The sequence below is a fragment of the Hevea brasiliensis genome, chromosome 14, assembly GCF_030052815.1.
Source record: "Hevea brasiliensis isolate MT/VB/25A 57/8 chromosome 14, ASM3005281v1, whole genome shotgun sequence".
NCBI classification, from domain to species: domain Eukaryota; kingdom Viridiplantae; phylum Streptophyta; class Magnoliopsida; order Malpighiales; family Euphorbiaceae; genus Hevea; species Hevea brasiliensis.
In genome coordinates this window covers 32,104,248-32,176,336 of record NC_079506.1, presented here as the reverse complement: position 1 = coordinate 32,176,336, position 72,089 = coordinate 32,104,248, and the positions used below count along the sequence as shown (strand labels likewise).

The following is a 72,089-nucleotide window of genomic DNA, read 5'->3' as shown; positions in this document are numbered from 1 at the left end:
TAATTTTAAACAAATATTTCTCATCATTATAATTACATAATTTCAATCAAATCAAACTATAATTTAACAATAATTATAAATGATCATTAAGTTTATTCATTACTATTTTAATATGGTATGATATTATGAATATAATTTATGAATAATATGATAAACTAAATTTATGTAAAAAAAATTTTTTACTATTTATTTTCGAAAGAATTAAATTTCATATATTTGCTTATATTCTTTCTAAAATCAACTCATTATGGACATTGATAAGATCCTTCTATTTAGCAACGTCTTAGGAGGGCATAACCTTAAAGTTAAGGGCAAGATTTAAATGAGAAAAGACATACGGTGGATACTTAAACACCCATAGAAAAGCGACAAAATGCTTTGAGGAGTTTAAAAATAGCGTAGTCAACCTTTTAAATTGTTGCTGAATCCACGGACAGCAAGAGCAAACTGAAATATTTTAATAACAAAAAAAAAAAAAAGCAAAAGCGATACCCAAAATAGTGGCGAACAAAATGAGAGCAACATAAACCGTTATATATATATAATGCACATTTTCAAATTAAGTTTTGAGGTCATGTTTATGATAAAGTGGTACTTTAGTATAATTCACTGTTAGCAAGTAGAAGATTTTGTATAAATGGTATTAGAAAAATGTTGATGTGAAATAGTTTTATTTAATTTTTTTAAAATAAATTTATTTAGTGAAAAAGTTGTAATTAAATTTAGAAAAAATCTTGTTCAAAAGAAGGAAAACTGGTCGAGTAACAATTTTGTAAATACAAGATGATAGCAAAAAATAACTTTGTACTTAGGGGCATTGACTAAATTTTTTTTTTTTCTTCCTCCTTTTTGTACACTTCATGCTAGAGATACAACTTCACCTTGGACAAGAAAGCCAACACTTGTCCATGCCGTGGCCACACCATGGTCGTAGGCTAACAAAGCCATCTAGAAGCTGTAGCAGTAGGTCTGGAACTCTTCTAGACAAGAGTGGAACTAGAAATGTGATTTTGGGAGCTAAAAATAAATATTAAAAAAAATACATGAAATCTTAAAAAAATTATAAAGATTAAAATAAAAATATATAATATTAAGAGATTAAATTAAATAATATAAAAATATGAATGAAATTTACACAAAGATAAAAATATTAAAGGGGTGAACCATAATTTTTTTAAGCAAATAAACTAAAATTTAGAAGTAAAATTTTAATTTTAAATATTTTAGGGGAAAGATAATAATTTTTTTTTTAAATATATAACTATGGGTAAAATTTGAATTTTAAAAATTCCCTCTCCATGGTGTGAGTAGTTTCGCCTCTGCTTGTAGATTGCGTCGTCAACCACCAGAAGAAAAGCCTGCTAAGTGCAAGATTGCCGGCTGCTTGCGCACACTTAGGAGTGCAAGGAGCAGCCATAGTTTTCGGGTGGGTTAGGTTTTCCCCACCCATCGTGGGTAGCCACTGCTACCTTCCAGAAAAATTTTAGAATGATTTTGGAAAAAATTCTTTATAGTAGGAAAAATAAATTTTGGGAAGCACGTTAAATTTTATAGTACAATGGACTCATATTGATAATTAAAAATTATTTTTAATTAAATAATTAATACTACATTAATACGTATTAGCGATGTAATGTTAAGGCAAAAAGCATTCTTTTATTAATAGTGCGCAATCACATATTCACAAAATTTATCTCAAGTTTTAACTTGAAAAAGAAGCGAAATTACTTAAACACATTTTTTAAAAAATTTTATCATATATATATATATATTGCTTTCTTTAGGTAATTTCCCCATTATTCTTTAAAAACTAAATTACCAAAAATGGGTGAGAGCAAAAATATTTACCAAAAAGGGGCATTTTTGATGACGTGGAGAAAAGAGACAGATAGACTCAATCATGTGTAGCGACTAAGGACTAACTTGTAATAATAAACTTTTTTTGGGACTAAAATGTAAAAAAAAATAAAATGACAGTTGTAGCTGGGTGCTACCCATAGTAGAGTCTAGCTGCTGTCAACAGTATAAATTCTCTCGTTTTGCGAAAAAGGTCTCGGTTTACGAAAGTGGACAGCTGGGTACTACACATAGTAGAGTCTATCTGCTGTGAACAGTTCAGATTCTCTTGTCGTTTGAAAAAGAAGCCAGACAGCTAGGTGCTACCCATGGTAACGTCTAGCTGCGGTGCCATTGCAAAATCTGCATTGTGGTTGAAAAAGAAGCAGTAGGGTGCTACCATTGGCAGCGCCTAACTGCTAGGTGCTACCAATAGTAGCGCCTAGCTTTAATCAGATGCCACCAACGGTAGCGTCCAGCCAGCTCAGCCCATCGGTTGTCAGATAGTCTCTAAATATAATAGCGTCTAGTGGCTATTTATATACCAACCCAACTCCTCTCATTTCCTGCACTGGATTTATGCTTCGGCACTATTCACCATCTGAAGCACCGACTCTCTCTCTCTCTCTAACATTTTAAGATATGTATAGTGTATATATTTATGTGTTTTTTTTTTTTTGATGATATGTAATAATAAATTTCATGTTAAAGAAAATAATTGATGTATTAGTAAAATATTTTTAAAATTTTGTAGTGAAATTAAATATTATATAATTATTAATAGTGTAGTTAATAATTTGTATTAGTTAAAATAAAAAATATTAGTAATAAAATTTAAATATTACATTGTAAAATTTAAATTTGAAAATTTATTAGATTTAGAACATGATTTTATGTCTAAAGAAGGTAATAAGATAAAAAAAAAAGGGAAAAAATAATTTTATTATTTTGAATATTATTCATAAATTTTCTGAGGGAAAAAAATTAGGTGAAAATAATGTAAAATGTAATTGAAAAGTTGAAAATAATGAAAAAATATTAAAAGTATAAAAACTAAAAAAAATGTTGAGGTATTTTTTTTTAATGTATTATATTTTTTGATAAAAATAAATAGGTAAAATATTGATAATATATTGCGTATTTTTTTAAGAAAAAATTTATAGAGTACTTAAAACAAATATGAGGTAAATTTATATTATTAGAAAATTTTTATTATGTAGTATAAATGTCAATATATTATTAGATTTAGGAAAATAGAATAAAATCTACATATGTATTATTTTTTATGTCTAATAAATTTAGTAGTGTGGTAAAATACTTTGTATTAGTAAAAATATAAAAAGAAAAATTATTATTAGTGAAATTGATATGTTTTGTTGCAAAATTGAAATTACGAAAAGAATTGTTTAAAGTATAATAATTTAAAAGAAATAGATTGAAATGATTTATTTTAATATGTCTTATAATTAAAATATTTAAATTTTTATTATTATGAAAAAAATAGAATTCTATAACTTATTTGTGAATAAGTTATTTGATTTACAAAAAAAATGATTTTTTTTTAATTTTTTGCCTAGTTAATCGTAAATTTATTACAAATAATTACATTAAAATTTTGGTATTATTGCAATTATTGGTCCAATTGGTTTAATGGGAAAGCTAATTATATTATGTTTTGTTTTGTCCTCATACATTAACTGGTCCAATTGTATGAAACAATATTAAAATTTTTATGTCCAAAATTTGTATTATGTTTATGTGTTATTTTATATGTATATTATAAATTGTAAGAAATATTATTTTTTATATGTGAAGATGTCAAGTCCACGTTTTGGTACTGTGTACTGGGACGCCGAGATTATTTTAGGTGATGATGGATATGATTATTGTGGGGGTAGATCAGCTGTGTTTAATATTGGTAGTAGATTAAAATATACAAATCTCACGATGGGAATAGTACGCACAATTTCCCTGATAGAAGGACGAGAATTCATTGAGCGTATCCTTTTTAGGAAACCAAAACTGAGCAAAGGTGTTTTGAATTGGGCTTGCATGGATTTGAGAAATGATGATGATGTGTTAATAATGTTTAATTTCATTAAGTAAATTGGGGGTTTGGAATCGATAGAATTGTACGTTGACATTTACCGACCCGATGGTAGTGTAAATGTAGTAAATGAAGTGGGCCCATCAAATGCCGGTACATCAAAAAATGCTGAGGTTGCAGATGATGTTAATAATAGTGCAATTGATGTTCGAATTCAAGGTCGTGATGTTGGTACAAGTGAATTGGATATTGAACATGAATTCAACGACAATGATTATTGCATCAATGAGGAAGATAAGGAAGATTCTGAAGACGAAGATGAATTTTTTTATTACGATGATGAAACAGATAATGATGATTATGGTGCCAATTTGAATTTGGTTAATTATTATAACAGTAGTGTGTCAAACCCAGTTATCTCGATTGTGCCTCCTGCACCTTACTTAGAAATAGATTTTTCCTGATTAACTATTGACACATTCTCAAAACCAATGTCTTCTTCACTTTGGGACGAGTAGAGTGAGTTTGAAGTTGGTATGTTATTTTCGTCAAGAGAGGCTGTTAAAAATGCTGCTAAAAAATATCACATATTAAAACACCATGACTTTTGTAAGGAGGAGACCAAGAGTCAAACATATGCTATTAGATGCAGTGATAAGAATAGTAATTGTAAGTGGAGAATGCGTGCTCCCCGACAGGAAGGTGTAGATGTATAGAAAATTACTCGTTACAATGGACCTCATACGTGTTCAAATCTAGCCATCTCAAAGGATCATTGCAAATTGGATTCAAAAATTATTTCTCATTTCATAATGCCTTTAGTTGAAAAACAATCGAGTGTAAAGATTTCATCCTTACAAGTTGAATGTAAAGACAAAATCGGTTATGAACCTAGTTATAGGAAAACTTGGAAGGCAAGGCATATGGCAATTGTAAAGATTTATGGAGGTTGGGAAGAATCTTATGGTCGGTTGAGACGATTAATGACAGCATTGTGCAAGTAAAACCCTGGATCTCCTGTCCTAATTGAAGATGATGAATTATTTATCAATAATCATTTAGTTTTGGGATACAGGGTTTTTGACAGGATGTTTTGGTCATTTAAACAATTAATTGCGGGATTTAAGCATTGTCACCCTGTTATATGCATTGACTCCACTTTTTTGTACGGGAAGTATAAAGGCTATTTATTTTGTGCAACAACCCTGGATGGAAATAACCATATCTTTCCCATTGCATGGGCCATTGTTGATTGTGAAGATGGAAGGAATTGGGACTGGTTTATGAAATGTTTAAGAGTGTTTATCACTAATCGAGAAGATATATGTGTCATATCAGACAGATACAAAGGGATTATAAAGGCAATGCAGGATGATTGGCGGCAACCTCCTACTGCTCATCACCGGTTTTGCATTCGGCACATCTTAAGCAATTATTGTAACATCCTCACTTTAGCTAGTCCGTACAGTCTACTGTTTCAGTGACCAATGTCGGTCTGGACAGCTAGAATGTTTGAAATTATAATTAGACTAGAGTGGAGAGTTATAAAGAAACCAAATAATACTCATAAAAATCAAGGAAAATTTTTAGGAATGAAATGCACTAAGGTTAAACGAGCCGAAACCCCAGTGATGAGTAACCCGAAGGGGAAGTGACGGTGAAGGCTGTTAACAACCCTAAACCTGGGAGAAAATTTATAAAATAATTTTTGGGACTCCAGAGAAGAGTCATTGAGGATTCTATGGCATTAGAATGCCAAGAAAAGGCTTAGAAAAATTTTTCTATCGGTATACACAATTTTAGCTCGTTAAGCCAAACGGAGGGCATTTTGGTCATTTCATTTTCAGAGATGATTTTTGACCAACTTATCCATTTATGTAAGTGAATTATATGACATAAAATATGAATAAATATTGATGAAAAATTATTTAAAAATGAATAGCAAGAGAGAGGAAAGAAAATGGAAATAAATGGGATTTATTACCTAATGCTTATGTAAGCATGAGGTAATTAAAGTTTATGGCCAATCAAAATAAAGAAGCATAATTAAAATACATTAAAAATAGAGAAAAGGAGGCAGAATTCTAGAAAAAAACCAGCAGCCATTCTTTTCTTCTTCAAAACGTCCCACACCTTCTCCCTCACTCCTCCATTAACAAACTTTCCAAACCTTCATTTCCCTAGTTTTCTTTCAACAAAAACCCTAAGTGTCAACACAAAACCTTGATATTTCATCTTGGTGAAGCTCTTGGGAGCAAAAGGAAGTGTAAAAGAAGAGTTCTTACAAGTTTGAGATTAGCTCCATTAAAGGTTAGTGACCAAACTTGTTTTATCTCTTTCAATTCATGTTGAAGGAGTGGTATTTAATGCAAATTTACAAGAAAATTCAGTAAATATCATGTGTTTGTCTTGCTTAAAATTCCAGCAGCCTTGAACTTGGTAGGGTTTTGAAGATTTCTTAGAATTAAAATGGTATTGTGGCTGCCCTTAACATTAATCTATTGTTTAGGATAGTGAAAGGTAAGTGAATGCAAGTTTTGAGATGGTTCAGCTAGGGTTTGGGTATGAAATTGAGACTTTGATTATGAAATGGTAAAAGTAAGTTTTAATGGTCAATTAGTGACCATTTGGTTATGTGTGAATGAGAATTGAAGTGGTTTGTTTAGTGGGAATTGAAGTTAGTGTTGCTGCCCTTGGTGACCTGCACGACTGGGCATGAGTCCAGCAGGTTTGGGCAGCAATAACTGGAGTTGTAGAGGTTCAATTGGTGCAAGTCAAATTGGACATGAAACTAGATGCATAATGGCACAACTTTGGTGAAGAAACCATGCCTAGAAAACCAAATCACGTTAACCTAAAGATTATCCTAATCCGGGTGACCTGCATTCTGCCTGGGTAAAATGACCAAATAAACAGTGTTTATTCATTTAGTCATAACTCAGTGTAGAAAGTCCAATTGACCTGAAATTTTACCAGAAAATAGCTGAGACATAGACCTACAACTTTCATGAAGAAACCTAACCCAAATTTTGACCATAACATGTTCAAAAGGTGACCTGCAGTCACTGCACAAAACACTGTAGATTTGGTCAGTCCAGAAAATCTGGGTAGTTGGCAATCCGGCCAGTCATGGTATTTAAGCCATAACTTGAGTTACAAAACTCCAAATAGAGTGATTCAAAAAAAGAAATGTAACTAGATACAATAAGGAACAACTTTCATGTTGACAACTTTGCCAAATTCTCACTGCCAAAATGATTAATGGAACAGTAAATACAAAGTTTGAAATCTGAAAATTTTGAACAATTAACATTAAGCTTAGAAATGGTATTGGCAACCAATACCAACAATTTTAGAATGCAAAATGTGGTATGTTGGGAGTATTAAAACCAATGTACCTATTGTCTATGCAAAAGTCAACATTTTTGTTGACTAATGGAATTAATAGTAACACCTAAACTTAAATTTCAAGAATTGTACAATTTAAGAGTGTAACATGTCCTAGTACACCTAACAAGATTGATTTGGATAGGTTGACATGCCAATAGGGTTCTGTTAGCAGTACTGCATATGGCTTCATGACATTCTGTGTTTTATGGCCTCACGTGCCATTCTGTAATAAAATAGCCTTTGGCTATGTTGATTGAGTTATTATACTTGGGTTTTATCCCTGATAATTATTACAGCTTATTAGCATTACATTGCCTGCCACGGAGACACAATGTGACTGATGGTGTGATGGTCTGAGGTACTTAGTACCCAGTACCAGTTTACCCATTTATCCAGTCCAGTCAACTAGTATGGGTTGCTCGGGCAATGATAATAAATTTTACCAAATTTTAATTGAATAATACTGCGATAAATGCCAAAAATTAAGTCTACCAAAGATGTAAACATGCATTCTGCATATTTACTTTATTTTAGTTATTTTATTTTATATTGTCACCACTAAGCAGAATTGCTTAGCGCGTCGCTTTTGCCACGTGCAGGTACTGGAGACATAACTGGGGAGTCCAGCAGACCTCATACTTGGTGAGCTTTCAGATCTGCACACAGAGTCCAGAGTCACCTCACATTTGCAGCACATTGGTAGGACATTAGGCTACTTTTGGTCTTTTCTATTTTGTAAACTTTTGTAATGTATATTATATAAACTCATGTAATTATGCTTTTGATGTAATTATTTATGAACCATGTTCAGTAAAATAATTTGAGTATTTCTTCTTGAATTAAGTATGATATGAAATGAATTGAAATTTGAGATAATGAAGTTATTTGAGAAATTGTTGGAAATATCTTGGTGGTTGACTGAGATGGATAATATGATTATATTGGAAGTGTTATTAACAGATTCAGAAGAACTATTTTTCCAAATTACAGCCGGCACTCTGCCGGATTTTCTATAATATTTGTGAAAAATTCAGATTAATAAAAAAAATGTAAATAAATGAATTAAAAAAAAGTAAATTGTAATGGAAATGTAAATTGGTGCTCTGGCACACTGTGTGACATATCTTGCTCGGCTACACTGTAGACGGGTAAGAGGTGTCACAATTATAATACGAAGTTCAAGAATTCAGTCATGAAAGACGCATACGTAAGGCTGGTTAGTACAAAAACTATTATGTACATTTTTAAATTTAAATAGAGTAATAATACAAGGCAATAATTGATAAAATAATTTTTCATTCTAAATGATTACAGCGCATCAAAACCAAAAGAAGAAATTTTATGAAGCAATGAACAAAATTCGAGATATGCATCAAGAAACATATGATTGGACAGTAAAGATAGATTTGCAAAAGTGGACTCAGTCTCACGACGGAGGTAAAAGGTATGGTTCAATGACGACAAACACTGTTGAGTCAGTGAATGGAATGCTTAAAGGATTACGTGCATTACCAATAACTGCAATGGTAGAAAATTTATTTTACCAATGCATGGAGTATTTTGATGCACGACGTATGACATTTCGAGAAGAAGAACAAATGGGCTTTAAGTTCATGCAATTGTGTAGCAAAATTTATGAGAAAATGCACAAAAAGCAAATGGACATCATGTCCATGTCTTCAACACCAATTGTGGTGAATTTGAACTGAGGACTGGTAGGCAAAGTCATAAGCAGGTGGTCAAGCTAAATGATCAAGCTTGCACTTGTGGAAAATTCCAAGAGATGAGAATCCCGTGCTTTCATGTCATTGTAGCATGCCAATCCAAAGCAATAGATTATAAGCAATACGTGTCTAATTATTATAAGTTTGAACGAACATTGAAATGTTATGAGTTAATGTTCCATGCTCTTAGAGTGAAGCTTATTGGCCAGAATCAAATGGCGATCCTCTTGTTCCTGACTCAACAAGGAAAAGGCAGAAAGGGAGACCAATGTCCAGTAGAAGGAAGAACGAAATGGATTGGATGCTTAAGGGAAAATTAGGGGAGAGGTCAACAATCTACTGTTCCATTTGTCGTGAACCAGGACATAATAGACAAAGTTGCTATATGAAGAATATAGATCGCTAATATTGTTTATTATATATTTTCATGAATTGATGTATTTTTCTAAGTCATTAATGAAATTGAATATTTTTAATTGAATAAATTCTCGTAATGTACTAATATAAATTTATTTCAATTTTGTCGCTAATGTAACAGGCAATATGAGTAGAATAAACGTTGGTGGTGAATTATCGAAAAAGAAACATTTCACACCATCAGGTGTTCATGTAGGTGATGATGTTGTAGACAAATATACTGATCCCAATGGATGCACATGGTATGGTCATAAAAGACCTTTTGTCAACTTGCCTAGTTACACGTGTATTCAGAGAGGCTATGCAAATCATATATTTGTTGGAAAGCATTCAAAGAATATTGCTGATTTTGGTAGAGTTACAATTTCTCCACAACATGAATGGGAGAGATTATGGGAGATACGTTGTGAGATGGAAGCATATTATAGATTTCATGATTTATCAGTCTCGAAAGTGCATTCAGCTGAATTAAAACGGAATACTAATGAAGAAATATGCAAAGTGAAAGCACAATTACAACTTGAGATAGACAAAATGAATAGTCGTCTTGAACATTTTCACAATCAGTTTAGTCCATACAAAAATGTAGGTGAAAAACAAAGTCTACCTACATCACAATTAATTATTGATTATGATGAAATTTCTGATTTCAGCGATAGTGACGATAATGATTTTGTAAAATTTCTTCCATATTGTCTTCCGCCATGTTGTTAGTGAATTGATATTATTATAATAAATTCATAACAATGTTATTCTATATTTTCAATTATTACCTTTTTTAATTATTACGTGTTGTCACTTACGTGTATTTGACTTGACGATGTATTGTTAATTTTCCACTTTATTCATTATTACGTTTTCTTAATTTTTAGTATGTTTAATAGTCCTATTATTATTATTTTTTTTGTAGATGGTCATTATGAAATTCACTCCAAGCGTTTTAAGAGGGCCATATGCAATAGAAAATATTAGGTTTAGGCTGCAGAACATTGATGAACTTAAATGGAAGCCTGGAAGATGCATAACAGAGCATGTTGTTGAAATTAATAATTTCTTACAAAAAATCATTAATACTGGTTATCAGATACAAGAAACAGAAAAAGTTAATGTCTCAATTGAAAATGTTTCCATTCGATATTTCCACTTGCTATCTCGAATTTAGGAACAAGAAGGTGTTGACACCTATAATGAACTAGTTTTAACTTTTTTCCTAGAGGAAGTCATCCCAAATACAGAGAGTACCTTAACATAGATGGAAACTCTACCTATTCCACAGGAGATATATTGTCATAGAGAAAAGAAGAAAAGATTAGGTATGTTTATAACTATAGTATTACTTAAAATGGATTGTAAATTTATTTATATTGTCATATTTATAATTATGTTTGAATATGTTATTGCAGTCCACGTGCGAAAAGAATTTGGAAATAATTATTTCCAATTATATGAATATATGAGACAACTGAAAAGTCATCAAAGTTTTAAAGTTGCCAAGCGCACAATTGAAGGTGAAATACACGGACATTGCAAGAAAATTGCCTAGTCATAATATTCATAAGTATGGACTGTATGGATAGTATGGATATATGTTTTTTTTTTTTTAAACTATGTACTTGGTTGTTGATGAAAATTTTTATGTGAATTAATGTTTAGTTAAATTAATAACAACGTACTTGATGGTTAAGTTAAATTTTGAGACTTCTGTTTATTATATCTATAAATACATTATTCTATAAATAGAGTTTATGCTTGCAAAATTAATGACATCACTAAAATTAATTTTAGATATTATAATAAATGCATATTTTTTCTAGCAATGTCATTTATGACACATATTTTATACATGTACTAAATAAATTACAAAGAAATAAAAATAAAAAATGGTCACATGCCACATCCTGGACGCCTCCTCTGTCCTGCATGACGCAATGCACCGGCCCACCTCCCATGTCTGCAATGTTCTCCTTGATCTTCATGTTCATCAACATCCTGTGTTGATATCAGTTGAAGTTCTGGTCCAGTTTGCTGCATGCTTGAAGATGGACCTGCCTCATTCTGCATTGAACCAGATTCATAATGCCCAAAGAGTCCCACCCCTGATGCAAAAGTCCCAAGCCCAGAATCATGAGGTGCAAAATACATCTTTGAAGCTTCTGCAACATCGAATCCATATCGGGATGTTGAAAATACATCTATGTATGGTCGAGAGAAAGGGGCAAACATTGCATTAAATGGTGTCCTCTCATGTTGAGTTGGAATGAACTTGAATGATGTCCTTTCTTGTTGCGTTATATGATGTGAGGACGAAGGCATCGACTGTCCAGAAGGGCCTGGCATGGATGGACCAAGGGTCCAATTCTTGTACTGGCTTTGTAAATATTTAGTGAATGTTGGAATGGATGTTGATGGACCAACTTCAGGAAATTGGGTAGGAGGTTATGCCCTAGCATCAAAACTGTCAAAGGGATGGTAAAAGATAGGGTGTTGCACCGCTTTAGTTATTGGCATTGTAGACGGATGAAATCGCTCCCTTTGTCTTGCTTGTCCACCCTTACGCCTTCTCTGCTGCTGCTGCGATTGCACAATCGGTGGATCTTCTAACAACTCTCTAAAAACATGCACTGGTGGGGCCAGATCTAGATATGGTGGTCGTCAGTTAATAAGACGCTTCTCCTCGTCCAAGGCTCGTAGCATGTTTAGGACTAATCTTTTACTATATGTAATATTCTGTGCGGACAGATCTTCTAATGTAATAAGCAATTCTTCCAGGCCATCCTTCTGTGAAACACAATGTTGAATATAATAAAATTACATACTTAATTTATTACTTAATAACCAAATACATTGTTAAAGAAACAAATGTAAAAATGATACTTTACTACAGAACCTATAACAGCTCCTGTTACTGATATCCATCGTCTAGACACGCGGCGATACCACTCCATGTACTACGAATGATGGTGGAGTGGCCTTGTAGCAGCTTCACCTGGTACAATGAATTGGTGGCATCTATTCCATCTGTTAATATATTGGGCATGAAATGTTGCCCAATCACCATCACCTTGTCGTAGTGAAGTTTGATGCAAGTCGTCTGTTTGATGAGGGGGCCAAGGAATTGGCTGTTGTAATCCAAATTGCCATAATACCCTATCAGGTTGGTGCCACTCAATAATGTGAAAGCAAATTAGTGGCACCATTACCCGCCACACACCCTCCCCTTGCATGCAATACTCAGGCAAACCATTTAGTACATCCTGGGTGTATGGTTCCCATATAAACTGCAAATATAAACCATAGAAATAATTGTTGTTAGATGAAAATCATGAAAATAAGATTAACTCTTATAATTAATTTAATAGAAATATGTTAGTATGTATCTTACATCATTATCCGCCATTCTATCAATATTATCTCTCATTTGGATTAATACATGTGTGGTAACCTATGTCACCTGTCGCATATTACTCCACCTACAAAGTAACATTTATTTCTTAATTTATAAATGTTTAAATTTTTTATTACATATAAAAAAATCACTACCCAATGGAGCATTATCATGTGCTGCTGGATCTGGTAATGATGGAGCAGCTGTCTTAATTCTCTCCCATGCCCAAATATGTAAGATGAAAAGGGCACCGGATATCTCTTTAGTTTCAGGATCTGCTCCACGGCAAAGCTTCCTATATAGATATGCAAAGCCTGTCTCATATCCGCAACCAATGGTAGGAACATCAAATTAACATGAGCGTTTGATTTGTCATTGAAAAGTGAACCTCCAATTAGACGCATTATATATGCTCGTGCATGTATAAGTAAAGTGGCATCATCAGCTCCTTCAAGAATAGCTTCAAATTGACCTATAAGCCATGACATATATAATCCACATCCCTTAAATACATGTGGAGGTGGCCTTATGCCTAGATATTCTTCACAAGCAGACGGCCAATCCAATCTAGAATTACCAGTTATTGCATAACCATTTATAGGCAATCTAGTAATTATGCCGATATTTTCTAGAGTGATAGTACACTCTCCTATTGGCAACATGAATGTATGCGTCTTAGGTCTCCACCTTTCAATTAGAGCTGATATTAGATGCCATTCTAATGCAAAAAATCTCATTCGAGATACTCTAATAAAACCACTTTCTGTCAAATGAGGAACAATCAATTGTGGAGGGGCATCCAAGTGAAGAACATCTGCATGTCTTCTGCAAGTTATCACCTCTTCCTGCATTGTACTTTCCTAGATAGACTCTGACCGATGAAGTCTCTAGTGTCTGAGTATTGAAGGATCAGATGGACCTGGCCGCAGGTAATTTCGATTGTGCATTTGTTCTCCTTCTATTCCTATCAAGGGTAATAATCAACTTATTAATCTTTCACTGCACTGTATTATTACTCTTCTATTATAAAAATAAATGAACAAACAATCACTCTAATTATTGGTCTTTTAATATATTAATACCTATTATAACACGTTCTATAAAAAGCTTAACAAATACAATTTGTATTTACATCTAATATATCAATTTCTATTTAGATTTTCATATAACAACAATAATATAAAAATGAAAATTACCTAAAAATAAAAAATTACCTCAAGATTCACAATAGTAATTTTATACAACAGTTATTTTTATTATAAAAATATTATTTAACAATAATAATTAAAAAAAATTTACTTTTACACTTACAAAAAATTATTTTTTTTAGAGTGTGCAGGAATTTTAATCAATAGTAGTTTTTTTTTACAGTATTATAAAAAATTATATTATAGTAATTTTTATTATAAAATTGGTATTTAACATCAATAATTAAAAAAAAATGTAATATGAATAATAAAAAAAAATTAGCTCAAAGTAAAATTTACCTCAAAATTCACAATGCTTTAATTTCTCTATAGGCAGAGAGAGAGAGAGATTGAGATGGAGAGATTAGAGTGTCATAAAAAATTATAGTATAATAATTTGTAATATGGCATCAATAATTAAAAAAATACGTCAAAATGCATTGGAATTTACTTTCACTACAAGCTAAGAGAAAGAGATATTGATAGAAAAATAGAGAGAGATAGAGAGAAATTAAAGTGTTACAAAAAAATTTTTATTATAAAATTATTATTTAACAACAATAATAAAAAAATTAACTATTACGCTTACAAAATATTATTTTCTTTTACAGTATCTACAAATTTTGATAAACGGTAGTTCTTTACAGTATTATAAATAATTATATTATACTAATTTTTCTTATAAAGTTAGTATTTAACATTAAAATTAAAAAAAAAATCTCAAAATAAAAAATTACCTTAAACTTCACTTCACCTATAAATTCTCTACACGTAGAGAGAGAGAGAGAGAGAGAGAGAGAGAGAGAGGGTCATAAAAAATTATACTATAACAATTTATAATATAAATCAATAACTAAAATAATACCTCAAAATGCACTGCACTTTACTTTTTTTACAAGCTGAGAGAAAGAGATACTGACAAAAGAGAGGGAGGGAGATATTAGAGTATTACAAAAAATTATGTTGCAGTCATTTTTATTATAAAAATATTATTTAATAACAATAATAAAAAAAATTATACTATTAAACTTATAAAAAATTATTTTCTTTATTAGAGTGTGTAAAAATTTTAATAAACAGTATTTTTATTAGAGTATTATAACAAATCATACTACAATAATTGTTATTATATCATTATTATTTAACATTAATAATAATAAAAAAATTATCTTAAAATAAAATTACCTCAAAATTCAATGGGCTTTAATTTGTCTATAAATAAAGAGAAAGATACAGAGATAGAAATATTGTTAGCATATAAAAAAATATATCAAATATTGTTAGATAGAGATATTATAATATAATATTTATATAGCATAAATAATAAAAAATTAACTATAAATATATTTATTTACCTTTTGTTTCTACTATAATCAAAGAGAAATAAGCAAATAAATGCTTACTAAATTTCCTACACAAAGTTGATCTACAGCAAAATTTTAGAGGGAAAGCAGAGTTGGGTTGAATTTTTTTTTTTCTTAAGCTGGCTGATGGGTTGCTGAGGGACGTGAATTTTTTTTTTCTTAAGCTGGCTGATGGGTTGCTGAGGGACGTGAGGGTAGTATAAATAGTGGACCAAGACTCTACTATTATTCGTGCCCACCTGCACGATGAGACCCCTCCATCACGGGTCTGACGCCTCAGGAGTTCTGATGCCATAGGCGGGACAAGGAGCTGACGCAGCTGGGCGCTACCTTTGGTAGCGACTAGCTGTCGCGTCTGACGACGTGGCAGCTAGACGCTACCATGGGTAGCACCCAGCTGCCCAGACTTTTTTTTTTTTTTTTTGTGTTTTTTCACTTTTGTAAAATGAGACTCTTTTTCGCAAACGAGAGAATATGTACTATTGCCGGCAGCTAGACTCTACTATAGGTAGCACCCAGCTACAACTGCCAATTTAATTTTTTTTTTTTATATTTTAGTTCAAAAGAAAAGTTTATTATTACAAGTTAGTTCTTAATCGCTACTCATGATTGAGTCTGCCTGTCTCTCTCATTCAAGTCATCAAAAATGCTCTCTTTTGGTAAATATTTTTTCTCTCAACCCTTTTGGTAATTTAGTTTTTAAATTGCATTCTGTAGGTAATTTCTCCTAGAATGCTCTTTCATAAGTGCCATGACTCAATTGATATTTTTGGGAGTATTCTAAAATAATATAATGAATGTATTTTATAGTTTGCATTCGAAAGTGAATGGATGAATCAATTGTGGACTCTTGTGATTCTCAATGAGAGTGAATCCACCAGAACTCGGTTATAGATTTCCCTATGAGTGATTTATTAGGAGCTAAAATGAAATCATTTAAATTACTGTCACACTCAAAGAATTCTTTTTCTTTTTATGGTAAAAAAATAATCGTTAAACAACGTGGCACTTCTAATATGATATAATGGGTACGGAGACACGAGGAACATTTCAAAATTCAAAAGCTTCAAAGTGCGCTAACTCCCACTGCTCGCTGCCACAGTGCCACACCCTTGCTGTCGGAACTCCCGAACAAGCGAAAGCAGAAGAGAGGTTTTATCTTTTTTTTTTTTCTCTTTCCAAAAGAAAAAAGAAGAAAAACACACGGCCAATCTTCCATTTCTAATTTCTGGCCTCTTCATCTCCTTCGCACATTTTCTGGTATCACTTGTTCATTCCCAGCTCTGAAAAAACCAAAGAAACATGGTGGTATCTAAGTCCAAGTATGAGGAAATCCGTCAAAAGAGGCTGGAAGAAAACAAGAAAAGAATGGAAGAGCTTAACTTGAAAAAGCTTGCTGTTGATCTCCGTACGACCAGTCCTAAGACTTCTCCAGTAAGTGGATAAATATGGGTTCTGTGCGTTTTCGCATGGGTATTTAACTAATGTTGATTTGCAAATTGTATTATATCGTATCCAGGCGAAGCAGGTGAAACCAAGGCTTCCTCGATCATCAACAGAGTTGGTACCAGTGAGGAGGTCCTCTCGTTTCGCAGACAAGACCCCTGTTAGCTATAAGGAGGTCTCTCTCTAAATTTTTTTTTTCTCCGTATGATATATTTTTGATAATATGTTCTTTTGATGCTCTGGTCTCTCTCTCCCTCCCTCTCTTATTATTATTATTATTTTGAATAATGATCAAACTTTACAAAACAAGCTTTGTGTTGGATATAAGATCTCCATGTAATTATGTTGAAGCTTTGTGTGTTTTTTTTTTTTTTTTTTTTTTTTTAAATAATGACTGTGTTCTATACAAGGCAATAGCTGAATAAGAATCTCCACATTTCCAGCGACGTGTAATCATTGATTGTTGAATTTGATTATTGATTTCTTTCAGTTACAGATTATATTTTCCGGGTTTTTTTTTTATTTTTTTTTATTTTACATTTTAGAGCTCTAAAGCACCATATTGTATCCTGGACTAATATAGTACTTAGTTGATTGAATTATTTGGTGTCAGTAAAACTTTGTACCATCTGGTTCTATAACGTTTTGGATTGATCCACAAGTTTTTCCCCCTCTTTTTGGCAGGTCGCACCTGAACCTTTGGAGAGACCCAGAAGGTTGGCAATTTGTTTCATTAACTAAATTTCAAGCATTCATACAGTTGATAACTTGTACAATGCACATATATATATTAAACCTACTGTGAGATTCACTTGCAGGAGCTACAGTTACCAGCGGAGAGATCTGTTGAATCGGATCTATGCTTCTGATGAAGTCAGGGCATATGCAATAGATAGAGCAGAACAGGTTCAATCAGGTTTAGAAGCTGATTTCCCCAGTTTTGTGAAACCCATGACTCAGTCGCATGTAACTGGAGGATTTTGGCTGGTAAATAATATAGAGCTGAAGGAACGATCTTCCATGTTAGTAGACCAATTATTGATGAATAAATTGGGAGTTGTAACTATAATTTCTCTAACATTTTTTTACAGGGTTTGCCAGTTCAGTTCTGCAAAGATCATCTTCCTTCTCGTGATGAATATATTACTTTGGTTGATGAGAATGGAGATGCATCTGAAACAAAATACCTTGCTCAGAAAACTGGTCTTAGTGCTGGGTGGAGAGGGTTTGCTATAGATCATAAACTGGTTGATGGAGATGCACTAGTGTTCCAGCTAGTCAGCCCTAGGGAATTTAAGGTGACTCCCAAAACTCATGCTTTATTCATTTTACACTCAACGCCTAATGTTGTTGAATTTAAAAAGGGTAGCATGACGAATCTCTACTTATATATATATATATATATATATATATATATATATATATATATATTGGCACATTTGGCTCTGCCTGAAGTTCAAACTCAAGACCTCACATTTTGTGCTTGTACAAACAATTTTTGAATATCTATTGGAAAACTATATCTTATAGCCAACACAACTAGCTTTGTCTTAAGGCTTAGTTTTGTTTGTCTTGAAATTTGTCCATCCTTTTAACTCACTCCCAGCACTTTCCTTTCTCAAAAGATGCACTGCTCTACTTCTTGGCTGTTTAGACTTAATTTCTTGGATGGTTCAAGAGTATAGAATTATTCAGTCACCAATCATATTCTCAGGCTTCTTAATTGTTTAATTACCTTTTCCTATCTGATGTTTCACATAAGGATTGAACTTCTCTTTGCCACTTTCAGTCTTTTTTCTTTAGAATGACTATATGCTCAATATGCTCAAAAGAATTGGGGAACATTTTGATGGGAGGAAAGAAAATAAGATGGAAAATAAAGGACTGTCTTTTTTGGATGAGAGGAAAATAAAAATGGGAGAGTGAAAATAATTTCTTGTTTGGAAAGCTTAAAAACATGAATGGAGAGATAATATCATATCTCAAATTACTATCCTACCTTTTCACTTTTACAACATTAATTCAATCTTAGGAAAAATTACTATTTAGCCTTGCATTTAACAAAACTAAGTACTTAGTGTCTTTATTTTAAAAAATATACTATTTAGTCTCTTTATTTTTTATTTAGTCCGTAAACTGTTTAGTCCCTCCCATTGTTTTAAAGCCATTTTTTTTTCTAACTCAACTATTTAGTCCTATAATTTGAATAATATAACTATTTAATCTTAGTAATTTTAAATCTATCTTCTATTCAATATCTGTCTACAACTATTTTCTCTCCTTTGACTAATTTTACTAACAAAAAAGTTAACGGGAGGGATTAAACAGTTTACAGACTAAAAATATGAAATTAAACAGTCTATTTTTTAAAATAAAGAGATTAAATAGTTAATTTCATTAAAATGCAGCGACTAAATAGTAATTTTTCTTTAATCTTATTTGTTTGAAACATGTTTGAAAGAACTGCAATGAAGTGAAACAAAATGTGATGAAAAGACGTACCATTGATGAATGAAAAATTACATGATGTTACACAAGATACATGCACCTAATTATGCTATAGCCTTGTATTAATTTTCAATTTACATTTTCTTTTTTTTTTTGGCTATATTTAATCATGGAACTGGAATTACTAACCATACATTGATTGTGTATTAGTATCCATTAACAATAATTATTTTCCCAGGTGTACATTATAAGGGCGTACGAGTCAGAAGACAATGAAGATAAGGAAAATGACAAAGAGAACAATGAAGAACCTGGCCAGGATGTAGATGTCACACCCTTGAATAGAAGTGCCAAACGAACCAGAGCAAGTAATTACTTCCAATCTTGCAATTCCTGAGTGTTTTGCATAATACTACATGATAATGCATAACCTTCCATATAGTTAAAATAATTTGAATTGATTCTTATTTCAATGCATATATATGCCTTATTTGTTTATAAATATACTTTTTTTCCCCTATTTTCAATGGGATTAGTTTTCGCCCTCACTAAACTTCATCTTGTCCCATTGAAAATAATAACTTATTAATATGGTAGTTGTTAGTCTTGTGATCTAATCTTAGGATCAGACTTGTGAGACATTGAACCACTAAATCAATAACTTGGTTCAAAAATATTAGGCTTCACTTTAACGTTTTGTCTGAGGAGTGAAACTAAATTGAAACCCCATTAATATTGCATTTCCAAGCAAATTATGGTAATACTTGTATACATTTGTTTATGAATGCTGGATTTGAAGGAAAAAAAGCTAAGAAATTTGAGAGATTACATTAGAAATTTAGATTGATTTTTAGCTTTTCTTTTGTACTTTGAACAAAAATTCTTAGACCTTGGAACTTCTTTATGAGCTATTAGTTCCTCTAACTATAGAACTTGGATTTTAAGGCTAGGCTTGGGTTTCTAATATGATATCAGAGCCAAATATTTTTCTTTAGGTCATTTCTCACGGCTTATGTGGAGGTGGTTATTCTTTGCAGCCTCTTATCCTACATCGCCTACGTATAAACCTTGAGACCTTTTTATAAATTATTAGCTCCTTTATTTTTAAAAATATCATATTTCTTAGCCTGATTAACTAAGAAAGGGATGGACTACCATTTAAAATTAGTCTTATAAGTTTAGAGAAATCAAACCTACTTTTGCAGCTACATTTTAAGATTTTAGATTCAAATTAAGTAACTAAAATGCATAAACTAAATTCTTGGAACTTGGAGGATGAAGCAATGCATAAACTAAATTCTTGGAACTTGGAGGATGAAGCAATAGTATTGGATGCTTCAACACTTCTTCTTGACATTTTTGCTGAATACTCCAAATTGAGTTATGTTGGAGCATCATCTCTTCAAATTTTTTTGATTTGATTTATTTTCTTGGAGCACATCTTTTCTAGTTTGCTGATTTTTTTTTAGCACATCTCTCCAACATGCTTGATTAATTTTCTGGTACAACTCTCACCATTTTTTGTTGGGTACTTTATCACCAGTAAAATTTCTTTCTTCAAAACAAAATTCTTCTTCCTGGATTAGCTCTGTCTCCAAGCATTCTCGGTTGATTTGACTTCATGGAGCAACCATATCTTCAACTATTCTTGATTGGATTTTTCTTCTTGGAGTAATCCTCCTCCTATGGGATTATCATGGGCTCACTTACTTGTGTAGCTAACTTTTCTTTAAATGCTAGAGGTGCTGGAATTGAAGCACTTACAGCCATGCTTGAACAACAAGAACAAACTCTGATTTGATCCCTCGAGATAAGTAAAGCTCTAATACCATTTATTAGGTTTCAAGGAAGAAAAACTAAGAAATTTGAGATAAATTACTACAAAATTTAGATTGATTTTTAGCTTTTCTTCCGTACTCTGCTTTTAGCAGTACAAGGCTATATCTATCATATGTCTTCTACCTAATCAACTAAGAAATAAATGGAGCACCTTAATTAGAAGATTAGTTTTACAAGTTTGGACAAATCATATCCACCCTTTTTTGCTACATTTCAGGATTTTTTATTCAAACTAAATATTAAAATACATAAACTAAATTCTTGGAATTTAGAGGATGAAGCTTCAATATTAAATGCTTCAAAAATGAGCCATTTTCTCTATCATGATAAGACTGTGTTCTAAGGAAATATAGCTAGCTTTTTACATTACTATATATTGTTACTCGGCATAATTTATGTCGTGTTGATGATTGAAGTGATTTGTTTAGTAATCTTGCTCTCTCTCTCTCTCTCTCTCTCTCTCTCTCTCTTTAATTTTTTACTTTATCATTATATTGTCACCTATCATTTGTGTTTAAAGAAATGTGGACAATGTAAATTTAGGTAGACCAAAGATAATTAACATAAGCTAGATATTAAAACAAAAAATTATTTAAATCATATTAGCTTAACGTGAGTGAAACAGAATAAATATTATGAAAGTAATTAAGTGAAAAATACCTTTTGGGATTTTGATTTGTTTTAATTCTCTGTTTTGGCAGGCAGGAACTAGTCATTGGCAACAACTTTTATTATTTGTGCACAGAAGCTGTGATAGACGATCAAGTCTTGTTTTGGCTTGAATAGTTGTTGTATTCAAGGCATTTAACTTATTTCTGCTATGTTGTATTTTCTTATTAATAGTTGTTTTATTTAGTGTTTTTTCAATGTACACTATCGCCATCATAAATTTATGGTCTTAATGGTTTAGAGAAGTCAAATCTTTTCCTCTTTCAATGATGAAAATTGCTGCAATTGTGTTTTGTTGAAAGAGAGAAACAAATTAACAACAATCGCTCTAAGAAAGTGCAAAAGAGAAAAAAGGCCATTTGGAGGACTGTGAAGTTTGGAAATCTCAAAAGAAAACCGATAAGTCTAATGTACAAATCAATCTGTGCACACATTGGCTTCATGATAGATATGCTGAATGTAAAGTTGTCAATCTTTAGTCAATAAGGATTGAATCCTTAAACTAATAGAATTGAAATTTTTAGGATTTAATAGAGGGGCATAAAATTATTCTTAGAACCCTCAAACTTAAATTTTTAAGTTGAGTGGTTCCTTGATATAATATTAGGTTCTCTTAGACCAAAAGGTCCTGAGTTTGAATCTTGGCTATTCTCATTTATTAATTGAATATTTCAGCATAAAACAAAGTGGGTTTGTGCTTGTTCATGCTGTAAGCCTAGTGAGCTTTCATGTGCGGAGTGTAATAGAAGGATATAGAATTATTCTCGCTCAAACTTTTAGGGTGAGTGGTTCATTGATAGGATTAATATCACCTTCCTAAATAGCTAGATAGACTGCCTCATTATCAACTTTCAAACATGACTCTAATGTTAAGATTCTAGATGCAAGTCATAGATTGCATAGTACCTCTTAGCCCCTTTAACTTTGCCTTAGACACATCAAAAGCCTCCAAATTACACATGAAGTCACCCATTCAATATCCATTTGCATCACACTTATAGCAGAAGCTTTTAAGTTGAGTGCTCCCTAGATAGAATTAATATCACCTTCCTAAATAGCTCGATAGACTGCTTGATTATCAACCTTCAAAACAACTCTAACGGTTAGATCCTTGCTCCAAGCCATAGATTGCATAGTACCCCCTAGCCCCTCTAACTTTGCCTTAAGCACATTAAGAGCCTCCAAGTTACACATGGAGCCACCCAATCAATATCCATTTGCATCACACCTATAGCAGAAGTTTTTAGGTTGAGTGGTTCCTTGATAGGATTAATATCACCTTCCTAAATAACTCGATAGACTGCCTAATTATCAACCTTTAAACGCAACTTTAATATTAAGATCCTAGAAGCAAGCAATAAACTGCATAGTACCCTTTGGCCCCTCTAACTTTGCCTTAAACACATAAAAAGCCTCCAAGTTACATATGAAGCCACCCAATCAATATCCATTTGCATCACACCTATAGCAAAAGCCTGCTTACCAAAATGAGCCACACTGCCATTTATATTAAGCTTGACCTAACCTATGGATGGAAATTGCTATCTAACCAAAATCTCAGGATGAGATTGATCTATCACAGTCAATCTAATGGAAGTGATGGCCTTTAGAATCTAAAGCCCACAGAATTAATAAGGGGATCAACAACCTCAAAAATACGTAAACTGTGATAGAGATCAAAACCAAGAAAACCCATTTTCAAATTCCATACCATCGAATCCTTAGTTGACAAATTCATGTAATCAAGACACAAGATGCTAGGAATAAGACTTACCCACACACACTGTGTAAAAGGACAATCACTCATTGCTAGCAAGGTAAGTGTCAGCATGCTAAATGGTTTTTGATTCCACTTAACATGTCAAAAATTTGTATGGCTTTTACTCGTGTGTGAATGGATTGTGGGTGTGCCAAAATCCCAATATGATTTGCGTGAGAGCGCGCCTTTCTAACTTCTAATTAGATCCATTATGTAGAGAGAAATAAAATATCCTTTTCTAATGTCTAGAAGGCATTTTGTTAATAACATCTACAATATCACCTTTGCAAGAAAGTGTAAATTGAAAGCTTGTAGGACATGTAATGTAATGCCCTCACTTTAGGTAGTCCATGCATTCTACTGTTACGGTGACTAATGTCTATCCGAACAGTCAGAATGTCTGAAACTATATTTCAACTAGAGTGAGGAGTCATTAATAACTCAAATAATGACAAAAAAAATTAAGGAAAAATTTTAGAAGATGGAATGCAAGAGGTTAAATGAACCGGAGTTACAGCGATGGATAACCCTAACGGGAAGCGACTGTAAAGACAGTTAGTAATCCTAGACCCGTGGGGAACCCTATGAAATATAATGCCAAGAAAATACAAAAAAAATTATGTAAATCAGTATAGATAATTTTTGTTCGGTAAACAAAACGAATGACATTTTGGTCATTTCATCTTCAGAGATAATTTTTGACCACTTTGTCCATTTAAGTAAGTGAGGTTTATGACATAAAATATGAATAAATATTAATGAAAATTTATTTAAAAATAAGTAAAAGAAAGAAGAAAAAAAAAACAAAATAAAATGAAATTAAAAAAAAAAGCAAATTATGACATAAGCACTATGTAAGGATGATGCAATTAAAATTTTCAACTAATCAAATTTTGACAAATCTACTTAAAAGATATAAAAGGAAATGAAGAGAAATAAAAATTCAAAAAGCCATCTTTTACCTTTTTCCTTTCATGGCCGAACCCCACTCTCATTTCCTCCATTGTCATTCCTTCATCAACCTTGTAAAGTCTTGATTTCTCACCATAAAACCCATAACTTTCTTCATTAAAACTTGTCATCTAACCTTGCTAAGGTGTTTGGCTAGCAAGAATTGAAGAGAAAGTGAAGATTTGAAAACCTTAGGATTTTGCAACAAGAGGTTAGTGCCAATTCCCATATCTCTCTCTTTATTCATTGTTAGGGACTTAAGTTAAGCTAGAAATTGTTGAAATTGAGCCAAAATATGCATGTTAGACCACCCTTGAATTTCTGCAGCCATGAGTATGCTAGGGTTTTGATGACTTTTAATTGAATTAGAGTGGTGTATTGATGGCTTTTGATGAGCATAACTAGATTAGAATTTTAAATTTTATGTGTGGTGTAAGATTTGTGACATTGGGAATTAGGGTTTGAGCCAAAATTAGGGTTTTGTCAAATTGTTGATGAATTGGTGTTCTAATGGTCAATTAGTGACCATTTGACATGGTTTGACCTAACAATGGAATTGGTTGTGGCATTGAATTGTGAATTGGGTGAGCTATCATATGTGCTAGAAATTCTAGACTTTAAGTCTAATGGGTTTGGGTAGCCATAAACTGAATTGTGTAACTTTAATTGGTGTAAGCCTAATTGGAGGTGAAACTAGTGACATAATGTCACATTTTTTATGAAGAGACCCTGCCTAGAAAACTAATCTAAAATGACCTAAATTTGGCTTGAATCTGGGTATCTAAAATCTTGACCTGAAAAAATGAACATATGAATAGTGTTTATTCAAATGGCCATAACTTTGTGTAGAGAGGTCCAAATGACCTGATTCTTGAATCCATGGAAAGCTTAGACATAGTAGAACAACTTTCATGAAGAACAGAAATCCAAATTCTGACCATAACCTAATTAAATTGCTAACAAAAATTAGTTTATCAAAACCGCTAGAACTAACATTTGCCTAGAAATTCTGGACATGGACTAATCCGGCCAGTTATGATAAAAATGCTATAACTTGAGCTACAAAACTCCAAATGGAGTGATTCAAAAAGAGAATTAAAGTAGAGATATTAAGGAACAACTTTGATGAAGAAAGTTTAGCCAAAATCCTACTTTAGATTAGTCCAATGAAATAGTAAACATAGATGATAGAATCTAAAATTTTGAAATTTCTTCTAGGAAGCTTTGAATTATAATTGGCAACTAATGCCAACAAGTTTATAACCCAAAATGTGGTACTATCATGAAATTAGAATTTGTATACCTATTATTTATGAAAAAGTCAAAAATTTGAATGAATAGTAATGTGAATAGTAACCACCATAACATCAAATGCAAAGAACCAAAACCTAACTTTGCTAATATGCCCTTATATGCCTAGTATGATTGATTTGGATTGATTGGCATGCCAATAGGGTTTTGATCGCAGTACTGCTTATGATTTTGTGCCATTTCGTGATTTATAGCTTTTATTGTCATTTTGTGATATTATAGCTTTGGCCATTTTAATGTTCTTTGACATACTCGGCTTTATGCCCAATTGTTATTATGGCTTATTAGCCGTTCTGTTACACTCCTGGTAGACTCTATGTGATCGATGGTGTGATAGCTCGAGGTACTTAGTACCCAGTGTTAGTTTACCAGTTTATCGAGTCCGGTCAACTGGTATAGGTTACTTGAACAATTAAATAAGTTTTAAAAATTTACAACTGAATAATAAACATAAAAACCATTAAATTAAATATATTATAAATAATTACAAAAAAAAACACAGTCTGTGAAAAGTAATAGCAAAATTTCTTTGTATTTATTTATTTTGTTTATTTTTATATTATATTGGCACCACTAAGCTTTATGCTTAGTGCGTTGCTTTTTTCCACGTGTAGGTACTGGAGACTAGGAGAGAGAGCCTAGCAGACCATAGACTGGGATTACTGTGAGAGTTCAGATCTGCACTTGTGTCCGGTGTCACTTCTTCCACAATGCATTTTGGTAGGACCCACTAGGCTCCATTAGTAATTTTGTATTTTGCAGTTAAACATTCATTTGTCATGTAAATTATGAACTTATGTAATTATTTGTAAATTATGTAAATAAAAGAAATTTGGGAATTTCTTTTATGAATGTGAGCATTTATTTATTTATGCATGGAATGAATAAAAATTTGAGTTTGAGATATTAAGATGAAATTCGAGATTGAGTAAAATTATATATATTTGAAATTATTATTGAGATTTTTAACATGTGGAAATCGTCAAAATTGTGAATAATTTAGGGAAAACTCCGTCAATTTCTCCAGTTCATAAATTAGCCCATTAATAAAATAAAATGTGAATAATAGGAAATGTAATAAGTTAAGTTAAGGTGCTCCGACACCGAGTGTGACATGCCTTGCTCAGCTACACTGTAGACGGGTGAGGGGTGTCACATGTAAACCCTATGCATTCTAAGTAAATTGAAGGTTTTACGGGAAATGCAAATAATTATGTTTGAAAAGTAAAATTAATCACTTAGTTTGTATGAAAAGTAAATCTATATGCTTGAAAAAGTAAATAATTGTTTGAAATTGTAAATGCAGTGCTTTGAAAAGTAAATAGATCGCTTAATGGTTGTAAAAAGTAAACTATCACTTTGAAAACATAAAGGCAATATTTTGAAAAATTAAATGTGTGCAATAGAAATAAAAGAGAATTTGATTCAACTTGAATTAAAAATATGTATTACTTGAAAAATAAATTGCAATTGACAAGAAATGTAAATTGAAAGATAATTAAAAGTATTGAAAGCTTGCTAAGGAATTAGCAATGGTTTTTAAACTCGGCTCGAATATTGAATTGAAGAAAACGTAGGATTAAGGATTTAATGTTCAACTGGGGTCGAATTGGGTTTCAATCGATATACTATTAAATATATGTAATTATAATTTTCATAAATTAATAATAATGTATTAAATTATATCAAAATTAATAATTTTATTAAATTTTGTAAGTAAATTATTAATATTACAACATAAATTAAATTAATTAATTTTCATTAATTATTCAAATAGTTTATTAACACTAAAACTATTAATGTTTTATAATACAAAAAATAATCAATTAATTTTATTCATCATAAAAAAAATAATTTTATATATTTTATACATAATAATTCAATTTGTATAAAATAATTTTGTAAGAAACACAAGTGTGCATGTTAACATTGTTAGCTTAGGTGCTTATGGGCTATGTACAAGCCATAGGAATGCTGCCCTGCAATTTATTATTGTTATTATTATTTTTATGAAGATAATAACATGTTTACCCTTTTTAAAGCGAACCACGTTGATCAAGTTATTGATTATTTGGCTAATTAGAGAGGGTCAACTTCAATTCCCTAAAAACAAGTTTAAACATAAATCAGACTGTTGGTCTGGATCTCGACTAAATTGGTTTGATCAGTCGAGGTCGGTTTGATTTTAGCAACTATGAAATTAACATTATAAAGACAACTTTGTTTATTATGTTGTTAATTGAATTGGAGAGAGAGTTAAAAGTTATGTCTGCTGTTCCTTTTATTGGTGCTCCTTGCTTGATGATGACGCTTACTTTATTTTATGTAGATTAGTTGTTGTAAGTGCTCTCAAAGACTAGCCACATTAATAACTGCTCCTAATAATCAGGCCATTAAATGTTGCTACCTTATCCATTCATTAGTATTAATTTGAACTTGAGTTTAGAGAAAGAAAGTATATTCTCTACATGGGGTTTGGTTGTTTAAGACTCTAGGTCTCCTTTTACTATTGGTGTTCGGGCAAGGGATGGCCCTTCCTCCCTTACCGAACATGGGTTTCTCCTCCCTTAATAGTTGATTTTTGTTTCCTGTGGTTATGTGTGCTTCAGTTTAGCTTCCAATTTCTATTAAGGATGGGCATCCTGGGAACATCTCGATGCTGCTCTAGTGAATACCAGTACCTTACAACCTTTAAGAGAGTGAGATGATAAGAGCTCTACCCTCCTTAACGTGTTGTTAAGATTTCATGGTTGATACTGCTCTATTCATAGGTTTCTAACTGTATTCTCAAAGACATGGGTTACTATTTTATGGTGGTTCTTTAATTAGGCAATTTTAACCGTGTCTTCATCCCCTTTGAGGCACTTCAATAAGTTCTTTTATCCTCCCCCCGGTGGAATCAGACATTTATTTCGGATGTGTATTATTCCTCACCAACTCTGGTCTCCGTGTAGCAATAAAGTCTTCTCTACCTAGTTATGGCCTTTAGGGTGTAGATCCAATTTTTGCGAATTAGAACTCTGTCTCGGCCCCTAGTTGGGGGAATGGGCATCTGTCACATCAATGCTGGGGGGTTTCTCTATTTTTCTGTATTGGGCTTCAATTGACTATTTATCTATGGTGTGAGGCTTTCTTGCAATAGCCTTTTTGGTTGTTTGCGGCAGTGAGGGTGCCCCAAGCTTGGGGATGCATGTGGCTAGGGTTTCTATTTGGAAGATATGGTATCCGGGTCGAGTTTTCCCAGCTACTAGGGTTTTGTATGGCTTTGGGCCTTTTCCTTTAGACTTTTTCTTCTTTTTTTAAGCATTAAGAATGGGCTAGACTTCCCTTATTATTTATACATATTGGCCTTCTTGTATTGGTTTTAATGCTTAAGAAATGTTGCTAATTTATATAAACTCTTTTCTTTTGCTCAACGTGTTTGCATCATTTGCTTGGCTACAACTCTTGCTCTTGGATCATGGATTTGAGTTATAGAACAAACTCTCCACATGGGCATTTCATTATCATAATCAAATTTTAAACTTAAACCCAATAAATAATCAAAAACCAACCCTAAAAATTAATTATGGTGCAAACAATAAATTTTTATCTATTTTTCTTTGGATGGTGGAGGAAGAGGCTTTAATTGCAAACTTGTGTTGTGTTGATTGATGATAAAATGTAGAAAAATCAAAGTGAATAAGAGATTTAAGAGAAGTGGTTGGTTTAGAAGCTTCATTTGGATATTGAATTATAATGTTTTAAAAAAAAATTTTTATGGCATAAAATTCAATATATAAAATAATTTTATATTATTAAAAATAAGAAAAATATTTTTAATTATTTTAGCCAAAAATTGGTGAATTGACTTTAATTCAAAAGTTCTAGGCTAATCAAGGCTAACATTTTAATTTCAATTTAATTGGACTTTCTAATTTTTATGAAAGCAAAATGAATTTTATTCAAAAAAAAAAAATCTTTTAGCCTAACCAGTATTTTGTGTTTGTAAAACTCGCACCATATAGTAATCTTGGCACCTTTAAAACATAATCTAACTTTAGGAATGAGAAAAATGAGGAACAGAGGGTAAGAGAACCATTTATGTTCTTTGAGAAATTGGGGAAATATAAAGGAAAAAGAAAAGTACCTAAGATTTTTACAAGGAAGTCTACCACATAAAAGTTACTTTGAATTGGAGAGAAAAGTGGAGAAAATGAGTTAATTCAACTTAAAATTATAAATTTAAGACTACATATATCTCATTTTCTAAATCAGTAATGGTAATTTTTACTATATAAATGACATCCACTTCTCTATATTTCTACCTTTTCTTTAAAAAAAAAAAAAATTTCTCCATCATTTTATCTTTCTTTCTTTCTTTCTTTTTTTTTTTTTTATTTTTTATTTTTTATCTCTCTTTCTCCACCCTTTTCTTTTTCAAATAAAATGTAAAGTTTAAATTAAGTAGAAGTTAATTCTTAAGGAGAAGAGAAAAAATAGAGAGAATATTATAAAGTTAGAAGGCAACATATGGAATTATTATTAATAAATAATGCAATCATATTAGGGTCTAGCTTTTGATAGTCTCTAAATTAATCACTTGATTTGATAAGCTAGCTTGCTTAGCATTTTGTTAAATACTAGAAAATCTTTTTTTTTTTGGCTTTTTAAAAGTAAAAAAAAAAAAGAGAGAGAATTTTGTTTGCACATTAAAAATTAATTTTTTGAGAGCAAAAAATAAAAGAAAATTGCTTCTTATGAAAAAAAAAATATTTGTTAGCATTTTTTTTTTTTAACTAGAAGGTTGAGTTTCATTCAAGATGGGAACTCAATATACATCCTGTCCAAGTCTAACAAATTTACTAATTGACTTGGGGCATTGGAAATCCACCTAGGGTAAAGAAAGCCCAATCCAACAGCATTAGCTAACTAATGTGCACTACCATTTGCACCAGGAGGAATCCATGATAGGGATTAGGCAGGATGTAAAGCTACAAAACCTTCATATTTTGAATGATTGCCTCCATAGCCCAACGAATATAAGCCACAAAGGATCTCAGCATTTGAACAATTTGCATAGAATCAACTTCAAAAATCACATCCAAAAAGCCTTGAGAAATAACATAATTCATAGCTTGCCGGAAAGCTAAGCCTTCTGCAACTAAAGGTGACAAACAGATAGATTGTATAGCAAAGCCATCAACATCGCCTAAATGATACCTCATAATATCTCTTAGACTGATGCAAAATTCTCTTGCTGAAATAAGGCATCCACATTAACCTTAAAAGAGGTTTGTGGAGGGGGAGACTAATGAGTGATAATATTCCTATGCCCATAGGATGAAAGCAAAGAATGGTGTTGTCTAGGCACCAAAGATTTCATCTCATCAACAACATTTTGGGCCTTATGAACTGTCATAATAGGGTCAGGAGGAACATAAAAAAAAAAAAACCATAGGATTTCTAGATTTCCAAATAAACCAACCAATATAGCTACTAAACATATTAGATTAGAACCCACTAAATTCAACATAGGGAGACTTTGCCAACAATATGAAAAAAATGAAAGCCAATAAGATCTAGGAGTAAAACCAAGTTTAGAACCAAACCATGAGGCTTGTGCATGATCACAAAAAAATAGCAAATGTTCCAACAACTCCAAATGATCACCGCAAACAGGACATGCAGGTGATTCCACACATTTTATATTAAATAGCTTAATATGAGTGGGTAAAGAATCAATACTTGCCTTCCATATGAAATTACAGATCTTCTGTGGGAGAGGGAGAGACCATATACTTTTCCAAAACATAGGAGATCGTACACAGAGGAAGATGGAGAAGAACTCCTCCAAGTATCTGCTTGCCATTTTTTAATATAATACACAGATTTAATAGAAGGAATGCCAGTTTGAGAAAAATGTTATATTTTTTATGGCTCTCGTACATACATCCCTAAGGGAATTTTAAGAATTTCATGGCACTCCATGGAGAAAAAAGAGTCATGTAGAATGAAAACATCCCACTGGTGTGTCAAAGGATTTATAAGATTAGCAATATAAATTACTAGACTATTCAGAGGACTATCAGAACTGATTTTGAATTCTAGTAATGTTGAAACCTAAGGTTCACTCTAAACAAGGACAAAAAAAGGACTTGTTATATGCCACCTTAAACTAGGTTGGAGTGTGTCACACTCTTCATTCAAACTACTCGATCCCCATGGGGAACGACCTTCTTTCAGAGCTTACATCAAATCTGTGTATGGAAAAAACACTCCCTTCATCACATGGTGCCTGCATAACTTGTGGATTTTTCAGCAAACACCAAGCCTATTTTGCCAACAAAACTTGATTAAACAAGTGAAGGTCCTTAAATCCCATCCCTCCTTCATTCTTATTCCATGAAAACTTTTCCCAACTCATCTGATGTATATTAGCTTTGTCAAATGAATTACTCCACCAGAATTTTGCTGCCAACTCTTGCAAATCATGAATCAAAAGACAGACAAAACATAAGAGGGTATTGCTTGAATAACTGCTTTGATGAGAATCCCACACCCCGCATGAGATAAGAATCTCGTTTTCCACCCCTACAACTTACTTATCACCCTCTCTTTAATAAAACCTAATGCATGGCCTTTCCATCTGCCCTAAGATATCCGTAACCTAGGTATTTAGATAAAGAATATAAATTGGGAAACTATAATAAATTAGCAATTTGCTTCTAAATATGATTTGGTGTGTTAACACTGAACGTGATGTCTGATTTGTGTGCATTAACAAACTGCCCTGAGTAAGAACAAAAGACATCCAAGATTGATTTAATATGAGTAGCGTCCTTAAGACTTGCTTTCCCAAATAAAAATGTATCATCAATGAATAGAAGATGTGTTAGAGTAGGACAATGATGATTAATTTGGTAACCAGAAATGTTGCCTATAGCCAGAGCCTACTAATCATGTGAGATAAAACATCAGAGATTAGCAGAAATAAGTAAGGTGATATAGGGTCACTTTATCGTATACCTCTAGCTAGATTAAATAAAGGAGATTGATCACCATTTATCAAAATAGCATATTGAACAGTAGTAACACACTGAGTTATCCAACCAACCCAAGTATCACTAATACCCATTCTTCTCATAATCGCTAAAAAAAACTCCCAACTTACACTATCATAGGCCTTGTGTATATCAACCTTCAGAGCCATGGCACCCTGACTGCCTTTCTTTTTGTGCTCTAGGCCATGGAAAGCTTTGTGGCCCACTAAAATGTTATACTGAATACAATGGTAAGGCATAAATGCCAACTGTTGAGGGGTTATAATTTCCTGTAACTAAGGCTTAAGTCTGTTAGCCAGTATTTTTAATATAATCTTATAAGCAAAGTTACAGAGTCTTATTGGGTGAAAATCAACAAATGATTGAGGATTGCTATAATTTGGAATCAAAGCAAATGATTTGTGGTGTTGATATGGGAAGGAAGAACACTAGAGTGAAAAAAATCCTTCACCATAGCAATATCATCTTTCACAACAGCCCAATATTTTTGAAAAAACAGACCTTGAAACCTATCTGGCCCATGTGCCTTATGGGAACCCAAACTAAACACAGCTTTCTTAACTTCATCTTTTGTAAGCTCTTAACACAACAATTCATTCATATTATCAATAACCACCCAAGGGATCCATTGGAGAAGCTTAGCATCAAGAGATACCTGATTCACAAGGTACAACTTGCAAAAAAAATCCATAACTTCTTGCCTAATAGCATTCTCTTGCCGAATCCAATTTCCTACTGCATTCTTGATTTTAACTATCTGATTACGCTGTCTACATTGAGTGGTAAAAGCATGAAAGAACCTAGTGTTCTGGTCCCTATACAACCAATCAACCTTAGATTTTTGATACCAATATATTTCCTCCATCTGCCATTGCTGGTTCAATTCATTTTTAAGACTCTCAATTTCCTCCTAATTATCCATCACTGCATTTCCTTATTGTAGAGAGTCTAGCCTTTGTGTCAAGGCAGCAATTCATTATTTTAAATTACTAAATTCCTGCCTACTCCAAACGTTCAACATGTTTGTACATCAATTCAATTTTGTCAACAACACTCTATCTGCTCCCTCTTGATTCCAAGTCGGTTGGATAACATGTTCATAACGCTGTGAAGTACCCAATGTAGATCAAAATGGAATCTCTTCCTGGGTAATCTGGTATGAGGATGAAGAATTAAAATTACAGGTTGATGATCAGATGCAAAAAACTTTCCATGTAGAAGAAGCAATTGTTTTATCAAGACGCTCCATAACCCTATTCCCTTCCTACTAGTTATTAGACCACATAAACTTCTGTCCTTTAAACTCAAGTCCCCCAAATCTTCGTCATCTAGGAAAGAATTATAAGCATCAGCAATTGATAAATTAATACCTCATCTTCCTCTCTTATCCTGAACTACACTATAAATATTAAAATCCCTAATTAACATCCACGAAACCCCATCATGCAAATTTAACATCTTCAACTCATTTATAAAAGTAATTTGTCCATTTACATCCGAATCTCCATACACAAAAGATGCATGCTACCAAAAAGAGTCAAACACTGAAACATCAATCCATCGTTAAAAGATCTCAAAGTTTGGATATGAATAGAGTCCACCCATCATAAAGCCAACCCACCTGATAAACCATTAGGTTCCATATAAAACAATCACTGAAAGCCAAGCCTCAACTTCCATTTTTCCAGATAAGAAATTTTCTTTTTTGTTTCAACCAAAAACACTACTTCGAGTTTATTCATAGAGACCTAATCTCTAAGATGCCTTATTATCAAGGGTTGCCTAGCTCCTTAACAATTCCAACATATGAGCATTATTATTGCTTGGGTGGCTTTTGGTTAGCCACCATAGGCTCAGAAGAAGAAGCATCAATACTGTCACATCCTCTGTCAACACTTTTTCTTGTTGTTGTGTTCTCCTTTCAACATAAGAAATACACCACCTCCTTACCAGTTGCTTAATTTTGGGCCTTTTAAAAAACAAATGGCCACTTTTAGTAGTTGTAGAAATGGGCTTGGGCTACATTTTCTCTAAAAGGGCTATGTTTGACTTACAAGTAGGCGATGACTACAAAGCTAGAACTAGGTTTCTAGATGGGTAGTGTGTGTGGTTTTAAGCTTAAAATTTTGAGTGGGGACAGAAGATGACACTTCCAAAGAAAGGGTTGAGGAAATCATTACTAACATTGATATTATATCTTCTAGTGAGATTTGGGTGGCGGCTTGGCTAAGGGACTCATGGTTCTGACTTTCACTAGAGATTGACAAGGATTGATTTGCACATGTATCGTGCATAGAGTGAGGAAAAAAGATTTTGAGGCAATTGGCCTTCACATGCCACTATCAAGTCTGAACATCCCACTTGAGATGGCGGATTAACTGGCTTTGTCAATGAACTCTCTCGCTTTACATGTGATTGTTGCTTATTCGAACATATTTTCACCCTCATCCACGACCCATACTTCTACCTCTGCCCCCTATTTTCTGATCTTCTAACCTTTGCTATATTTGGACCATTTTTATTTTGATGGCCAAGCAACCCCCACATATAGCAAACATCAGCAAACATGTCGTATCTAAATCGAATGCGTTCCAAGTTTTTGTCTATCTTTCTATTAGTGAAGCTCTCAATCAAAGCTTTGGTAATGTCTATTTCCACCTTTATACGTATACAAGACCCAATCGAGACATTTTAGTGCTCCGTAAAATCACCCTCTATTATGGAAAGTCAATCACTATATTATTTCTTTGTATATTCTGTATTCTGTATTCCTATTTAGGATTTTTTATTTAGGATTTATTCTTAATTAGTAGAACACAATTATAGGAATCAATTGTATATATATACCCATGTACAGATTAATTAAAATTAAGGAGAATCATCTCTTTCTACATGGTGTCAGAGTAGGTCATCTATCTAGGATGACTATTTGTTCTCAACACCCAGCTCAAGAGAGACCATGGCCGCCGACCAGCTGTTTCGACTCCGATCAACATCGTCGGCGTCGCCTCAACCCCCTCATTCCACCATTGTGTGCTGTTGCCTGATCCAGTACACCATTAAAGGACTTCTGAGGTTTGGCTCTCAGATCCTATTTTGGTATTTGCTTGATTTGTGATTTTGGGTTATTTTGCTGCTGTAAGCACTTTGGATTAGCGTTTCGGTTAGTTTTCTTTGTCTCAACAAATGGCAGACAAAAAGAATGTTATTTCTGATGTGATTTCGGTGATGACTAAGATCACAGAGCACAAACTTAATGGTTCAAATTACCTGGAGTGGAGTAAGACTGTTAGGGTCTATTTACGTAGCATTGATAATGATGATCACCTTAGTAAAGATCCACCTACTAATGATACACGACAAACTTGGCTAAGGGAGGATGCTCGGTTGTTTTTGCAGCTTCGGAACTCGATTCACAGTGAGGTAATTAGTTTAATTAATCATTGTGAATTTGTTAAGGAATTGATGGATTACTTAGATTTTATGTATTCTGGTAAAAATATCTCCCGTGTTTATGATGTTTGTAAGGCATTCAACAGTGCTGAGAAAGAGGATAAGTCTCTCAAGGTTTATTTTATGGATTTTAAACGGGTATATAAGGAACTTAATGTATTATTGCCTTTTAGTCCTAATGTGAAAGTTCAGCAGGTCCAATAGGAGCAACTGGCTGTTATGAGTTTTCTTGCAGGCCTTCCTTTAGAGTATGAGACTACTAAATCTCATATTCTCTCCAGTTCTTAGATTTCCTTTTTGCATGAAACGTTCACACGGGTCCTTCATACACAGAGTACCCAATCTTCACAGCCTGCTAGTAGTGCTCTTATTAGCCGTAATCTAAATGGACAACAAGGTAATAGAAGAGGAAGTAGAGGAGGAATTATAGGCAACAGAAGTAATCAGCGTAATAGAGAGGCTAGTTCTAATCAAGACTCAAGAGGAGTCATTTGTTATTATTGCTATGAGCCTGGCCATACAAAATATAATTGTCCGCAATTTCAGAGGAAAAATCAGCGATCATAGATGGCTAATATGGCAGCAAAGAATTCTACAGTATCTTCCTCTGAGAAAACTGTTTTGGTATCTGCAGAGGATTTTGCACAGTTTTTCCAGTATCAGGCATCTCTAAAGCCTATCAGTTCCCCTGTTACTGCGATCGCTGAGTCAGGTAAATCCATTACATGCCTTGTGTCTTCCTCATCTAAATGGGTTATTGATTCTGGTACGACAGATCACATGACAGGTAATTCTAGTCTTCTATCTGCTTTTCAGTCTAATCTCACTTCCTCTACTATTACTTTAGCTGATGGTTCTACTTTTTGTATAATGTGTTTTGGAACTGCGAACCCGACTTTATCAATTTCTTTGTTATCTGTTTTGTATCTACCAAAATTCTCTTTTAATCTACTTTCTGTTAGTAAACTTACTCGCACCTTAAATTGTTCTGTTTCTTTTTTTCCTGACCAGTGTTTGTTTTAGGATCTTACGACGAAGCAGATTATTGGTAGAGGACATGAGTCAGGTAGTCTCTACATTTTGAAAAATCATGTACCGTGGTCACTTGTTTGCTCCAGTACCATAACACCTCTTGAAGCTCATTGTAGATTGGGCCATCCTTCTTTGTCTACCATGAATAAGCTGTGTCCTCAGTTTCAGTCTTTCTGTTAGTAAACTTACTCGCACCTTAAATTGTTCTGTTTCTTTTTTTCCTGACCAGTGTTTGTTTTAGGATCTTACGACGAAGCAGATTATTGGTAGAGGACATGAGTCAGGTAGTCTCTACATTTTGAAAAATCATGTACCGTGGTCACTTGTTTGCTCCAGTACCATAACACCTCTTGAAGCTCATTGTAGATTGGGCCATCCTTCTTTGTCTACCATGAATAAGCTGTGTCCTCAGTTTCAGTCTTTATCAGTACTAGAATGTGAGTCGTGTCAGTTTGCAAAACATCATCGTTTGCCTTCTGTGTTTAGAGTCAATAAACTAGCTTCATCCCCTTTTGAGTTAGTTCATTATGATGTTTTGGGTCCTGGTTCTGTTACTTCTAAAACTGGATTTCGTTATTTTGTGACTTTTGTTGATGATTACTCTCGTGTTACCTATTTATATTTAATGAAGAATCGTTCTGAGTTGTTTTCTATCTTTTGTGCCTTTTGTAATGAAATCAAAACTTAATTTAATATTTCTGTGCACATATTAAGAAGTGATAATGCCAAAGAATACTTTTCAGCACAATTTCAGTCTTATATGACACAAAATGGCATTCTTCATCAGTCTTCCTGTGTGGATACCCCATCCCAAAATGGCGTGGCCAAAAGAAAAAATCGGCATCTTCTTGAGGTAACTCGTGCTCTTCTTTTTCAGATGAAAATTCCTAAACACTTTTGGGCGGATGCAGTTTCTACGGTATGTTGTTTTATCAATCGTATGCCGTTTTCTGTCCTTAATGGGGATATTCCTTATACTGCTTTGTTTCCTACAAAATCTTTGTTCCCTGTTGAACCTCATATTTTTTGTTGTACCTGTTTTGTGCGTGATATTCGTCCACAGGTTACTAAATTGGATCCAAAGTCTCTCAAATGTGTCTTCCTTGGGTACTCTCGGCTCCAAAAAGGGTACCACTATTTCTCTCCTACTCTTAATCGTTATCTTGTTTCTGCATATGTCACATTTTTTTAGTCCACTCTATTTTTTCCTCAATCATCTGTGTATGAGAGTCAGGAGGAGGAGGATGATCTCTTAATATATACTGTCCAACCAATGTCTAGTCCTCTCCCACAGCCCATTCCTTCTGTCTCTAAACCTACTCAACCTCCCATTGTTCATATTTATTCCAGGAGATTGGAGATTCCTGACTCAGATCCTCCACCAGCTACTTCGTTGGCAGATCCTGTACCTCATACTGATCATGATTCTGATCTAGACTTACCCATTGCTCTTCGTAAAGATAAACGTTCATGTACTTACCCTATCTCTTCTTTTGTTTCTTATAATCAATTGTCTTTTTATTCTCGGTGTTTTGTTACTTCTTTAGACTCTGTTCCTATACCTAATACTGTTAGTGAGGCCTTTGTCTCATCTTTGGTGGTATCTTTGCTATGAAAGAGGAAATGGAGGCTTTAGATGCTAATGGTACATGGGAACTATTGCCTTTGCCCACTAGTAAGAAAGCTATTGGTTGCAAATGGGTATTTACAGTAAAAGTAAATCTTGATGTTTCTGTGGCTAGGTTAAAAGCATGCTTTGTAGCAAAAGGATATGCTCAGACATATGGGGTTGATTACTCTGAAACTTTTTCTCCTGTAGCTAAACTTTCTTCTGTTCGCTTGTTTATCTCTTTAGCAGCTACATATGATTGGCCCCTGCAACAATTGGATATCAAGAATGCTTTCCTTCATGGTGATCTTCAGAAGGAGGTGTATATGGAGCAACCACCTGGGTTTGTTGCTCAGGAGGAGTTGGGTAAAGTTTGTAGGTTTCAAAAGTCTCTTTATGGCTTGAAACAAAGTCTTAGGGCCTGGTTTGGGAGATTTAGTGAAGCAGTACAGGAATTTGGTATGCAAAAGAGTAAGTGTGATCACTCAGTATTTTATAGGCAATCTGAGGCTGGTCTAATTTTCCTGGTAGTCTATGTGGATGACATTATCATCACTGGGAGTGACTCTGCAGGTATTTCATCTCTTAAAACCTTCCTCTAAACCCAGTTTCAGACCAAAGACTTGGGATTGTTAAAGTATTTCTTGGGTATTGAAGTTATGAGAAGTAAGAAGGGTATTTTCTTGTCTCAAAGAAAATATGTCCTTAATCTATTGACAGAGACAGGAAAATTAGGTGCTAAGCCTTGTAGTGCACCAATGACTCCAAATTTACAACTGTTAGCTGGGGATAGTGAGTTGTTTGAAGATCCACAGAGATACAGGAGATTGGTAGGAAAATTGAACTACCTTACAGTCACTCGTTCTGACATTGCTTATGCTGTTAGTGTGGTAAGTCAGTTTATGTCTTCCCCAACTGTTGCTCATTGAAAAGCCTTGGGACAAATCTTGTGTTATCTGAAGGGCACTCCCAGAAGAGGTTTGTTATATGGTAATCATGGACATTTGAATGTTGAATGTTTTTCAGATGCCGACTGGGTTGGATTTAAGGTTGACAGGAGGTCAACTACTGGATATTGCATTTTTGTTGGAGGAAATTTGGTGTCTTAGAGAAGCAAGAAGCAGAGTGTAGTTTCTCGATCTAGTGCTGAATCCGAATACAGAGCCATGGCACAATCAGTATGTGAGGTAATGTGAATACTTCAATTACTAGATGAGACAGGTTTTAAGACCTCCCTGCCTGCGAAATTGTGGTGTGATAATCAAACTGCTCTCCATATTGCTTCTAATCCGGTGTTTCATGAGTGGACCAAACATATTGAGATTGAATGTCACTTTATTCGTGAAAAGATTCAACAACAGATCATCTCAACAGGACACATCAAAACAGAAGAGCAGTTAGGAGATATTTTCACAAAAGCTCTGAATGGAGCTAGGATAGACTACATTTATAACAAGTTAGGCATGATTAACATCTATGCTCCAACTTGAGGGGAGTGTTATGGAAAGTCAATCACTATTTTATTTCTCTGTATATTCTATATTCTGTATTCCTATTTAGGATTTCTTATTTATGATTTCTTCCTAATTAATGAACACAATTATAAGAATCAATTGTATATATATACCCATATACAGATTAATTGAAATTAAGGAGAATTATCTCTTTCTACACCCTCCAAAAACCCATTAAAAATAGTAGCAATTTGTTTAGTGTTTTGCCTCGTCATCTAATAAAGAGAGAGGCCATGAATTTGTATCGAAAATGAACACGGAGTAAAATCAATATCATTTACTTCAAGCTTAGGGGACCATTGTTTCAAAATAAGCAATTGATTACTGATAAACCAAGGAACACCCTCCGGTACTCGATATTTATCCCTCTCAAGCACAAAAGTAAACAAGAAAGAATTTTTAGCAAGCGAAAAGGGATTAATCTAGAAATCAAAAGCCAAATTCCATATGTTTTTTAGTATGTTAAGAACACAATTGGCTTGGAAAGTTTTAATGGATATAATCCAACCAACGAAATAATACTCGTCGCAATTTCAGTGGCTTGTTCATCATCATTTAATTCTAGTGTCGCATCCTCCCAATAGAGAAGATTGGTTTTATAGCACAAAACAATTATGGATGGTTCAAGAGATTCCACACCGCTTCCTTATGATACTCACACTATAGAACTGTCATTACGCACCACGACAAACCTCAAACTTCGAAAGAGCGTAACAACTAGGAAGAAACCTACAAGGAGAACTCAATCACTTACCATAGGAAAGCAAGAAAGACTCAATTTGCATGATGGAGAACTTAAAAGTTTTACTCAAGAAAGAGAAAACACTCATTATTTGTTAGCACCTTAGATATGACTAATAAAAAATGATGCATAAACCATTTGATATTAAATCCTTAATCGAGAATACCTATTTTGCTTTTGGCAAAAGAACTAGATAAACCAATAAACAATCAAATATAATAATGAGAATAGAACATAGGGCATCTCGATTCCCAAGGAATCAACCACGAGTCCTTACTAGTAGTCTAAGACCTTGATGGCATTTAAATAATAAATATCACCATGAATGCATTATAGAAAGGGAATCGAAGAGAGTAAAATAAATAAGAATGAGAATGTATATAGATATTTAATAAAATTAAGTCACGAGCCAATTGAATTTAGTGCAAACCAACAATTGAGTAATTACGTAAACCCTAGTAGTTTTGCAAGTCTACAAGTATCTCAAATATACTGAGCGATGCTTAAGCTTTAATCAATCTCTGGGTTCACTTGATAAACCAAACAAGATCCAAACAAATACACCCCTCAAATTCTTTCTTGTGATGCATACACTGCGCAGAGAAGATTATTAACGGCCATTTCACTTGAAAAGACATTACTAATAGTTTTAGTTTTTTTTTTTGGTAAAAATAAAGCTATATCAAGGAGACGGTTTAGAATTTGCAAAACAAATCTTCCAGTGTTCTCTTTCTATTTATTTATTTATGTTTTCCTTTATGTATACAGCTTTGATGTGAATGATACTTCTCATGGGAGCTTTCGGCTTAGATTGATTTTTCAAAACTCAGGCGATCCTCTTCAGATGAGCTGCAAATGAAGATAGAGCTGAATCTTCTTGTCAAAGTGCATAAATTTATTTGTTAACTAATTAGAAACTACGTCCACAGAGGCGATTCACAAACAGATGCTCATAGTTTTGCCACTTGTTTGCTGAAGTTTGGATCAATGCAAACAACCACCTGTAAAATTTGTACCATATAACTTTGATCTTTCTAAAAGAACTATTAGATATACAGAAGATAAACATGTAATACATATAGGACAGAGATGCATACCTTGCCAACACTTTTACCCGAATGAAGATACTCTACAGCATCTGCAACAGCATGAACACCAACAAATCTTTTGGGATCTATGGAAACCTGTTACAATTGAATATGAGTAAGTTCAATCTGATCTGTGCATGTCTAGATTAAAAGGGTGATCAAATGTATGAAGCATCCACACTTGTTGGCTCAAGGGAGGGTTGATGTACGCAACATTACCCTTGTTTGCAAAGATGATGTTTTTGTGGATCAAACTTGTGACCTTCAGGTCACAAATGGACACCAAAGCCACCCTCGAGTGCATGCCCAGATTACTCATGATTATTGTGCATGAGATGATATGTAGCCAACATTAGCATTGAAAGGAGAAGAAACAAACAAAGAGCCAAAGTTTTATCATAGTTAAATGTCTTTGCTTAATTTCATATTTGAAGAGAAACAGGAAAACCTCCTTTCTCCTTTGCTTACTTCATTTTACAATGTAAGAAAAATAAATAACCCAGGATTCCAAGGATTTCCTTGTTTGCACCTAAATTCCAAGGATTTCCTTGTTTGCACCTAAATCCCAAGAATTTGACAAACTAAAGATATATGTACATGTTGTGAATTAGTATGGATTCTAAGACTAATATTGATATAGCCCGCCTAAAACCGAGTCAAATGGTCAAAAGGCTTGGACAAAAGAGCTAACGCAATGGTCAAAGAATCAAGAAGTCAAGAGAGACTTGGTGCGAATGTTAGGTGGCTTAGACGTTAACTTAGGAATCCCAAACGTATGATGCTTGAATGCTCAATCGAAAGATTTGAGCATTGACCAAACTGAGCATTAGCTAAGTTGGCTCAACAGAAGGGACAGATTTGCGAGGAAAATGCATCTAATAACGATCTTGCCCGTTGAGAATCTTGGGATCATAACTAAGCACTCTAAGATTCTAGAAACCATTTCCATTGGTTATTAAAGACTTCAATCTATAAATATCAGAATAAAACACAGATCAGACATGCTTACTCTACTAAAATCTCCATTAAACATTGTTCACAATTTCCTAAAAAAACACAGAGTGGTTGGCCAAAAGGTCACCGACCTCACTTGTTTTTTAGTGTTACAAACTTACATCACAATCAAACTGGTCAAAGGAGACTCACAGCAGCATCAAATATCTAATTCATATATAATGATGCTTTGAGGACCCTAGAGCATCCAATTTAAATTGGAAAATGTAGCAATAGAAAGCCACAAAAGCATACGACATAGCAACCAAAATGAGTTCTTCAAAGTTTGAGTAGAAGAAAAAAAGAACAGAGATCATATTAGCTAATCCAATGGCAGAGATTGAGAAAATTGTTTGCCATACCATAGAAAAGGTATTGAAACCGATAAACATTTTCCTAGGCGATGACTTCATTGGTTCAATCTCCAATTTGTCAGGATAACCCCTACTATCAGAATTAATATGAAACTTGCTAAAACTTTATTGCAGAATTCGAATCTATAATTTCTCAAGTGGAATAAAAAAGGTGAAAGCCAACAATCTAGGAAATTGCATTGTTGATGGGCATCAAAGCTGATTTTTAACATTAAATCACCCAAATTTTAGGATCTATATTAACCATTCACATATAGGTTAAAGATTAGTTCATCTTTAGGACCACATCACTTCATTTGGTTTTTATTCATGTTTTCTTTATAAATATGCACATTATCCAATTGGCAGTAGTTTAGCATGAGCCCTAGGCCCTTGAAACAAAAATCATGTTTGAATTTGTAGTCTCGAACCAAAAACTATGATATTATTATTATTATTATTATTATTATTATTATTATTATTATTATTATTATTTACTTTTGGGTGAAGCATAAAAGGTGCAAGTATGATTACAACATTTTAAATTTTCACGTAAACTTCTGGATATGGACCAGAGACCATAAGGCCTACAACCGAAAAATGAGGAAAAGAAAACAGAGATTCAACCTTCCTCAATTTCATTAAAAAAAAGAAGAAAATATAAGGCAATCTCTGGGGAGTATTGAACCTTTTTATGGAAAAAGCATATGACACAAAACAGGATGAAAGAATCACCTTAAGCTTTCCTGTAGAGAAAAGATCAAATAGCCTGTCCAGATGCTGTTGCCATAAGTGACCATATTGAATTAGGAAAAAACCAGCCTGCAACCATTGGCATTGTCAAAACAACTAGATCAACAAAAACAGGGAAAGGCCAACATCAAATGCTTCATCCAACAAATAAAGTAATGCTATATTCAGTTCTTCTATTAGTTCCCTTTTGTTTATGGTAATGGTTATAATAGCCATTAAACAGTAACGCAAGTCAAGAAATAATATTTTTGTTCCTTTTTCCCCAATTAATTGGAACTCAAATCAAACATGCAAAAAAGTTTCATCTAACAAAATAATGTAAATGAAGTCAAGGAAACCTTTAAGATCTCACAATGCTTATGACCAAAAGCTTTTGAGGCATAATTAATTACCATTCTTAGCTAGACATGCACACACAAGGAGACACAACTTATCTATGTCTATGAACACTCAAACATTGAGGAAGAAGCAAATAATGAAATCATCAGGAAGATTTTGGTGCAGGTTCACTAATTCCATGCAGTAGTTATGAAGGGGGGGAGGGGAGAATGATTGGAAATACAGGGAAATTTTTAAAATGAAAATTGGAAACTTAGATAAATGAATGTGTTATTCAATTTTCCAATTTTGTTTTGGGAAAATGGAAAGGTAGGAACTAGGAAACTTAGAAATGGAAAAGAAAAACTATGAAAAGGAAATAGAAAATGTTTTCCATAACTAAACTGCCGCCCTCTTCTCTTATTCTCTTGCTTGTGTTTTCTGCTTCTCACGCCCAAACCATTGGCCACCATTGTTGGCTGCTAAAAACCTCTGATCTTCCAAGGGCTCTATGGTGACGACTACTGAAGATTTGATTCTCCCTTCTCTCTTTTTAAAACTATTTTGCTTTCCTTTTTTCTTTAATTTTCATTTTTGATTTCCTTTTCCTTCTCACTTCTACTATTAAAGCCACTGCTCAGGGTTAAAGCATTCTCCTCAACCTTCCAAGGATGTTAGTAGCCAAGACTTAAAAGAAAAGAAAAGTGTTTCAAAGACAAACACATTTCAAATTTTTTGAAAATTACAAAAATGGGCCCAAAACATTTCGAGCCCATTTTGGTTGGTTTCCATTTCAAAAAAATTTCCAAAACATAGAAATGTGGGTGAGCTAACGGTTATGTGCTTCATAGAAGGGAAGGGAACCTAAGAAACATTTCCAAAATGTAAAAAGGTGGGTAAGCTAATATTTATGTGCTTTGTATCAAGGAACGAAATAAACCATTACAAGTAATGATATAGCTAGCCTTCTCCTAAATGCAAGGATTTCAAACCCCTGCTTCCTAATCCACTCATTGAACAAAAAAGAGAAAAAGAGAAGAGAGACAGAGAGAAGGAGGGGGCAATAAAGATAACCTACAAGGTCAATGAAACTAGAAGAAAAAGATAGAAGTATCAAAATAGCATCAACAGTTTAAAGATAATGGACACTCTAGCCTACAAGAGTAATGCAAGGGCAATGTACAATGAAAGCACATTCATAGTCTAAAAGGTACATACCACTGTTTGGCTTTTCGCTAAAATCTTCTCACAAAGTCCAGTATAATTTGATGGCATCCATCCATGTTCTCCTTGATACTAGAAAAGAATACAAAGCCAGGTACACCAACCCAAAAAGTGAAAATTCATACATACTTGGCTTCACAGTTCATAGAATGATTGAAGATAAATGCCCACATAAATAGTGAAAAGCGAAGGTACAATAATTTCAAGCTGATAAGTAAAAGGCCCAAAAGACAGCCCATAACCAACGAACCGTTTAGTTCAGTTTCTTCTCTCTGTTCAATTCATTTCAATTTTGTCTCCCATTAGGTTTGATTCAGTTTTGTCTATTATTAGTTTTGATTTATTTAGTATTACTCATTTCCAGACTAAACCAAACCAAACCAACTCTTGTTAATCATTCATTAGACAATTTTGAATTTGTATCATTATGTTGACTCTTTCATTTGCGTATAAAATCTAAACTGCATATATTTATTTGTCAACCTCCACACACACATTATAATGAATTGTATAACATAAAAACACTAGTTTTCCCACAAAAGAAATGCCAAAATGGTATTATCATAAAAAGATGCAAGGAAAGTAGGAAACCTAAAATTTGTAAGAGCAAATATTCAAATGCCAATCATTTAGGAAGTTTATGAAGGAAAAGCAACCTGTGAAATCATTCCGATCACAATAAGTCGTCCATGGACTGCTAAAGCATTCAGACACAGGCCAAACATGTCACCACCAACAGATTCATAGATGACATCAACACCTTTAGGAAATTCCTTCTTTAGAACCTGTTAGAATTGAAAGTCTTAGGTATTCCCTAAAACTCTATATTATTAAAAAGGTAGAAAGAACAGAGAAGAAAATGTATGATCACATCCCACAATCGATTATGCGAGTCTGATCTTACTTAGCTATTGAAATTAGGGATCTCCCACATGTTTGTATTTACCAAATCCCTTTTACTTTACACAATTTAGAAATCCACTATAGTTTTATTCCAGATTCATTCAAGTGACAGAGACAACTAAGAAACAGATTATTTAATATTGCATTATAAGACTATTGAGAATAAATCTTAAAGGAATAACACTCATGCATTAAACAGATATTCAAAAAATGTGCCTTACGCACCCACACTACTTAGTTCTAGTCAAGGCTTCCAGTTCAATCTGGGCCAAAACGAGCAGTTCTGACTCAAGATTCAGGTGATCCCAAGACAAGATCACAGCACCCCGCGCGCCCCACCCCCCCAAAGTTTGAAAATTGGATTAGGTCCAGCTTTGATCAAATCCAATGGCTGAAATTTTTTTCAGAATCTTTTAGAAGGAAAAAACCCGGTTTTGATTCAGACAGGACAGGCTAGTTGTTCAAGGCCAGTTTTGGTCAATCTGGTTTGACCAATTTGGTTTCAGATTGGACCAGTCCAGTACCGATTCTGAACCAGCCCTTGGTCACATTTACTTAGTTCAAAATAGAAAAGAAAACCTGACCAATCAATAATTGATTGCTATATAATCAAGTCACTAGAATTTGGAAAAATCAAATGAAGTTATTGGTTAAGTTTTGACCCAATAGTTCTCATGATCTGAAACTCAACTGTCTACCCCTTTTACACATTATAACGTGAAAAGAAAACTAAATGAAAGAAGAAACTTATGAACTGTAAACTACATGAAATAGGAAATGTTTGAAGTTTAGGCACATACAGTTTTGATATTTTCAACTTTGTAATCTATAACTCGGTCAACTCCCAATTCTTTCAAGAGCGTTGCCTTTTCCTTACCTCCACAGGTTGCAACTACTTTATTTCCTGCCAACTTTGCAAGCTGCACATTTAACTATTCAAAATTGGTACTTGCTTCTATGTGAAAATGGAAAAAGGAGAAAAAAAAAATTGAAGATTGAGTAAGCAAGGAACAATAATTATACACTCACAGCAAAAATAACTGAGAACTGAATAGCAAACAATTTATCACCAAGACATAAGAAATCCATGTTGCTAAAAAGAAACTTGAAAATAACAGATAAAAGATCTCTTATTTTCAATCTATGAATGCTAACTATCTTGCTTAATTTCCCATCTATACATAAAAGGCACTGAAAGCCATGAATCCCATTCCCAAACAGAGTCTAAAGTGTGCAAGTTCAGGTATCACTGGTTTTCACACTCAATTTAACTTACGTATGCATTAATAACAGTTCCCAAGCATGCAAGTGCTATTAATGCACCTATTTTATTCACATAAAAAAAAAGACCACCTTCACAGAAGAAAGGCGTCTTCACTGAGATAAATTATATTATCAGGAGGTCGTAATTAGAAAAAATGATTTGCAATATATGAAGGAAATGCCATATGAACATGTAAAGCAACAGGCAATAGCTATTAATTACAATTGCAATTTGACCTCATGAGTTTTCTGACAGACAATTCAATTCTTTTGATAATCACCCTAAGAATTTCAACCACATAGCTGCAGTTCAAAATCTCAGCTTGCACTAGATCAAGCAACAGTGATATAGAATGATTATTCTCTAGTGAAATTTAAATGTTGTACTCCTTGCACCATCAGTTTGGTATGAAATCTAAAGTTTTATATAATATGCTGTTATATTTACTTCATCTAATTAGATGATAACACAGAATCTTTACAACTCTAATATCAGTTCTGGAAAAAAGTACTGTGACCTTTCAATTATATTTACTATCATGCCTTGCAGATAATCTCCATTTTAAACTTGCTCATAGATTGCATCTACTAATATCATTACGAAACAATGAAAAGATTCACATAACAAACAGAAAAGCATGTGATATAATAATGGATTAATAATATTGGTAAATAAATCAGAAGAATGCATTAAGGCACAACCTGTGACAAGAATAGGTACACATCACGGTAGTAATGAAGTAAAAAAAATAATAAACTCATTTATCAAAGGACTACTGAATGTTCACCTGGACAGCAAATTGCCCAGTCCCTCCTGCAGCAGCAGTAACAAGAACTACTTTTCCAGATTCCATCTGTCCAGCCTAAAGTTCCATAAGAAAAGAACATCATTAGAATTTATAAGAAACAAAATGAAGCTAAACTTCCAGACTTAGCACACGCATAAAGCATAACCTTCTCTAGAGCAATTGACGCTGTTAATCCTGATGTAAGCATGGCAACAACTTCAGGATCTGGTCTTGGCACAGGAAGAATATGTTTTGCAGGAACCTGAATTGTGTACATCATCCTTTATTCATAAACTCAACAGTTATGTCTTAAATTTCACAATAAATAGAAAGTGAAACTGACAAAAAAAAAAAAAAAGAGGAAGAAGAAGAAAGAAAGAAAGAAAGAAAGAAAGAAAGAGACAGAGATAAAAAGAAAGATGATGCCGAGAAAGAAACAACTCTTTCCAATCATTAAAAAGATAAACATTCAGCTTTCAAGGATATACCACTGTGAATTCAGCATAACTTCCAAAAGTCATAATTGCAGCAGGAGTGCCAACTTTCAAATCCCGAACAGATTCCCCCAAAGCTGCAATTATTCCCACTGCCTGGAAAGGAGAGATTAAAATAAAAAAGGAGAAAATTTTAAAGTATAGACATGATCATCCACTAGACATCTAAAGCTGCATTAGTTATATTTTCTATGATTACCAAACCCACGACCATCTAGAGAACGTCAACATGATCAAATTGCATATTTATAATGTTTTATGCACCTCAAAACCAGCATCAAATGGAAGACGAGAACCAAGGTCTTTGTTGTTGCCCGTAAAATACCGTCCAGAGCTGAAGTTTACCTGATTGCAAGTTAATAGCAAGTCATTGTTAAAAAACACATACAAGCACATTAATGGGTATAGATATAGAGATAGGGAAATCATATATGTGAATCAAATAATTTGCCCCAAAGAAGAAAAATGCCTTGGTATGGTTATGCATGATAACAGTGAAAATGAAGATGAGACTTGATGTGAGACTTCCTTTCCCCACATATCTCCCTCCTATCCAACTTTTCTTATAAAAAGCCTCTCTTTTCTGTCAATTAACAGCTTTCTCTAATCAAAACACCACTTTAGTGGACAGAAATTCAAATGGTTTCACATAGCTGACAAGTTTGAACAGGATTCTGTAGCTGTTCTTAACTCTTTCCTCAATCAAACTACAACCTTGACAGAAGCCAATTGTGCTTAAGACATAAACTTAGAAGGTCACATCCTTAATCTCAGTTGTAAGTAAAGGATGATGAAGCACACTGCAGAACAACAACCCAAACTATATATTTGTCATGAGAATACATGTGTTTGTGTGTGTGTATATAAACAAGCACAGTTTCCTTATTAACAAATATCTAGGTGAAACAATGTAATGTAACAAACGAGAACACATCATTAGCTGAATAACCCATTTTACTAACCGTCAAAGACCAAAGAATAGAAGACAATTTAACCTACTCATGCAAGTAAAAACTTAGGGAGAACAAACTATGTTGATATACATAACTGCAAGAGGCAATTAGCCATACAGTGAATCTTCTCTACAAAACCGAGGAATTACAGACTTGGACCTTGGGCAACATAGATAACAACAGAATAAGATGTAGAGGGGAAAAAATGAAAAGGAATTGAAGTTGATCTTTTCAACGAGCTTACATCACTAGCATTTACACCAGCATAAATGACTTTCACAAGAACTTGATGTGGTTCAATGGGTAATCGCAGTGGTGTGCTTACAATGCGGGTAGCATTGCGGAAATTGTGACTCAAAGTATGGACAACTCTGAAAAGCAAAATCTAACATGCATTAGTAAGCAACTTTAGGAAACAATTACAGATTGTAAGATTATTACAATTTAGAAGACTTACATGCGTTACTTCAATGAGATAGGATATCATAAATTAAAGCAGTTAACCTAGAGGGTGTGAGGCAAATATATCACACTTGTCAAAATTGTTAGATAAAACCTTCCAGCAATAGAAGTAAACACTTACCATTCCATCAAAACCACCATATAAGGCTACATTAAACTTTATTAGAATGTTGATTCAATATTTCAGCCCACTACTTAAAAATAACAGTTCATTTTTAAATAGATGAATGTTTTCGATTACAAATTGATTTCAATTTTGCCGCTACAATAAACCAATTCAAAACCATATATATATATATATATATATATATATATATATATATATATATATATATATAACCAATTTTTTTTTATTTAAACAAATGAGATAATAGGTAAGAGTGTAGAAACCAAACAATTCTGACCCTGTTTTTGTTTATTTGGTTTTTTAAATTCCAAAGAACTGGTTTGGTTTGAAATTCACTGGTTGCAATTTAACATTTGATTTTAGCATTACCTCGAACCGACCAAACCAGACCATACATACTGCGAAATAGTAGGCATGCTGCACAATTCTTGCAGGAAACCCAGTGGTCCAACCACTGTGTATGCAGGAAACAATCAAATGTATATCATTTGTTCCATTCTGAAAAAGGTATTTTCTTACGTCTTCCAACACACCCCTCATGTTCCTTCCCTTTGTTTCTCATTCATATTACTAACATTCATTTTAGAATATAATTAAAGGGTAGGAAAATAAGAATAGAAGCTGCCCAAACAACTCCATAAATTAGATAAGAACACCAAAATAGAGACTGATAAAAAAAATATAGACGGATGAACATGGCAGTTACTGGGAGAAAGATAAGATTCAAATGAAATATGTTATGGAAAGTCAATCATTATATTATTTCTGTGTATATTCTGTATTCTGTATTCCTATTTAGGATTTCTTATTTAGGATTTCTTCCTAATTAGTATAACACAATTATAGGAATCAATTGTATATAAATACCCATGTACAGATTAATTGAAATCAATGAGAATCATCTCTTTCTACATCTCTTTCTACATGGTATCAGAGCAGGCCATCTAGGGTGACTATTTGTTCTCACCACCCAGCTCAGGAGAGACCTTGGCCGCCGACCGGCCGTTTCGATTCCGATCAACATTGCCAGCGTCGCCTCAATCCCCTCATTCCACCACTGTGTGCTGTTGCCTGATCCAGTACACCATTAAAGGACTTCTGAGGTTTGGCTCTCAGATCCTATTTCGGTATTTACTTGATTTGTGATTTTGGATTATTTTGTTGCTGTCAGCACTTTGGATTAGCGTTTTGGTTAGTTTCTTTGTCTCAACAAATGGCAGACAATAAGAATGTTATTTCTGATGTGATTCCGATGATGACTAAGATCACGGAACACAAACTTAATGGTTCAAATTACCTGGAGTGGAGTAAGACTGTTAGGGTCTATTTGCGTAGCATTGATAAGGATGATCACCTTACTAAAGATCCACCTACTGATGATACACAACAAACTTGGCTAAGGGAGGACGCTCGGTTGTTTTGCGCTTGAACTCGATTCACGTGAGGTAATTAGTTTTATTAATCAGTGTGAATTTGTTAAATAATTGTTGGATTACTTTGATTTTACGTATTAAGGGAATATCTCCGTATTTATGATGTTTGTAAGGCATTCTAAGAAAGAGAATAAGTCTCTCACGGCTTATTTTATGGATTTTAAACGGGTATATGAGGAACTTAATGTATTGTTGCCTTTTAGTTACGATGTGAAAGTTCGCCCAACGAGCAATTATGAGTTTTCTTGCGAGCCTTCCTTGAGTATGAGGCGCTAAATCTCGATTCTTTCGATTCGAGATTTCCTCTTTGCATGAAACATTCACACGGGTCCTTGAGAGTACCCAATCTTCACAGTGCTCTTATTAGCCGTAATCCAAATGGACAACAGGGTAATAGAAGAGGAAGTAGAGGAGGAATTACAGTAATGTCAGCGTAATGGAGAGGCTAGTTCTAATCAGACTCAAGAGGAGTCATTTGTTATTATTGTCATGAGCACAGCCATACAAAATATAATTGTCCGCGACTTCAGAGGAAAAATCGGCGATCACAGATGGCAAATATGGCGTGAGAGGATTCTACGGTATCTTCCTCGAGAAAAGCTGTTTTGGTATCTGCAAGATTTTGCAGTTTTCCCGATCGAGCATCTCTAAAGCCTACCGGTTCCCTATCAACTGCGATCACGAGTCGTAAATCCACTACATGCCTTGTGTCTTCCTCATCCAAATGGGTTATTGATTACGGTGCAGCAGATCACATGAGTAATTCTAGTCTTCTATCCGCTTTGTCTAATCCCACTTCCTCTCATTACTTTGGTGATGGTTCTACTTCTTGTGTCATGGGTTGCACTGCGAATCGACTCGTCAATTTCTTTGTCATCTGTTTGTGTCTACCAAATTTCTCTTTTAATCTACTTTACATTAGTAAACTTACTCGTACCTTAAATTGTTCTATTTCCTTTTTACGATCGGTGTTTGTTTGAGGATCTTACGACGGTTATTGGTAGAGGGCGTGAGTCGTGGTCTCTACATTCGGAAAATCATGTACATGATCGCTTGTTTGCTCGATGTAACACCTCTTGAAGCTCATTGTAGATTGGGTCATCCTTCTTTGTCTACCATGAAGAAGTTGTGTCCTCGATTTGATCTTTATCGATACTAGAATGTGAGTCGTGTCGGTTGCAAAACATCATCGTTTGCCTTACGTGTCTAGAGTCAATAAGCGGGCTTCATCCCCTTTTGAGTTAGTTCATTCGATGTTTGGGGTCCTTGTTCTACTTCTAAAGCGGATTTCGTTATTTTGTTACTTTTGTTGATGATTACTCGTGTTACTTGGTTATATTTAATGAAGAATCGTTCTGAGTTGTTTTCTATCTTTTGTGCCTTTTGTAATGAAATCAAAACTCAATTTAATATTTCTGTGCGCATATTAAGAAGTGACAATGCTAAAGAATATTTTTCAGCACAATTTTCTTACATGACACAAAATGGCATTCTTCATCGATCTTCTGTGTGGATACCCCATCCCAAAATGGCGTGGCGAAAGAAAAATCGGCATCTTCTTGAGGTAACTCGTGCTCTTCTTTTTCGATGAAAGTTCCTAAACACTTTTGGGCATTTCTACGGCATGTTTTTGATCAATCGTATGCCGTCTTACATCCTTAATGGGGATATTCCTTATACCGCTTTGTTCCTACAAAATCTTTGTTTCTGTTGAACCCGTATTTTTGGTTGTACTTGTTTTGTATGCGTGATGTTCGTCATGAGTTACTAAATTGGATCAAAGTCTCTCAAATGTGTCTTCCTTGGGTACTCCGGATTCAAAAAGGGTACATTGTTTCTCTCCTACTCTTAATCGTTATCTTGTTTCTGCAGATGTCACATTTTTGAGTCCACTCCATTTTTTCTCAATCATCGTGTATGAGAGTCGGGGAGGAGGATGATATCTTAATATATCTTGCCCAATCAATGTCTAGTCCTCTCTCACACTGTTTCTTACGTCTCTAGACCTACTCGGCCTCCCGTTGTTCATGTTTATTCGGAGATTGGAGATTCGACTCGGATCCTCCACTAGCTACTTCGTTGGGAGATCACGTACTCACTCATCGATCATGATTACGATCTAGATTTACCCATTGCTCTTCGTAAAGGTAAACGTTCATGTACTTACCCTATCTCTTCTTTTGTTTCTTATAATCAATTGTCTTCTTGTTCTCGGTGTTTTGTTACTTCTTTAGACTCTGTTCCTATCCCTAATCTTGTTGGTGAGGCCTTTGTCTCATCTGGTGGTGTCTTTGCTATGAAAGAAGAAATGGAGGCTTTAGATGCTAATGGTACATGGGAATGTTGCCTTTGCCCACCGTAAGAAAGCTATTGGTTGCAAATGGGTATTCTGATGAAGGTAAATCGATGGTTACGTGGCTAGGTTAAAAGCACGCCTTGTAGCAAAAGGATATGCTCGGACATATGGGGTTGATTACTCGACACTTTTTCTCCTGTAGCTAAACTTACTTCGCTTGTTTATCTCTTTAGCTACATATGATTGGCCCTGCACCAATTGGATATCAAGAATGCTTTCCTTCATGGTGATCTTCGTGAGGAGGTGTATATGGAGCAACCACAGGTTTGTTGCTCGGGGAGTTGGGTAAAGTTTGTAGGCTTGGAAGTCTCTTTATGGCTTGAAACAAAGTCCTAGGGCCTGGTTTGGGAGATTCAAGAAACAATGCAGAATTTGGTATGCAAAGAGTAAGTGTGATCACTCGGTATTTTATAAGCAATCTGAGGTGGTCTAATTCTCCAGTAGTCTATGTGGATGACATTATCATCACCGGAGTGACTCTGCAGGTATTTCATCTCTTAAAACCTTCCTCCAAACCCAGTTTCAGACCAAAGACCTGGGATTATTAAAGTATTTTTTGGGTATTGAAGTTATGAGAAGTAAGAAGGGTATTTTCTTGTCTCAAAGAAAATATGTCATCGATCTATTGAGAGACAGGAAAATTAGGTGCTAAGCCTTGTAGTGCACCAATGACTCCAAATTTACAAGGATAGTGAGTTGTTTGAAGATCCGAGAGAGATCGAGATTGGTAGGAAAATTGAACTACCTTCTTGTCACTCGTCCGACATTGCTTATGCCGTTAGTGTGGTAAGTCGGTTTATGTCTTCCCCAACTGTTGCTCATTGGGAAGCCTTGGGACAAATCTTGTGCTATCTGAAGGAGCTCGGGAAGAGGTTTGTTATATGGTAATCATGGGCATTTGAATGTTGAATGTTTTTCGATGCCGGATCTAAGGTTGATAGGAGGTCAACTACTGGATATTGCGTTTTTGTTGGAGGAAATTTGGTGTCTTGGAAAAGCAAGAAGCAGAGTGTAGTTTCTCGATCTAGTGCTGAATCCGAATACAGAGCCATGGCACAATCAGTATGTGAGGTAATGTGGATATTTCAATTACTAGATGAGACAGTTTTAAGACCCCCAACTGCGAAATTGTGGTGTGATAATCAAAGCTCTCCATATTGCTTCTAATCCGGTATTTCATGAGCGGACCAAACATATTGAGATTGATTGTCACTTTGTTCGTGAAAAGATTCAACAACAGATCATCTCAACAGACATATCAAAGCGGAGAGCGATTAGGAGATATTTTCACAAAAGCTCTGAATGGAGCTAGGATTGACTACATTTGTAACAAGTTGGGCATGATTAACATCTATGCTCCAACTTGAGGGGGAGTGTTATGGAAAGTCAATCATTATATTATTTCTGTGTATATTCTGTATTCTGTATTCCTATTTAGGATTTCTTATTTAGGATTTCTTCCTAATTAGTACAACACAATTATAGGAATCAATTGTATATAAATACCCATGTACAGATTAATTGAAATCAATGAGAATCATCTCTTTCTACATCTCTTTCTACAAAATAAATATACTAAACAGTAGGGAGAGCTTCAACTGCAAGCACAGAAGGACAAATCATTCTATATGGTGATTGGTGTGGGTACAATTCATGAATGGAAAGGATTAATATTCAACTAATGTAAATTGATTTTGAATTTATATATAATGAACAAAAATCTAAATAAACGAAATAAATAAGTTTAAACAAAATTTCTCACATCTTCTCAAAGCTTTGAGGAAGTCGAAGATTTGTTGGGGCTTTGAAAGAAACCCTTTTCCTGGAAGCTGAAGAACGCACCAAGTATTTTGCTTCTTCTGCAGGAGTGGGCCAATATTCCATACCCCTGCGATGTGTTATCCACAGGCAAGAGCCAGCTTTACTCTCATCAGTAATGAGCTCAAATGCACCTACAAATGCGCACAGATATTGGAATTTTGATTTTTTTTGAGGGGGAACCAAAGGAAATAAATAAAAGGAGGTTCTATAATCATTGGTATCATGTGTTGGTAAAAAACCATTTTGTAAGGGGAAAAAAGCCTATAGTAGGAAAATGACATGCTCAACAAACTGAATGAACAATCAATACACATCTGAAGAAATCAGGAATTTAAAAGAAATTTGATAAAGTCCAAGCATAAGAAATCACACCAGTAAAATATCATGAATTTTTCAGGACTTGGAATTGTTTGGGTGCAGGAAAGGCTTGCCATAAAGTATACCTTTGATTACCGTTTTCATCGGAATAAAGCCTCCCATCAAATCAACAAATTTAGCATCGATTTTTGATCCCATCTCAGTTTCAACAAACTGCATCCAATGTTTAAGGCAAATAAAATAGCAAATACAAGCCCCACATATAGAATTATAGATTAAAATTGGAATTATTTAGTCGCAAATTGAATTTAAGGGACGGAAGTGAAACATGAGGCAAAATTTAAAAGGGACTATAAAAATTACCCAATTTTTTTGAGTCACTGTTGATTCAAATATCATAAAAACAAAAGATAAATGATAGTAAAGAAACATTCAGTGGTAATAAAATCAATTTCAGAGAATTGACAATGCCAGCATAAAGCAAGAACAGAAATTTCATATTTTTAAATCAGTGCTATGCCAAGAACAATAATGGAAACTAGCTCATTTCATATATGCCAACTGGATTTCCTCCAAAATTTTAGGTAGGTAAGTTATATTTTTGGCATTATAAACAGAATCTTAAGCTATCATATAATTGGCTTAAACTCTAAATTCACTTATCATATTATTTGGGAATTTTGTTTATTATGATGAAAATCATCTAATGATGGTAGAAAAACAACTGGTAGAAGTCCGGAGATCTTCATATTACAGGCTTACCTCAGGACAAAGCACATTAATGCGAATACCTTGACGTTTGTATGGAACAAGTGATCTAGTAAACATAACAACACCACCTGAGGAAATTTAAAAACAACAAAAAAAAGTAAGTAAACATTGAAAACGTATATAAACTAATTCATGTTCAATGTGTTTTTGAGTGCGCTTGAAATTTTGTTTTATAGATCAGGATGAGTATAAACAACCAAAGAGAGCATTTGGAAGAAATCAGCAACAAGAAGTGATACTGAGCAGCACACCTTTAGAGCCAGAGTAGATAGGGTCAGTATACAGAGGATAAAGACCTGAAGCAGACCCCAGATTTATAATGACTCCAGGCTTTTGTGCAGCTTTCATAGCTTTTATCTGTTCAGGAATGAATATAGACACTTGTAATTTCACAGAAGATTGTGCTCAACAAACAGGAAAAGTAAAAATTCATCAGCACGATTGTCTATTCTCATCCAGCTTTCAAACCCTTTTTACCTTCTTTTCTTTCTTTGTAAATTTATAATGGAAATATCTCAAGTGACATGTTGATCCTACTTCGAGCATGTGATAAATTTGACTTGCACAGAGAAATTTCAAGATGGCCTTTGAGGGTGGGTGCAGGTAGGACCTTAAATACTGAGCAATACTGACATTGATAAACATTATTATGAAGTAGTGATCTTAAGTTTCTGTAGTAAAATATTAAGAATGCTACTTATATTTACAATTCAGTATCCCCAAATCCAAAGGCCAGTAGAAAAAGGGCTAAGTTTCAAAGTTTTGAAATAAATAGAGAAAATAACGCACTCTAGAAGCTTCTTAAGAGTATATACAGCTGTCAGATTCTAATTTGACAATGCTAAACTCCCCAAGACTGCAATATAATTATTTTTTGGTAGCCTGAGTAAAACTATTTCAAGAAAAGAAATTCAAATTTAAGCGTACCGCAAGCCGAGTGCAATCAATTACTGCAACCAGGTTCACGTTAACGGCGTGCCTCCACGAATGAGTACCATCAGTTTGATCATTATAGAATGGTATAGAAGTACCTATACCAGCACTGTTGATACAGATATCCAGTCCTCCATATGTTGCTACATGCTTCTCAAAAGCAGCAGCCAAATCTCCTGTTCACAGCAGAAAAATATCAACTTTAAAGAGGTACCATCTTGTTCCCAAGCACTAATTGTTGTTTAAATGAGGAAAGAGAAGTTAACCACAACAGAATTATGCATTTCACAAAACAGGAACATAATATTAAATGAAGTTCTTTTCTATTGCTTCTTTGTAAAACCGTGCAATATTCCTCAGACCCCTTTGTATGACACTTCAATATTACTTAACAAAATGACTACACCGACCTTCTACTGATTAGATAGAATGAGGAGTATTATAAAGCATCAAGCTTAAAGCCAAAGCTAGCTTCCATAAAGGAAATTGAAAATGCAAAATATGAGAAAGGAACAATTCCATTTTCAGAGATAATTACTGGTAAAACTTACTCGAGTTTGCCACATCGCATCTAATAAACAGAGCAGTTGGGAATTCCAACTTGGAATGGAATTTGGCATTCTCTTTCTCAATGAGGGATACAACTTCCTTCCCCTTTTCTTCCAAGAAATCAACAACCGTAACAAACACTCCCTTCGCTCCCAGAGCTAAACTAAGCGCCTTCCCTTCATGAAAAAACCACCAAACCACATAAGTATAACCAAGGTAAACAATTCCTATATCAATCAAAGACTTATGGAAATTTTCCATGTATAATAAAATATTGGGCATTTTACTATTTATTCTCTGATTATGACAAAACTCTCAATCCTCTATTTTTTTATGAGCCTCTATTTTTTTATGAGAAACAAGTTAGTCTTTGATGTATATTTTTTATAACAAAAATAATTAAAATTCACTGTTAATCAACCATAATCAAATCAATAAATTCAATTCCAAGGGACTAAATTGTTACATATATTAAATTTTGTGGACTAAACCATTACAAAAAATGAAATGTAATAGAACATAAAAATGAAAGGATTAAGGATTAAATTATAAATCACCCTAAAATATTTGATGGTTTTTACAAGACGATTAAACTTAATAATTGTAAATTTTTTTAATCTTTTCACAGAATACAAAGCTATAAGTTCATAATCATAGAAACAATTTAGAGCCCTTTATAATTGTAATCAAACATTTCAATTACAATACATGCAGAGAGAATTTGATCTCAACTTAAACCCCAAGCACTCGCTCCAAATCAAGGAAATCAATATTACTTAACCTCGCGGAACCAAAATATTTCCCAGTTAAAAAGAGAGAATCCATCATCAGGGACAGACTAAGAGAAAAAGACATAATCATTAACATCTTAAAGAACAGTAACTTTTCAGCAAACGACGGCCTCACTGATCATTCATTATCAACAGAAGCAGATGAGTTTGCAAATTAAAAAAATGAAGCTAACTAGCTAAGTGTTGATAAATTTGTACCAATCCCCGAGGCTCCACCAGTGACGAAAGCTGATAAACCTGGTTTGATCTCCATAGAAATGGCGTTTACTTCAATTCTCAGTAGTGATGTTAACGAGAGAAGATTAACCAGATATATAGCCTTGGAACGAAAGGCCAACTTGTAATACATAAAAATATTTCCATATATTATATTATTTTTAACAGGCGGCGAAAGATTTCGCACCAACGTCTTTTAGCAAAAAGAGTTTATGCGACGGACTAATATTTAATAAAATATAAAATATATAATAAATTCAATATAAAATATAATTAATGAATATTTAATTAAATTAATTTAATATATAACTTTATCCTTTTATTTAGAAATAGAAGAAAATTGTAAAAAATAATTCGGTATGTTTTCTTAATTTATAAATAATAATTATTTTTAACCTTTTCAAAATTTAATTATAATGAAGTACTTTAAAAATGTAAATAATATTTACTATATAAAATTTCATAAAATATTTATAATTATTAATTTTTAAAGCGCATGTATCAAATTAAATAAAAAAAATATAATATGAAAGTGTTTAATAATGAACTATCATATTACATATTTAATTACTATAAATATATAATTATATTAAAATTATATAATATACCTAAAAATATTAAAAATATATAATTTTTGTTTCATTCTTTTATTTGGTGCTATTTAATACAGTTTTTTTATTCGATTGTTAATAAAAAAATTAAAACCATATTAAAACTCTAAAATAAGTTCTAATTGATATGATTCAATTTTATAATATTGATTTTTTTAATTATTTTTTTTATTAGTTGTTTTAATTTTTTAAAGTGTCAATTTTTATGAATAATGCACATCATACTTTTAACACTAAAGAAAATAAAGATAAAAAAAAAAATAATAACTCTGCAGTTGTAATTTTTAATAAATCATAATAAATAAAATAATTATCTTTTTCTAGCAAAATTATAAAATAATTATAATAATAATAATATATAAAAAAATAAATTAATTGAATTTAGGCATAATTGTCATCAATTGTTTTTGTTAATATTAATTTTTTATTAAAATTAAATAGATTTCTTTTTCTTTAAATTTTACTTTGATAGTTTTCAAAAAAAATTAACATTCATATTTAGTTGCTTTATTATTTATTTATTTTTTTTTATAATTCATAATCATAAAAAGTTAAAAGTTTTAATTTTATTTATTCATAATAATTATAAAAAATTTGATTTAATTTTTTATTATATTTTATTACTTTTTAATTTTTATGATATTTAATTGTAGCACTGTTGATAATATAAATTTTTTATTTAATGAATTATAAGAGATTAATGAGTATATAAAATGAAATAAAACTTCTAACCATAATACATTTATATGTTAATATGATCTCAATACATTACTTATTGTATCAAAATAAATATACAATTTATTATATTATAGAACTTTTATTTTTAAATATATTAAATAATGTTAAAATTTTATTAATATTATATAAAATTAAAAAAAATTAAAAATAATATTTTTTTTCTTTCACGTAATGCTATTGATTTATCGTTGTTAAAGTAAAATATGACTTCAATTTCTTTTTTATTTAATAGTAATTATTTATAATCCATATCATAGAGTGTAATGAAATTTTTACTCTGGACAACCCACCGCAACCCTCCTCTTTATCCGGACTTGGGACCGGCTAGGTACAAATTACTTAGGCGGAGTTTTAGATGAATTGACGAAATATATACAAGAGAGTATCCCTTGGTGCATGATATTTGCAGATGATATAGTTCTGATAGATGAGACGCGAGCATGAGTCAATAGAAAGTTGGAGCTTTGGAGAAGTACTCTAGAGTCAAAAGGTTTTAAGTTAAGTAAAACAAAAACAAAATACATGCATTACAAGTTTAGTAAAGACCAAACTGGTAATAGGGAAGGAATTAGTTTGGATGGAGTGGTACTGCCCCAAAATAATCACTTTAAATATCTCGACTCAATCCTTCAAGTAGATGGGGGATGTGAGGAGGATATTAGTTATAGGATTAAAGTCGGATGGTTGAAGTAGAAAAGTTCCACGGGAGTTTTATGTGATCGCAAAATTCTTAATAAGTTGAAAGAAAAATTTTACCGTACAGGCATACGACATGATATATTATATGGTAGTGAGTGTTGGGCACTGAAAGAATCGTATGTGTTTAAGATAAGAGTTGCCGAGATTAGAATATTAAGGTGGATGAGTGGTTATACTAGCATAGATAAAGTTCGTAATAAGAGTATTAGAGAAAAGGTAGGAGTGGTGTCAATTGAGAATAAGTTGAGAAAAGGAGAAGATTAAGGTGGTTTGGTCATATGAAGCGTAGACATACAGAGGCTCCAGTTAGACAAGTAGAGTACATTAGGTTAGATGATAAAAAGAAAAGAAGGGATAGGCCTAAACTGACTTGGAGAAGAGTAGTACAACATGACCTAGAAGCATTACACATTTCCGAGGATTTAACCCAAAATCGTTTAGAATGGAGAAAGAGAATCCATATAGCCGACTCCAAATTCTTGCGATACACGTTTAGTTGAGTTGAGTTGAATTGAGTAATCATTTATAATACATTTTTTATTTTTATTTTTATTTTATTATTTTTATTGTAACATTTTATTTTTATTTTTTATTAAATTTTATAATATTATAAATAATTTAAAAGTTAAAATATATATTTATTCATTGATGAGTTTACCCTTCATTTTTTATAGGTAATTTATTATTATTATTATTGATTTTTTAAATTTTTATGTTTGAAGACGTGAATTTATGATTTTAATTTTTTTTATAATATTTTATTTTAGATTATAATAAAGAGTATAAGTAGGATTAGAAATTTTAAATTTATTAAAACTATAAAGTTAATTTAAATAAAAAAAATATAATTATACATGATATAAAAAAATGAGAATTTTTTATCTACTCAAAAGTTTGTCCTCTTATTCGTGTCTATATATATATATATATAATAAAAAGTAGTTATTTATAATATATTTTTTATTTTTATTTTTATTTTTATTTTATTATTTTTATTGTAACATTTTATTTTATTTTTTTTAATTTTATAATATTATAAATAATCTAAAAGTTAAAATATATATTTATTCATTGATAAGTTTACCCTTCATTTTTTATAGGTAATTTATTATTATTATTATTATTATTATTATTATTATTATTATTATTATTGATTTTTTAAATTTTTATATTTGAAGACGTAAATTTATGATTTTAATTTTTTTATAACATTTTATTTTAGATTATAATAAAAAGTATAAGTAGGATTAGAAATTTTAAATTTATTAAAACTCTAAAGTTAATTTAAATAAAAAAATATAATTATAAATAATATAAAAAAAGAGAATTTTTTATCTACTCAAAAGTTTGTCCTCTTATTCGTGTCTATATATATATACATATATATAATAAAAAGTAGTTATTTATAATACATTTTTTATTTTTATTTTTATTTTATTATTTTTATTGTAACATTTTATTTTTTTTAATTTTATAATATTATAAATAATCTAAAAGTTAAAATATATATTTATTCATTGATAAGTTTACCCTTCATTTTTTATAGGTAATTTATTATTATTATTATTATTATTATTATTATTATTATGTTTGAAGACGTAAATTTATGATTTTAATTTTTTTTATAACATTTTATTTTAGATTATAATAAAAACTATAAGTAGGATTAAAATTTTAAATTTATTAAAAATCTAAAGCTAATTTAAATAAAAAAAATATAATTATAAATAATATAAAAAAGTGAGGATTTATTATATACTCAAAATTTTGTCCTCTTATTTGTGTCTATATATATATATATATATATAATACATAAAAGAAATCGTCACATACAAAATTCTTAACTATATATGCAAATAATGTAGACATGTGATCACAATTCAACTTAATAAAAATTCATAAATACTTCATTATAATCTAATTACTATTATCACTCATTTAATATTCAAATTTTTTATAATCAAAATAATATTTAAAATATATAAAAATTTCTAACAAAAAAATTATATATATATATATAATAAATTAAATTAATTTATTAATAATATAAAATCGCATAACACGTGGGTATGTTACTAGTTATTTTAATAATAATTCTACTTATACTATCAATTATATTATAATTCCTAACAAAATTTTATAATCTTAATTATTTAAATATTTTAACTCATTAAAAAATAATTAATATATTATAATAAAATTAAGAAAAAATGTTTTTGTTATGCTCAACTAATTTAAGTATTTTCATTTTTATTAATAATACTAGAAATTTTAATCTTATTAAAAAAATAAAAATATATATGCTAGATTTTCTAATACTACTAGTTTTGTGAATAATAATTATTTTATTATATTAAAAAATAAAAACAAGTATGATATTAAATTAATTACTGCAATATAGATTCACTTCAAAAAAAACATAAAAAGAAATGAAGGATTACAATTATCATATTTCAAAAAAAAATTGCATAAAATATTATATCAATGATAATGGACAAATATGATAGTTATATTTTACTGACATTTTTATATATTTTTGAAAATCAAAATATTAGATGTAATTTTTAATATTATAATAGAAAATTTTTAACTTTTCTTTTTAATCAAATTGTAATATAATATAATATAATATTGTAATGGAAAATTTTTAACATTTTGAAATTAAAATGGAAAAATGTATAATATTTCTATTGATGCAATTAATTAAATTATTTGATGTTAAATATATACGTATGAAAAATTAAATTAAATACAAAATATGTAAATGTTAAAAAGTTTCTAATTATCATATTTAAAAAAATTTTAAGCCAAAATTTTTTGGGCTAAGCATAATAATACTCATGCGGTGTCGAGATACCACAAGCAACCATGGCCAAACAAATCTCAAGACTTTGACCTTTTGTGTTATTATACAGAACCAGATTTAGAGGACCGTAGCAATGGATCAATGAACTAACATTTTCTGATACACAAGATCAACTAAAAGTGACAAGTATAGAGCATACTCATACCTTAGTAGAGGATGATATGAATAAGATGGAATTCTTGACTTTCAGGAGAGAGAGAAATTTAGAAAGTCATAAGATAAGATAAGGAAGCTGGAATGTTATTATTTGGTAACTCTTACTCCAAATGAAACCCAAGCTCCCTTTTTATAGGAGGAGAGTTGGAACTATTACAATAACTTTTTATACAAACACATGTCTACATAATAGTTAGGTGGAGAAATCTAACAAGATAAGAACTAGTTAGAAAGGCATATGACTTATACCTAACTAGGTCATACATAAAGACAAATAACTCATTTGACTCAGATTAATTATACAGAAGACTTATCTGACGAAAATTAATTATATAGATACATATTTTTCCAGCTTCAGAGAGACAGTCTATTAAGGGCATCTGTCACGGGTTACATAATGTGAAGCTTGTGCCAGAATAATCTAAAGGTTTCATTTTAGATTTTTCGGGTGTCCTTTGGTTTTGTCATGGAAGAGTTCTTTTTTAGAAGGAATTCTGACTGGGACTCAAATTATTATTATAATAATCTGAGTCATCAGAATCGATGTTTTTGCCATAAAAATCTCTTTTCCATAAGCTTCCAGGTTCATCAAAGGGTTTAGTGTCGGTGTCCATATCTGTTGGATCCTATGAATCTTGCCAAATCTCTAAACTGTGGTATGAAACTGCTTTAGGTTTTGCTTTCAGACCTATAGAGGTTGATTCCAAAATTTAAGCTTTAGGCCTGAAGTGGTTGAGTTCATGTAGATAGGCTGTAATTTTTTTTTTTTTTTTAGGATGGTGGAGGTGTCTTTTGTGTTGACAGACTTGAAATAAGTCAGGTATTCATAGACTGAATTTTGAGTCCAAAGTATCCCTTCAGGGTTTCTAAAGAAAGGTCGATGCATGATGAATAGTGAGCAAAATTTCTTACCATCGTCTGATGATCTACGCCATAGACCATAGTGATTGATAATCTTTTTTAGATCATTGCACCATTGAGGAATAGGCTGGAACCATTCAAGAAAGTTCCAGATGATTTTTTTCTGATTGCTCCTATCATTTAGAAAATAGTAGATGGGTATGGTGGGAACTTCAAAACCAATGGCATAGAGAGTAATCATGCACCATAAGAACCATTTTTCTTTAAGGAACAGGTCCTCTGAGGGACTGAAACAGAAAACTGTGAGGAATGGAGCTTCTGGACGAAACTGAGTCTGGTTGTATTATGTTGTCTGAGGATATTGGATAGGTTTTGAAAATGGAATAGATGATTTTTTGCGAATTCAATAATTTGGGACAGGGTTATTGTTGGTGCGCATCCGGGTGGGAATGTTTCTATTGCTGGAATGAGGAACTGTGGTATTGAAGCTTTAGAGGAGCTAGAGGAGTCTGCCATAAAGATGAGAGGAATTGTCTGAAGAGAAGTGAGTAAAGAAATATTCGGTGGTCTAGTGAGGAGATCTAGGATGAGGTTGAGATGCCCTTTTATATGTTGGACAGCGTAGTCATATTTATCAAACCAGCTTTTGAGCCTCAATAATTGTGGTTCTAGAAGAGTCTTATTTTTGAAATGAAGGACCTTTGGAAAAGATGAATTGTCCATCACTATCAGAAAATGATGGCCGATAAGATGAAACTCAAATTTCTTGATTCCATTCTTAATGCCCAAGATATCCTTGTAGATTGTGTGATAGTGTTTTTCAGACTCTTTGAATTGTCCACTTGCATGACCACAAATTTGTCGCTTTCTATCGAGTTCTTCAAGTAAAATAGCATCCCAATATTCATCACTAGAGTCAGTCTGGAGAATTCTTTTTCCTGTGCTTGGAATTTTTAGAGGAGGGGCGTTTTGAGCTATTTTCTTAAAAACCTTTACAGCTGTGGTCTGTTTATTACCCCAAGTGGGGGCCTTCTTTTTTAGCATCTTGGAAAGTTGACTAGTGTATTTGGACACATGAGGGATAAAGTCTCTGAGATAGTTGATAATTCTAAGAAATTGCTGAATTTATTTGACAGTGAGATTTGTATCTGAGAATTTAAGCAATTCTCGGACAATGTGAGGTCCAGGCTGGTATATCCCATTTTCAAATTTCATTCCAAGAAATTCAATATTAGTTTGAGCCAGGTAGCTCTTTTTTTCATATAGCATAATCTCATATTATTGAACCAAAGAGTGAAATTGGGCCAAGAGTTGTTTATGGGTCGAACTATCTTTTGAAAATAATAGAATATCATCAATGTGTTAGTATTATGCCCTAGAGCATATCATTTAGTATGTTTCTTGTAGATATTTTATTAATAAAAGGCAATTTCACTTTTTTGTTTATATAATGTATTTATGTGTAATAGAAAAGGTCCATTGATATTTTGTTAGAAATTCTATTCTTAAGTTGTTAAGAATATGAGTGACAGTATTTCTAGCACAAAGTATCATAAATTGGTTCACAATCGAGGATACTTCTTAATAAAGACATGACTTATCCAGAAAGATTATAATCATATTTGTTCCCAAGGTATTTATATGAAATATAAATAAGATGGAATGGTGAGTCTCATGCCATATAACAAACATGATAGGCACTTATACATGATAAGTAGGCCGAACCAGTGACACTTATGACAAGCACGTGGAGTTTACTCTTGTCAATGCATTGTCATATATCATATCAGTGCATATAATCTTTAGACCTGAGATAACACAGTTATCTTGTATATAGATGGTTTGAGTTTGATACTGCTTTCATACTTGTACTGTGTATTGGTATATGCTCATGTGTTGGCTCCTACTAATTATATATGGAGGTAGATGTTGATCAAGATGGAATCTGTTACCCTAAGTAAATAGGGATAAAGTCCTATGTTCATTTAATTGTTCTTAATGTTTCAAGTTCCTGGCCAGGACAGACAGATTTAGTCACAAAAGAGTTTCTGATAAGAAAATCTAATTAATCAAGAACTGAAATTAAAAGAGAACATAATATTCATAGCAAATGGGGTTTGACATAAACCATGACTCCAGCTCGAATTGGGATTTTGTAATAGAGAGATTCTAGTGCATGGTAACATATGATTATAGGTTCATTTAAAGGTATTCCTTGTTACTGATTGGGTGGCCATAGCATGCTATGCTAGGTGTTAACCATGGTCTATGAGATGTCTAAAATGATTTAGAGAAATCATTTATGATAAGAAAGAGTTCTGATGATATTAAGAGTTAATATCATATCTCATTGCCAATTAGTGATGAGCCTAGTAAGTCACACACATACACAAGTTAATCACCAAGTTAAATGTGATTTAATTAATTAATTAAAGAGCTTAATTGATTAATTAAATATGTTTGGTTTGCAATAAGATTGCAAAGTCCCTAGCATGGCTTAAAACCAATCTAGGTTATTTGATGTATAGTACAAGTTAAATTTATATTTAAAGTGTTTAAATATAAATTTAATTATGAGAAATTAATTAATAGAGATTAATTAATTAATTTGTATTTGATATAAATTGATTAGAAGAGGAGAAATAATTATTTTGGGTTGAGAACTCAAAATTAAAACACAAGGGTAATTTGGTCATTTCACAGGGTGACATGTGGCACCATGAGATGGTGACATATGGCACCGTATAAGTTTGCCATTTGTCTTCCTATCATGCAAGGTGATCAAAGTCAAGATTAAATCTAGCTTTGACACTTGGCTTAATGTGATTAGGTCAATTAAAATTTAGATGCAATGTGATGATGACATGTGACAAGGGTTTTAAGTGGTGACCTAATTATAAAAGGGAAAAGAAAGAAAAAATTTAGTCACTCTTCTTATTTTCTTCATGTGTGCCGCCACCTATAGCTTTATCTCCTCTCTTCATCTTCTTTCATCAATTCAAAGAGAATTGCCTAAATTCCTTTGAATAAAAATTGGTAGAAATTGTTTCTAGTGTCCTATACACATCTACAACCTCTCTAAAGATAAATCCCTAATTTCTAATTAGTTGGCAAGGCTTGAGAAGCTGGTTTAGGGGCTGCCATTGGTGATCTTGGTGTGGACAAGCTAGAGGGACAACTCTTGGGGTCCTAGGTGCTTCACAAAGGTACCAATTACATCTACAGTGCATCAAAAGGTTAATGCACATATTATTCTTTTAATCTAGGGTTCTAATGAATTAATTTGTTAATTCAAAAATCTTAAATGGCAAACATAGATTCTAATACATATTAAAAGTATTTTAATATGTAATTGAACATTGAAATCAATTAGGCACATAATGAATGTGGCATGATGCATGAAACCCTAGAAGAAAATTTTTGAATTCAATGTTCTAATCTAACAATTTACATGCTTCTGCTCCTTCACAATGTAGATCAGGACACTATGAAGAATAGGCTTAAAAATTCAAAGCATGGCCTTTTGGAATAGTGAGGGAGCAACATTCAGCCCAAAAGGCATTACGATCCATTAATATTGAGCATTAGGAATGCAGAATGTTGTCTTGTATCTTTCTGCTGGATCAATTCGTAGCTGCCAAAATCCTGCTTTAAGATCAAACTTTGAGAAGATATGTGCTTCTTGTAAATGAGTAAACAAAGAACTAATGTTGGAAAGTGGAAATTTGTCATCCATTATGAAATGATTTAAGGGCTTATAGTCAATGACTAGCATTTTTTTTCCTCAAATTCTATCTAATTTTTTTTCAAAATAAAAGGCTTAATAGGCCCATCTTGAACTGGTGGGCTCAATAAGACCTTGTTGAAGCAGCTGTTGGCATTCTGGTTGAGCTAGCAAGAGGTCTGTTGGAGTCATTCCTGGATGAGTTACCTTTGTAGGGTTAACATCTTTATTAAGCTTAAAAGGAAGCTTAATAAAGAAATCTTTGTTTTTCCACAAAGGTGCTGGATAAGAAAAGTCAGCATGGGATTTTGCATAGGATGGCATGAGTAACTCCTTGTATTTGATAAATTCATTTGAAACTTGAAACAAGGAGAACATTTTTGGAACAGTGGTAAAGGTTTTAAAAGACCTTTTGTGTTTCAAGCCGGTAGGAAGGATTTGAAGATGTTGAGCTTGCTGATACACATCAAATCCTATCAATAAATCTTTATCAAGCAAAGTTGATTCAATGACTTTTATTCATATGGAAAGAACTGTATTCCAATGGGCTTTTTAGTAATGAGGTTAGTGCGAAATACTTTCCCATCTACGACTTTGAAATATTATGAATGAGGCATCCATGCTTCATCAATCAATACTACAAGATTCATCATGCTTTTATGGGCACTAATATCAAAAAACCCAATGATAGGAATTGATCTTTCATATTTGGAAGGTAGAACATGAATGTGCACTACTGGAATTAAGATTAGGGGCTGTACTGGATGGCATGACTAAAGAGTATTGATACTAAGGTATCCAAAATCATCTTTTGATGAAGATTTTTATCATCTAAAAAGATTTCTTCTAGGGTGAATATAGTTTCTTCATCAGCTTCTTCTTATTCTGAAAACAGAGACTCAATGTCAGCATTGTCTAGGTCAAGTTGCATACTCTGGTGAATTTGTTGGATTAATTTTGCTGATTATTTGGACTTTTGAGGACATTCTTTGGAGAAGTGTCCCTTTTTCCCACAGATAAAGCATCTGTCTGTTTTGAACTTTTTTCCCCTAGTTGATTTTTTCTTAAAAAATCAAACAGATCTTCATTTCTTCCTGTTCTTGCTGCTATTGATTCTGTAATGCTTCAGATGTTTCTTCTTTTTAGATTTGCAGGTGCAATTCTTTTCTTTGCATTTGATTGCGAGATAAGATTTTTTGCACATTTTTCATAGAGACTTTTTATTGTCTATCATATCACTCAGAAAGCGTTGCTAATTACATATTTTTTCAAGAGTGGCTAGCGTCATTTAATGAAATTCTCCTAGAGTTATCTGGGTCATGTCTTTGCAGGTTACCAAAATTTCTCGCTATAATTGTTCTAGCAAAGAGCAATATAAGTGTGTCTCAGGTTGACATCATTATATCCGTTCAATAGATAGTATCTCTGAGACATCCTTTGGTAATGAAACTCAATATCTTTCTTTTTTAAGGAGCAGCATTTCATCTCAAAGTATTCTTGTTACATCTGTCTGTTGTAGAGTGTGTAATCATTAATGAATTCCTCATAGAGAGCATTCATAACTCCTATAATTGATGCTTGGTAAAACAAGAGCCGCTTGTAATCTCCAAGACTCTAGAACCATTCTCTTAATGATCCAATGAATCTATAAGAGAATTCTTTCAAAACACTCGATAATACCACATTCGGTTTAGACATTTGGAGATCAAGCCAAACATAGAACTCCATCATTCTATCTCTCTATTTGGTTAGAGGAATATCATCAAGAGTGAACTAAGGACTAGAAGTTGGCCTGGGGAGAGCTTTATCTGGATTTTCTCCATCAAGAGTATCAGTTGGTTGCTCTACATAAGGTTCTGTGATCCAATCATTAGAGCCTGTTGAAGTTGCCATCAGCAGATTTGTGATATCTTCCAATTCTTCTTCAAAATTAGTTCCTGATGAGGAGTCTGGCTCATTTGTTAGGGGCCCAGCTAAAATTGCCATTTGTTGGAAAGGAGGATCACCAGCCACTTGCTGTTTGTCTTTTTTGGGTTTGACTTTATCTTTCTCCATAGATTCTGAAGATGAAATACTTTTAGAGGGTTGAGCAGTAGATGAGGAAGGTTGAGCATTTGGTTTAGGCTTTTCTTGAAAAGGATTATGGAATGGTGATTAAGGATAAGGGTTTGTCTGATAGAATGGCTTATAGGTAGAGGTAGATAAAATGAAGAAAAAGGATTATAATCAGAAGGGGAAAAAAATGGATTATGATGGTCATGGTCAAATGCTGATGGTTTCCTTTTGGCTAAGTCAGCTTTTATATGAGCAATCTAAGCCTTTAACTTTTTTATTTCTGACTCCTTTTACTCAAATTCATAG

General features: G+C 32.7%; 3 protein-coding genes across 5 annotated transcripts; 2 read left to right on the top strand and 1 right to left on the bottom strand.

The window, feature by feature from the left end:
• The first annotated feature begins 16,428 nt into the window (after window positions 1–16,428).
• On the top strand, window positions 16,429–22,019 carry LOC110653628 (B3 domain-containing protein At3g19184). Of its 2 annotated transcripts, XM_021809351.2 has the most exons (7): window positions 16,430–16,784; window positions 16,870–16,971; window positions 17,481–17,512; window positions 17,615–17,783; window positions 17,888–18,094; window positions 19,483–19,612; window positions 21,785–22,019. In XM_021809351.2, the coding sequence occupies exons 1-7, from the start codon at window positions 16,653–16,655 to the stop codon at window positions 21,793–21,795; spliced, it is 783 nt and encodes a 260-aa protein (XP_021665043.1). In that variant the 5' UTR covers window positions 16,430–16,652; the 3' UTR covers window positions 21,796–22,019. The 2 variants fall into 2 exon arrangements, with proteins under 2 accessions (XP_057989412.1, XP_021665043.1); XM_058133429.1 differs by lacking the exon at window positions 21,785–22,019 and having other exon boundaries at window positions 16,429–16,784; window positions 19,483–19,656.
• A 15,981-nt stretch (window positions 22,020–38,000) lies between these two features.
• Window positions 38,001–38,916, top strand: LOC131172940 (uncharacterized). Its single transcript, XM_058134572.1, has 3 exons — window positions 38,001–38,154; window positions 38,365–38,429; window positions 38,652–38,916. The coding sequence occupies exons 1-3, from the start codon at window positions 38,062–38,064 to the stop codon at window positions 38,914–38,916; spliced, it is 423 nt and encodes a 140-aa protein (XP_057990555.1). The 5' UTR covers window positions 38,001–38,061.
• A 2,609-nt stretch (window positions 38,917–41,525) lies between these two features.
• Window positions 41,526–60,189, bottom strand: LOC110658935 (uncharacterized). 2 transcript variants are annotated; one of them, XM_021816721.2, is made up of 18 exons: window positions 60,056–60,189; window positions 59,069–59,242; window positions 58,512–58,693; window positions 57,836–57,941; window positions 57,576–57,652; window positions 56,939–57,026; window positions 56,437–56,626; window positions 50,541–50,667; window positions 49,608–49,688; window positions 49,338–49,439; window positions 49,016–49,111; window positions 48,850–48,924; window positions 47,599–47,730; window positions 46,552–46,680; window positions 45,890–45,967; window positions 44,336–44,422; window positions 42,264–42,350; window positions 41,526–42,167 (listed from the first exon to the last, which is right to left on the bottom strand). In XM_021816721.2, exons 1-18 carry the CDS (start codon window positions 60,108–60,110, stop codon window positions 42,117–42,119), a joined length of 1,917 nt encoding a protein of 638 aa, XP_021672413.2. In that variant the 5' UTR covers window positions 60,111–60,189; the 3' UTR covers window positions 41,526–42,116. The 2 variants fall into 2 exon arrangements, with proteins under 2 accessions (XP_021672413.2, XP_021672414.2); XM_021816722.2 differs by having other exon boundaries at window positions 47,599–47,718; window positions 60,056–60,177.
• Window positions 60,190–72,089: the final 11,900 nt, after the last annotated feature.

Excerpts from the sequence above, each read along its gene's own strand:
- LOC110653628 (XM_058133429.1), top strand. The coding sequence starts at position 16,653 with ATGGTGGTATCTAAGTCCAAGTATGAGGAAATCCGTCAAAAGAGGCTG. Across the intron at positions 16,785-16,869 it reads CCAGTCCTAAGACTTCTCCA|GCGAAGCAGGTGAAACCAAG; the intron begins GTAAGTGGATAA and ends TATCGTATCCAG. Across the intron at positions 18,095-19,482 it reads TCAGCCCTAGGGAATTTAAG|GTGTACATTATAAGGGCGTA; the intron begins GTGACTCCCAAA and ends TTATTTTCCCAG.
- LOC110658935 (XM_021816721.2), bottom strand. The coding sequence starts at position 60,110 with ATGGAGATCAAACCAGGTTTATCAGCTTTCGTCACTGGTGGAGCCTCG. Across the intron at positions 57,942-58,511 it reads TTGATTGCACTCGGCTTGCG|ATAAAAGCTATGAAAGCTGC; the intron begins GTACGCTTAAAT and ends ATTCCTGAACAG. Across the intron at positions 50,668-56,436 it reads CCTCAAAGCTTTGAGAAGAT|AGTTGTCCATACTTTGAGTC; the intron begins GTGAGAAATTTT and ends TTTGCTTTTCAG.
- LOC131172940 (XM_058134572.1), top strand. The coding sequence starts at position 38,062 with ATGACACAAAATGGCATTCTTCATCAGTCTTCCTGTGTGGATACCCCA. Across the intron at positions 38,155-38,364 it reads AAAATCGGCATCTTCTTGAG|GTTACTAAATTGGATCCAAA; the intron begins GTAACTCGTGCT and ends ATTCGTCCACAG. Across the intron at positions 38,430-38,651 it reads TACTCTCGGCTCCAAAAAGG|GAGATTGGAGATTCCTGACT; the intron begins GTACCACTATTT and ends TATTTATTCCAG.